The sequence below is a fragment of the Neoarius graeffei genome, chromosome 28 (assembly GCF_027579695.1).
Source record: "Neoarius graeffei isolate fNeoGra1 chromosome 28, fNeoGra1.pri, whole genome shotgun sequence".
Classification (NCBI taxonomy): Eukaryota; Metazoa; Chordata; class Actinopteri; order Siluriformes; family Ariidae; genus Neoarius; species Neoarius graeffei.
In genome coordinates, this window is record NC_083596.1 from 24,431,634 (window position 1) to 24,503,722 (window position 72,089).

The 72,089-nt window shown below is 42.2% G+C and overlaps 1 protein-coding gene across 1 annotated transcript; it reads left to right on the forward strand.

The window, feature by feature from the left end:
- The first annotated feature begins 12,547 nt into the window (after positions 1-12,547).
- On the forward strand, positions 12,548-31,607 carry kank1b (KN motif and ankyrin repeat domains 1b). The gene is made up of 12 exons (XM_060912212.1): positions 12,548-12,593; positions 15,498-15,618; positions 17,848-20,360; positions 20,525-20,602; positions 22,474-22,564; positions 23,401-23,538; positions 23,661-23,748; positions 29,917-30,136; positions 30,644-30,786; positions 30,863-31,063; positions 31,162-31,260; positions 31,377-31,607. The coding sequence occupies exons 1-12, from the start codon at positions 12,548-12,550 to the stop codon at positions 31,392-31,394; spliced, it is 3,756 nt and encodes a 1,251-aa protein (XP_060768195.1). The 3' UTR covers positions 31,395-31,607.
- Positions 31,608-72,089: the final 40,482 nt, after the last annotated feature.

Consider the following 72,089-nt stretch of genomic DNA (forward strand, 5'->3'; position numbering starts at 1 on the left):
CCCTCATAGGTACTTCATTTGGAATAATAAAAATATCTTGTACAAAAATAAATCACTGTTTTATCGCTCATGGTATGACAATGGAATTTTATTAGTTGAGCAGTTGTTAAACAAAAATGGTATGTTATTATCATATTCAGAGTTTCTTGGAAAATTTGGGGTACCAATTACACCTAAAGAATATGCTATTGTTTTTGATGCAGTGCCCACATGTGCCCTACAGTTTTTTAATAATTGTGATATAATGAATAGTAACATTCTCTCCAAAAACTTGTTTTTTTGGGGATATTGATGTTAGAAATAGTATGTATAGTAACAAGCACCTTCGAAATGCTGTAGATTGTACTTCACCTTCCGTGGCAAAGTTTTTTTGGTCTTCTATTGTGGGCGATTTACAGTTGAATAAGGCTTGTTGTGTTATTAACAAATACTGTATCAATAACAAAGTAAAAGAAGTTTCTTTCAAAATTTTACATTGTAACTATCCAGTCAAAGATGTGTTAAAAAAATTCAAGATAAATGATGAATACACTTGTACGTTTTGTAGTTCAACAGAAGAATTTTCATTTGTTTTTTCACTGTATGTATTCAAATATGTTTTGGACAGATATGCAAAAAATTTTATAAACAGAGAAACAGGATACAATGTCATTATTAGTGTTTTTGATGTAATGTTATATTTTGTATTTCATGGTGTGGATACCAACATTCACTACATAATTCAGCTTCTAATACTTTTAGGAAAATTCCATATACATAAAGCAAAATGGTCTGATTCCAAACCTTGCTTTAAAAAATTTTCTGTTGAACTGAAGCACTATTGCAGCCTGTTGGAATATGTTAAGAACAAGAAAGCAGTAAGGACTTTGAAAACCCTGAAGGACTCAAAACTCATATAATAGACTTCCTCTGGCTTTTTGTTTTTGTTGTTTTTTTTGTTTGTTTGTTCCCTTGCATTGTTGAGAACTGACATACATTGTACAACCCCGATTCCAAAAAAGTTGGGACAAAGTACAAATTGTAAATAAAAATGGAATGCAATAATTTACAAATCTCAAAAACTGATATTGTATTCACAATAGAACATAGACAACATATCAAATGTCGAAAGTGAGACATTTTGAAATTTCATGCCAAATATTGGCTGATTTGAAATTTCATGACAGCAACACATCTCAAAAAAGTTGGGACAGGGGCAATAAGAGGCTGGGAAAGTTAAAGGTACAAAAAAGGAACAGCTGGAGGACCAAATTGCAACTCATTAGGTCAATTGGCAATAGGTCATTAACATAACTGGGTATAAAAAGAGCATCTTGGAGTGGCAGCAGCTCTCAGAAGTAAAGATGGGAAGAGGATCACCAATCCCCCTAATTCTGCGTCGACAAATAGTGGAGCAATATCAGAAAGGAGTTTGACAGTGTAAAATTGCAGAGTTTGAACATATCATCATCCACAGTGCATAATATCATCAAAAGATTCAGAGAATCTGGAAGAATCTCTGTGCGTAAGGTTCAAGGCTGGAAAACCATACTGGGTGCCCATGATCTTCAGGCCCTTAGACGGCACTGCATCACATACAGGCATGCTTCTGTATTGGAAATCACAAAATGGGCTCAGGAGTATTTCCAGAGAACATTATCTGTGAACACAATTCACCGTGCCATCCGCTGTTGCCAGCTAAAACTCTATAGTTCAAAGAAGAAGCCGTATTTAAACATGATCCAGAAGCGCAGACGTCTTCTCTGGGCCAAGGCTCATTTAAAATGGACTGTGGCAAAGTGGAAAACTGTTCTGTGGTCAGACGAATCAAAATTTGAAGTTCTTTATGGAAATCAGGGACGCCGTGTCATTCGGACTAAAGAGGAGAAGGACGACCCAAGTTGTTATCAGCACTCAGTTCAGAAGCCTGCATCTCTGATGGTATGGGGTTGCATTAGTGCATGTGGCATGGGCAGCTTACACATCTGGAAAGACACCATCAATGCTGAAAGGTATATCCAGGTTCTAGAGCAACATATGCTCTCACCCAGATGACGTCTCTTTCAGGGAAGACCTTGCATTTTCCAGCATGACAATGCCAAACCACATACTGCATCAATTACAGCATCATGGCTGTGTAGAAGAAGGGTCCGGGTACTGAACTGGCCAGCCTGCAGTCTAGATCTTTCACCCATAGAAAACATTTGGCGCATCATAAAACGGAAGATACGACAAAAAAGACCTAAGACAGTTGAGCAACTAGAATCCTACATTAGACAAGAATGGGTTAACATTCCTATCCCTAAACTTGAGCAACTTGTCTCCTCAGTCCCCAGACGTTTACAGACTGTTGTAAAGAGAAAAGGGGATGTCTCACAGTGGTAAACATGGCCTTGTCCCAACTTTTTTGAGATGTGTTGCTGTCATGAAATTTAAAATCACCTAATTTTTCTCTTTAAATGATACATTTTCTCACTTTAAACATTTATGTCATCTATGTTCTATTCTGAATAAAATATGGAATTTTAAAACTTCCACATCATTGCATTCCGTTTTTATTTACAATTTGTACTTTGTCCCAACTTTTTTGGAATCGGGGTTGTACCTCTTTGTTTGTTGAATAAATAATTAATAATGATAATAAAAAACCCACATAAGCCAAATACACGCACTGTGAGTGGTAAGATGGCGGCCACATGGGTATGATCTCTGATATCATAGAGCTCAGTGCGGAATACACAGTGCGGAACCTGGAGGCTGGCGTACCTGTACGTCATGACGTAACCGGCACGTCCTCACACAGCGCGCGCTCACACAATACAGCGCTCTGACCGAGTTCGGGCTGTGACGCACTGGTTCAGGTTTGGAAGTTTATGTCAGAAGGACTTCTTGACCAGGGTGGAAAAGGTATGAGGTTTTTCTCTCCATGACGTATATATATATATATATATATATATATATATATATATATATATATATAATTTGGACAATAAGTGTACGTAGAACATGCCTGCAGTGTTTACACATTAAATCTGTAATATTTAGCAATTTTTTTTTTTTTTGTAGATTTTATATACTAGTGGAAACTAATAAAATAAACATAATAATCTGGAATACTGGACACTTGACCACAGTCAGTTTTTCTCCCAATTGATGTACAAGTAATTATAAAAGATGCTGGTATGTTTTACATAAAGTAAGTGTGTGTGTGTGTGTTTTTTTTTCTTCTCTCATGGTGTTTCTCATTCTCTGAGGTCTTTAAAAATTAGAGGCTGTAGCTATATGTACTGTATATTACTGTGCCCTGTGCATTTTGTCCCTGCAAAACTAAGAACAGGTATGAAAGCGCTAACCTATATTATGGGACATCGTAATGTCTTTTGTATTTTTTCCCCTTAAGATTGCAGAAAGCCTAGGATTACATGACTGTCTTTTGGCATATCACTGTGTAAAGGTCACAGTAAAGGCATCATTTTCAGGGGTAAGTCCAGGTAACGGTAGCTTGAAGGTTAAAGACATTGAACTACTGATCAGAAGGTCATGAGTTCAGATTCTGCCATCTTAACCGCAATTCTTTAAAAAAGAAACGAGAGAGACAGAAATGTAAGTCAGTGTGGAAAAGGGCGTCTGCCAAATACTGTAAATATAACATTTTCAGCAACAAAGACAATTGAGAAGTCAAACTCATTGCTCCAGAAGATTTGTCTATACACACTCAAGTATTTTTCAGATAATCAGATGAATGATACAAGAACATTGATCAAGACATATTTTGTGTGTGTGTGTGTGTGTGTGTGTGTTCTTATATTTAGCCATTCAGCTGACACAATGCTATTAACAAAGAGGTTCTCTTCTCTGATTTCCGTTGTTTCTGCAGTGACAGCGGGACTGTGTGTGTGTGTGTGTGTGCACGTCCATCTGAAAAACACTAACATGTTGAGGAGCAACATTTAATGCTAACAACCATTTCCTTAAAGGAAAAGAAAGCCCATTTTTAAAATACAGTTATGAAGATAGATTATGATATAAACTACTGATTCATGTGAATAATTGAAAATAAGGAGCTCACACAACTAAGATATCCATCTCCGAAAGTCAGTTTCTACACAGAATGGACAATTTCATGGATGCCGCCATTGAAAATATTTTAACCAATCAGAAAAATCTCCGGGCGGCACGGTGGTGTAGTGGTTAGCGCTGTCGCCTCACAGCAAGAAGGTCTGGGTTCGAGCCCCGTGGCCAGTGAGGCCCTTTCTGTGTGGAGTTTGCATGTTCTCCCCGTGTCCGCGTGGGTTTCCTCCGGGTGCTCCAGTTTCCCCCACAGTCCAAAGACATGCAGGTTAGGTTAACTGGTGACTCTAAATTGACCGTAGGTGTGAATGTGAATGGTTGTCTGTGTCTATGTGTCAGCCCTGTGATGATCTGGCCACTTGTCCAGGGTGTACCCCGCCTTTCGCCCGTAGTCAGCTGGGATAGGCTCCAGCTTGCCTGCGACCCTGTAGAACAGGATAGAGCGGCTAGAGATAATGAGATGAGATGAGAAAAATCCCCCCGATTGTTTCCAACAATGCTCTGATGTCATTTGGGTGCAAAACATGGAAGCTCCACATAGCAAGTAAGACTTGAAGCTGCCCCTGGCTGGAGATGATTTCATCAAAAGTTTATATGAACAAAAAAAATTGAAATTCCATTTCTCTAACAAAAAAGTGGAGGGGGAAAGATAATACTGATGTCACTGTTAAACAGCTGATGTACTCCTATGTGACTGAATGGGAGAGGCACCTTTTCATATTTATATCCCCGGTACAAGTAGTGCTGCTGTGACAGCCTCGTTCTGTGGACTGTAACCTTGCTAGACTACCTACAAACAGATCTGCATACAATCTGACTTACCTAAATTTGTCGAAGAGGCAAGTGCACGAGTTTTTCCACGTTCCTCGCAGCATAAGCACTCGTTAGCATGCTCTCGACTCATTCATGAAAAACTTTGTTACCAAGATGTCGCCAGGCTAGTCTACCATAATTATCGTGGTAGACAGTCCAATCCCCACGGCAACACAGAAAGAGGGTAAACAAACACTGCTTTACTATACAGGAGTCATGTGAACATTACTGGAGACAACAATGGTAGAAGTGGAAAAAACTAGCCTGCATCAATTCCGAAAGTACAAAAAAGTAAGAAGGTAATGGATAAATGCCATTTGCCGCACAGGGACAGACCTCTCATGGGCTGACCGGTCCTTCGGGTGTAAAAATGGCACATTTGCAGCTCGAGTGCTCGGAACATTTTGAAGACAATTGTTTCACTCAAACACCTCGGATGCACTGGCATTAGGAATACCGTACAAGCCAGCGCTGAATCCAGATGCGGTTCCCACAATCTTCGGCCAAAAAGTGGACAAGACAACATGGTCAGTAGTCCGCAAAAGAGAAGTTCAAAGGGTAAGAAAACAGTTTTTATGGTTTCCTTAAGTTTTTATTAAGTGTGATATGTTATTTTGAATTCCTTTGGGCATAAACATAGTAATTGCTGATGCAGCTAAGCAGCTTGATATTTGTCGTATAATGGGTGTCTTGCTTTGATTTAGTGTTGTCAAAAGAGCCTTGGGAACAACTGACTAAAACAACTCTATAAATATTGTTACTTGTGTGTAACTAATTGATAATGGTAATGCTTGTTTATCATGATCATTGTGATTCGCGTCATTGTCCGAAATACTTGAGGAAATCAGTGAAGAAATGCCACTGGTGCTATGGTCCATTTTGTCGAATATGGCCGTATATTGTGATGTCCCACTTTACGGAAACTATTTGGAGTTCTTTTAGGTAAACAGGAATTTGTTTGTGGAATAGCCAACCTCTATCAGTGCAATCTAATCAAACACATGATAATTTTAAGAAACAGGTGAAACAATTTTTATGCAGTAAATTCCAAACCCGGGCGGCACGGTGGTGTAGTGGTTAGCGCTGTCGCCTCACAGCAAGAAGGTTTGGGTTCAAGCCCCGTGGCCGGCGAGGGCCTTTCTGTGCGGAGTTTGCATGTTCTCCCCGTGTCCGCGTGGGTTTCCTCCGGGTGCTCCGGTTTCCCCCACAGTCCAAAGACATGCAGGTTAGGTTAACTGGTGACTCTAAATTGACTGTGAATGGTTGTCTGTGTCTATGTGTCAGCCCTGTGATGACCTGGTGACTTGTCCAGGGTGTACCCCGCCTTTCGCCCGTAGTCAGCTGGGATAGGCTCCAGCTTGCCTGTGACCCTGTAGAACAGGATAAAGTGGCTACAGATGATGAGATGAAATTCCAAACCCAATTTTATGATGTGTATATAACTAATTTTTAATCATTTTGGTGCTATTTCTGCAATCTAGTTGTACTCTGTGATAATTACAGTTAGTATATATTTTTTGTTCATGACTTTTTCATCATTGTTTATACAACTTTGTCAATTTATTATTGTGTCTTATATTTTATTGTTTCCTGCTGTCATCAAGAAGACCACACTGGAAATAAGTGTATTTTATACTTTGTGTTGTCCTTGGTGCTATTTATACTGTATCTTTTACATATATGAATTTTACCAAATAAATCCATACCATACCAGCAACTCGGGTGTTTCTGGCAATATTTACGCATTTTTCCATACAAGTGCCTCCTCCTGCAATGTTCACATGAATCCTGTATAGTAAAGCAGTGTTTGTTTACCCTCTTTCTGCGTTGCCGTGGGGGTTGGACTATCTACCACGGTAATTACAGTAGGCTAGCCTGGTGATGTCTTGATGAGGAAGTTTTTCATGAATGAGTCGAGAATATGCTAAGCATGCTAATGAGTAGTATCATGCATAGTTTCAGCCTTGTTTTACAGGTAAAGAGTTCGGGTTTGTCCATAAGTCATGGCTGCAGCTCATTAATACACTATTTCAGATGTATAGTGAAAAAATTGACATTGTCACCTTAGTAGACCTTTCGCTTTGCCCCTTCAGTACTGAAGTATGCACTCAGCCTTGCACCCAGATGACGTCACGCATCGCCCTGCCAACAGGCAACATGGCAGCCTCCTGGTGGCATTCAAGCAGTGATACAAAAACGCTCACAACTTTCTTATAAATGGTCAAACATGCCTGAAACTTTTCTTACAGGCTCTCAATATTACAAGCTACCAACCCATGCATGTATTTACTTTACATTTTCTGTTCCTTTAAGCTTTGTAAAGCAGCTGTAAATTGTCTTTCGCAACTGAAGCCCACCCATACCCCCACTTTCATGTCTTTAAAATGCAATTCCATGCTCAGTGAGCGAATGTTGAGTTTATACAGTCACTTGTTATCCAGAATGGACAAAAATCACTCACACACACACACACACACACACACACACACACACACACACACACACACACACACAAGAATTTAAATTTCCTTTCTGAAACTATAGTGTTTGTGGCAAAACTGTGGATATTCTATTTTAAAATTACTGCAATGCAAGAAATTTATTTTCATTCTTAAAAAAACCTATTAAGAAAAAAAAAATGCTGTCCTGAAACTGTTGTTGCATTTTGCTAAATATGAGGTTGCATACAGTTTTTCTCAGTAGCACAATATTTTGGCTCAGAACTGATTTCCTCTGCAAGAAGGTTAAGACATGGCTGTAGATGGACCATAATTCATACAGAAATGGTTGCTTAATTGATAAACTGAGGTTCTATTTAAGAATGTGTTCTGCATTGAGCACTAGTTCAATTGTCCTCCTTAGGGGAAAGTTTTATGTTTTGAAAATTGGTGTGATAAAAAACAACAACAAGAACTATATATCTCCACCATATGCTTAAAGTATTACTCAGTGCATGTTATTCATTTTATATATTAATTTGAATTCTTTCACATGAAGGGTGCCATTTTTTTTTTTAAATCGACTGCCTTTGTATGCTAGACAAAATGACAAGCTCATACACCATCTGTGGCCAGGAATTAAGGGAACAAAATTGGCCATGCTGTCTGGTTATGAGTGGTGGTATAATCTCTTTCTTGCCAGTCACAATAACACTAGCCAACCATGGGTTTCTGTGACCTCATGTTGTCTTGAGGAGGGCAGATAATACTTTCCTCCATGTGTGTTACACTGCACACTGATGCAGCATGAGCAGTGGTTTGAAAAGTTGTGGTTGGCAAGGTTTACATATCTCAGAGGAAGTATGTGTTAGCCTTCACCCTCCCTGGTTGGTAGTTATTATATGATAGGGGCTGGCTGGTGGTGGAAAATGGTAGGGCCTAAATGACTTTAAACCTCGAAATTCTCGGGTAATGCTGTCACCAGTTTTACCAGTAGGAGGCAGCAATGGAGTAGATATCATGTAATAAATCAGAAATGCATTAGCTGTCGTTGGTTAACTGTTATCTGTAGTTAACTGTTTACTGTGGAGGTTATTTATAACACATTTTTTCTATGATTAAATTTGTGTTTGAAACACATCTTGAATATTAACTTAATAATAACAGACGATATGACAGTGTAGGAGAGCAGCATGGTGGTGTAGTGGTTAGCGCTGTCGCCTTACAGCAAGAAGGTCCGGGTTCGAGCCCCAGGGCCGGTGAGGACCTTTCTGTGTGGAGTTTGCATGTTGTCCGCGTGGGTTTCCTTTGGGTGCTCCGTTTTTTTCCCCCACAGTCCAAAGACATGCAGGTTAGGTTAACTGGTGACTCTAAATTGACCGTAGGTGTGAATGTGAGTGTGAATGGTTGTCTGTGTCTATGTGTCAGCCCTGTGATGACCTGGCGACTTGTCCAGGGTGTACCCCGCCTTTCGCCCGTAGTCAGCTGGGATAGGCTCCAGCTTGCCTGCGACCCTGTAGAACAGGATAAAGCGGCTAGAGATAATGAGATGAGATGAAGGTGTAGGTGCCTGGGCTCAGTATCTAGTGAGACCTACACAAATGAAACAAGTTAGAAAATTAATTTAACACACTTCTCATACTTGGTGAAAAGCATAAAAAGAAGAATGGCAATACATTAAAAAATAATAGTAAAATGTCTGTTTGTACCATATACATTGCTTTTGAAATGATTCAACACTGCAAGGTTAAAATGCCAAAAAAACAAAAAAAAAAAAACCCAAACAAAAAAAACAACCCATCAACAAAAAATATGAGTCTGGGTAGAAAAATTCTCTTAAAACATGATGTCCTTCAGCTGCTGACAGAGTCCCTGGGAATCCTGTAATAGTAATTTACAGTCAGAGCTGGCAGGCTTGAAGTTTCAAATTTTTCAAAATTTCCATTATGATTTACACATCGCCATATCATAACATGGGTGGCACTGTGGTGTAGTGGTTAGCGCTGTTGCCTCACAGCAAGAAAGGTCTGGGTTCGAGCCCCGTGGCCGGCGAGGGCCTTTCTGTGTGGAGTTTGCATGTTCTCCCCGTGCCTGCGTGGGTTTCCTCCGGGTGCTCCGGTTTCCCCCAAAGACATGCAGGTTAGGTTAACTGGTGACTCTAAATTGACCGTGAGTGTGAATGGTTGTCTGTGTCCATGTGTCAGCCCTGTGATGACCTGGCGACTTGTCCAGGGTGTACCCCGCCTTTTGCCCGTAGTCAGCTGGGATAGGCTCCAGCTTGCCTGCGACCCTGTAGAACAGGATAAAGCGGCTAGAGATAATGAGATGAGATATCATAACATCATACATAATATAGCATAACATCAAACCCTCCATCTGCACAATGCAATTAACAGTGCAAATGCAGCCTTGTAGGTTGTAGCTTCAGTGCAACAGCAGATCACTGAATAAATGATGGTCAGTAAGTTTCCAGAATTATGGAGTGGCTATCCCATTCTTGACATCTGCCATGCAATCACTTGCTCCAGCTGCAGGGATCATTATTATGGACCTTGCTGTGTCTTATTGCTCCACCCACAATGACACCATAGGGTAGGTCCTGGGTGTGGCAGGGTGGTGCCAATGGACCTACTCTGCTATGCCAATTTGAAGTCTGGTGACAGATTGCTCCAATACTACTCATTCAACCACCATCTCTGGCTTCTTAGGGGCAGGCCTCAGCCATCACATGCAGGACCCAAGGACCTTTTGAGTGAAGGAGAATGGCCTTTCTCCAAAGTCAGCACCTCAGGAGTCCAGGCCTGTCTTTCAACCAAATACACCCCTTCACTGCTTGGTAGACCAAATTTCTCTGTAGAACACCAGCCAGGCTTGAGAGCTTCTGTGATTTTGGTGTACATATCCATTTGCTGTTTCTGTAGGCCAAGGAGATCATGATGTTGCTGCTCCTGCAGGTTGATCAGTGACTGGATGATGTGGGCTTCATTTTTTGAGTAACGCCTGAGCATTATTGGCATGGCATTCTGCATACCTACAGAACACAGCAGACCCAGCAGGAGTCTGAAACTGGATACTTTTTAGCTCATTTTGGTTTCAGTTTGGCTGAGAGTATATGAACATTCATTTCTGCACATCACTGTCATTATTATATAGCTGCAAGTAACGTTTTCCACATCTGTCCATTTTGTGTCAGAACAGGCTTTTCATTATGCATTTAGCAAATTCTTTAGACAGTTTAGTTTGTTTTTGTGGCATATCTTCTGACGCGCTTGTGTGCATTCTTGTTCTTGTTTTTGGTACTAATAATGATTTTGATGATTTTAATAATTATGTTTATTTTTAAGACTCATAATTGGCTGCTTACTATAATGGATATATCTATGTTCCATATGTTGCAAGACGACAGCATCCAAATACAAATCCATTATCCATAACCACTTATCCTGTGCAGGGTCGTGGGCAAACTGGAGCCTATCCCAGCTGATTATGGGAGAGAGGTGGGGTACATGCTGGACAAGTCGCCAGGTCATCGCAGGGCTGACACACAGAGACAAACAACCATTCACACCTACGGTCAGGTCAATTTAGAGCCACCAATTAACCTAACCTGCATGTCTTTGGACTGTGGGGGAAACCAGAGCCCCTGGAGGAAACCCATGCAGACACGAGGAGAACATGCAAACTCCACACAGAAAGGTCCCTATCAGCCACTGGGCTCGAACCCAGAACCTTCTTGCTGTGAGGCAGCAATGCACTACACCACTGTGCTGCCCCCAAATACAAATGTCAAATATAAAATAAATTTTCAAGCCACTTCTTCTCTTTTCTAGGCATGAGCTAGCGATGCAGTGACACACAGCTAACTGAAAAATGACTGAAAAGCCAGTTGTCCAATTACCTTTAGAATTCCAAAATGGTTGACTATACATAAAAAGAGCTATGATTCCTATGAAATAGACTTCACACAGTATGAAAAGAAATACCTTCAAATGCAAGATTCAAGTTTTATTGATTTGTTACATCCATTGTATAGCAAGCACAAGGAGTAAAATTGTTGCATCTCTGTAACTCAACAGCATTGTATAGGGGAAAAAGAAAGAAAATATATAGTAAATAAAATGGAGAAGAGACACAAAACATTAAAGACAGCTATTCAAACAACAAGTAAGCATAAAAAGAGTAAGAAATAAATAGCAGCATATGAAATTGGTTCCGAAAAGCAGCATCAACAATAGATTGCAGACAAAATGGTGAAGGCATGAAGAAGTGAATAAATATGCATAGCAGTATAAAAGTTAACAGTCTTTATTATCATAGTCATTGTCTTATTTAAAATATAGTAGGCTACCATTCAAAAGTTTGCACATGCCTACTCATGCGTAGGTTTTCCTGTATTTTGACTATTTTCTACATTGTAGAACAATACTGAAGACATCAAAACTATGAAATAACACATGGAACATATGAAATTATGTGGTAAAAGGTGTTAAACAATGTTTCATATTTTAGATTCATCACAGTAGTCACGTTTACGTTGATGATACTTTGCACCCTACTGGCATTATCTTAACCAGCTTCATGAGGTAGTCACCAGTGAACAGCTGTGCCTCCTCAAAAGTTAATTAGTGGAATTTCTTGCCTTCTTAATGTATTTGAGATCAAATAGTAAATAATAAAAATACAGTAAATAGCCCTATTCCACAACTGTAGTAATCCATATTATGTGAAGAACTGCTCAATTAAGTAAAGAGAAACGACATCCATCATGACATGATGGTCAGTCAATCCAGAAAATTGCAAGAACTTTGAACGTATCTTCAAATGCAGTTGCAAAAACCATCAAATGCTCTGATGAAACCTGAACTTATGGGGCCTGTTCCAGGAAAGGAAGACCAAGAATTACCTCTGCTGCAGAGGATAATTTCATTCGAGTTACCAGCCTCAGAAATCACCAATTAACAGCACCTCAGATTAGAGCCTACATGAATGCTTCACAGAGTTCAAGTAGCAGACATCTCCACATCAACTGTTCAGATGAGACTGTGTGAATCAGACCTTCATTGTCCAATTGCTGCAAAGAAACCACTACTGAGGGAAGCCAATAAGAAGAAGAGAATTGTTTGGGCCAAGAAACACAAGGAATGGACATTAGACCAATGGAAATCTGTACTTTGGTCTGATGCGTCCATATTTGAGATTTTTGGTTCCAACACAGTGTCTTTGTGAGATGCAGAAAAGGGGAACGGATGGTATCTGCATTCGTGGTTCCCACCATGAAGCATGGAGGAGGAGGTGTGATGGTTGTAGGTGCTTTTCTGGTGATGTTGTTGGCAGTTTATTCAACATTGAAGGCACACTTAACCAGCATCACTACCACAGCATTTTGCAGCGACATGCCATCCCATCTCTTTTACATTTAGTAGGACCATCATTTGTTTTTCAACAGGACTATGTCCCAAAACACACCTCCAGACTATGTAAGGGTTATTTAACCAAGAAGGAGAGAGAAGGACTGCTGCTTCACATCATCTGGACTCCACAATCAGCCAACCTAAGCCCAATTGAGATAGTTTGGGATGAATTGGATTGCAGAGTGATAGAAAAACAGTGAACAAGTGTTCAACATATATGGGAACTTCTTCAAGGCTGTTGGAAAACCATTCCAGGTGACTATCTCATGAAGCTGGTTGAGAGAATGCCAAGAGTGTGCAAAGCTATCATCAAAGCAAAAGGTGGTTACTTTGAAGAATCTAAAAAAAATAAAATGTTGTGCTTTACTTTTTTTTTTTGCTTATTACATAATTCCATATGTGGCAGCACAGTAGTGCAGTGGTTATCACTGTTGCCTCACAGAAAGAAGGTTCTAGGTTTGAACCTCATGGCTGACGGGGACCTTTCTGTGTGGCGTTTGCATGTTCACCCTGTGTTTGCGTGGGTTTCCTCTGGGTGCTCTAGTTTCCTCCATAGTTCAAAGACATACAGATTAGGTAAAATGCCCAGCTACTGAGGTTGTACAAGCCAATGCATACTTAGTGCTGGTCCCAAGCCTGGATAGATTAGGGAGGGTTGTGTCAGGATGGACATCCTGTGTAAAACCTATGCCAAATCAAATATGTGGAACAGATCCACTGTGGTGACCCCTAACAGGAGCAGGCGAAAGAAGAAGACATAATTCCATATGTGTTATGTCATAGTTTTGATGCCTTCAGTGTCATTCTACAATATAGAAAATAATTAGGTGTGCCCAAACTTTTGACTGGTAGTGTATAAAGTGCTGGAGTGCAGAGTCAAACAAATATTCCATCACTGTTCAACAATATACAGAATAAACTAGGGTTAAAAAAGTTTTAAGCTGCAGAAATAAATTTTGCTTCACTGTGTTGAAATTTGACGTTGTGGAAAGTTTGTCCTTTTTTGTTTATTTAGATGTATTTAGAGTTGCTGAAAGAGAGATAGGAGTGTAATAGGAGGATAGAGGAGGAGAGAAGTGTTGTATGAGGGAGGAGAGTATAAGGACCTAGAGAATAGAAGAGTGAAGTAGAGACCCAGTGAGCAGTCACTGGTCTGGGAAATGATTTAGCTCCGGAATGCACTAATTGACTGTACTGTCTGACAGGTGAGCAAAAACTGATTTATTATTTAAACAAAATCAGCTACAGTTGTATATTTATTTGTTTGTTTGTTCTCTACACCCATTTGTTGCTGAATTTTATAAAATATTTTTCTCCAGAATGACGTATATAGACCATAGAAACCAGAAACTATACAGATCAAAATTTGTTGGCTTTTTCTATTACGGTATTCTCTTTGTATGCCAAATAAAATGTACACTGCCTCCAGAAAGTACTCACCCTCTTGTGATTATTTCTCTTTTTCCTGTTGCAACATAAATTTTAAATATATTAGAATGGAAGTTTTCTGCCCCTTTTGAAGTTGCATACACTCCAGAAATAAAATTGCATAATTTTTAGATGCCCTCAGAATTATTTAAAACAACATTGATAAGTATTCACCCACCAGAGACAAAAGTGCATTGTTCTTTTGCAGCAATTACAGTTTTGAGTTGTCTCGGACATGTCTCTGTGAGCTTTGCACATTTTGATTTTTGCATTTTCTCACATTCCTCAAAGCTGGTTTTCCCAACTCTCTCAAATTAGATAGAAAACATTATTAGACAATACTTTTCAGGTCATGCCACAGATTTTCAATTGGATTTATGCCTCAGATTTGAATTAGCCATTCAAAACGCAAATCTTTCACCTTTGTAGTTTTTGCCCTGTGCTTTGGGTCATTGTCCTGTTTAGAATGTAAATTTTGTTTGATTGATATCATGATTACCAGTTCCTTCTGCTGAAAAATAAACCCAGAGGATGGTGCTTCCACCATCATCCTTGGTGATAGGAATAGTGTTACCTGGGTGTTGGGCTGTGGTCTACAGCAAACATAACACTTTGCTTTTAGACCGAATGACTCAAAATCTTTTCCCAAAAGCTCTCAAATTTTGTCACATGCCTTCTAGCAAACTCCAGGCATGCCATTAGCCTTTCTTAGAAGTGGCCACTCTCTCATTGAGGCTGGATCTATAAAGAGCTGGTGATCAGTGTTGTGCAAGTTCACGCTTAACAAGAGCTAACTCAAAGTTCAGTTCACACAAATTAAAATGAAATAGTTCATATTCATAGGTCATAGTCCCAAAAATGAACTAACTTAGTTTACATAAATTTTTTCCAAATTTTTGTTAATGAGCTGCTCTGAATCCAAACTGAAATTTCTCATCAGCAATTAAAATATCAATTTCACCTACCATTAGTAAGGTATTGGACTCTGCTTTATTGATATAAGGAAATGAGTAATGTCATGACCAGCGCACTGGAGAGTATTGCTGTACGACAACACTGGTCAAGATAAGGGACACATGAGAAAATTGGGATAGTCCTGTAATAATTTTCCAAGGCATGATCCCGAGACATCATAATATATCACATCACATTTCATATCATAATCTGAAAGTAAAATTTTTGCCTGTTATCCCTACTTCTGGTTCTCACTGGAGTGAATAATGCTCACATTCATGTTCATTGGTTGCAATCTGATTTGTTCAGTTCACCATTGATCAAAATATGAGCACATTCAGTGAACGGCACTCATTTAGCATGTTCATGCACAACACTGCTGGTGATGTTGATGTCTATACAGGTTCTCCTATTTCAGCCAGTGAGCTCTATAATGCCATCAGTGTTGTAGCTGTCCTCTTGGACATTATTCTGACAATTGCCCTTCCTGCCCATACAGATGGCCTGAACTTGGAAGTGTCTGGGTTGTGCCATATCTTTTTCACTTTCTTATAATGAAGTTGACAGTGCTCCTAGAAAGGTTCAGACCTTTACTGAACCATTTTTTACTTTCTTCAGCTTTTTTCCTCCTAACAATGTCATATAGAAGCTTCATGGGCAGTTTCTTGGTCCTCATGAGAGGACTAATCTGATCTTTCTTATGTAACCATACAATTGGACACAGGTAGCTTTGAAATTAGCACAGGCATATCTTGTTTAACATGTTTAGTGTGAGTGCTCAAAAAAAAATACTAATCCTACTTTAGACTGTTAAACGAAAGGGGGTGTGGGGATGAATACTTGTCAATTAAGTATTTTCTAGATTTTTAAAAATATAATTCTGAGACATTAAATAATTTATTTAATTCCATTTCTATAGACAGTCACTTCCAAATGAGTAGAAAGAAAGAAATTTTACTATATGTAAATTTGATTTTGCAATACAGAAAAAAAAGAAATAACCACTAGGGGGTGAAGACATTCTGAAGGCACTGTATGTTCTTTACACCTTTACACCATGTTTGCTCACAGAATGACTCAGGAATTTTCTTTATATGCAATCTGTTAATTATTTAAATGATTTAAAACTTGCTATATTATATATGTATACTGAGTTATTATATACCTAATTGACTGACAACTCAATGTACACTCAGTATCCACTTTAATATGAACACCAGTTTCCACGTGTACAGTTTGGCTATATCTGTGCCCAGGATAGCCTCAGATTCTCGTTCTTGGCTGGACCGGAGTGGTTTTCTGATGTGGTTTTCTGTTGTGCATTCTGAGATGTTTTTCTGCTCAACATGGATGCAAAGATGATTATTTTAATTAGTAGAGACTTAATCAGGGGGCGGCACGGTGGTGTAGTGGTTAGCGCTGTCGCCTCACAGCAAGAAGGTCCTGGGTTCGAGCCCCGGGTCCGGCGAGGGCCTTTCTGTGTGGAGTTTGCATGTTCTCCCCGTGTCCGCGTGGGTTTCCTCCGGGTGCTCCGGTTTCCCCCACAGTCCAAAGACATGCAGGTTAGGTTAACTGGTGACTCTAAATTGACCGTAGGTGTGAATGTGAGTGTGAATGGTTGTCTGTGTCTATGTGTCAGCCCTGTGATGACCTGGCGACTTGTCCAGGGTGTACCCCGCCTTTCGCCCGTAGTCAGCTGGGATAGGCTCCAGCTTGCCTGCGGCCCTGTAGAAGGATAAAGCGGCTAGAGATAATGAGATGAGATGAGACTTAATCAGCTCAGACCAGTCTGGTCATTCTCCTCTGATTTCTCTCATCAACAAGGTGCTTCAGCCTGCAGACCCTTTGCACACAGGATGTTTATTTGTTGTTGTTTTTCGCACCATTCTGCTTAAATAGTGTGGTGGTGTAGTGGTTAGCACTGTCACCTCCCAGCGAGAAGGTTCTGGGTTCGAGCCCAGTGGCTGATGGGGGTCCTTTCTGTGTGGAGTTTGCATGTTCTCCCCATATCTGCATGGGTTTCCTCCGGGTGCCCCAGTTTCCCCCACAGTTCAAAGACATGCAGTTAGGTTAGGTTAACATGGGGTGCCCTTGAGCAAGGTACCTAACCCCTAACTGCTCCCTGGGTGCTGTAGTATGTAGAGGATGAATTTCACTGTGCTTGAGTGTGCATGTGACAAATAAAGGCTTCTTCTTCTTCTAAACTGTGGAGACTGTTGTGTGTGAAAATCCCAGAAGATCAGCAATTTCTGAAATACTCAAACTAGCCCATCTGGCACCAACAACCATGCCATGGTTCAGGTCACAGAGATCACACTTTCCCCCATCCTGATGTTTTATGTGAACATTACCTGAAGCTCTTGACCTGCATGACCTGAAGCTTTTGCATCTGCATGATTTTTATGCAATGTGCTGATGCCACACGATTGGATAACTGATTGGAAAACTGATTGGAAAACTGCATAAAAGAGCAGGTGTACAAGTGTTCCTATTAAAATGGACAGTGAGTGTATGTGAACATTTCTTGATCAATAAGAATGATAATGTGGTTTATAGAGAGAAAATATGTACTGGGTATGGAATTCACTTTGCAAGAAGGGTGCTTTCCTGCTCTGAAAGTGACCAGTAGAGATGAAGGCTGTAAATTGAACTAGTCTAAAAATATTAAGCTATATAACAATATTAATAGGCAACTGTGTATTTGTAAACTCATGACAATCAAATGACCGCTTTTCTTTTCCACTGTTGTACAGATGGTGTTGTACTGATGAAACTAGTGCTGAAACCTCCCGCAATTGTTCCATTTGCCTTGGTACACCTTACACTTATAACCTTGAAATAGATTTTAAATACGTGGACGACGTCAAAGAAAGTGACATCATTCGGCGGTTGGGTTTTAACAGACGGCCCAGGGCCAAACCAGTCTCTGAACCTCAGAGTGGGATTGATTCTTCCCACTGGGCCTCGTCTGGGTCACTGTCATCTGTGAGCAGCAATGCAACTAAGAATTCCTCTATCATCTCCTCTTCCTCCTCCTCTTCTTCTGTTAACAGAAGAAAACCTCCACTTCCTCCCTCACATTCTTCATCTAAATCCACCTCTGAAGCTTCCGAGCATTATGAAACCCCACATGTTTGCCAGAATAGCTCAGATGGGAAGCCTCCCCTAGTTACACGGCAATCCACTACTTCTAAACCAAATCCTTTAGTGGAAAAGACCTTGATTGAGACACAAAAGCATTTAGAACAAGAGAAGAGTTCTTCTCAGACAATGACACCAGAGATATACCCACGGCGTAGGCTAGCTGCTTTTGCTGGCCTAAGCTCAAGTGGTATTCTGACATCACATACCAGCTGGAGTGCTCTTAACCACAGTCAGTCCCAGGAAAATCATAAAGGGTCTAAGCTAACAGTTCCTGATCAGGCTTCCTCAGGGAGCAACTCTTTGAGAACCAGCCCCAAGAGCTCTGGCAGGCCCGCTCCAGTGACTACTGTTCGTCCACTGGACCTTCAGTTGGTCAGGGATCAAATGGTAGTGGCTCTAGAAAGGCTGAAACAGATGGAGGAACAAGTAAAGATTATACCTGTGCTGCAAGTCAAGATCTCTGTCTTGAAGGAAGAAAAGAAACAGCTTAGTGCATTGGTAAAAAAACTAGAGAATCAAAATGTAGGTTGCAATCTCGATCCAGATTTGCAAGGTCTATCCAGGAAAAGAGCATATAGCACAGGAAGTACTGTGAAGTATTCCAAACCAGAAAAAGATGATGTGGGCCAGAGGGAGTCTGCTAAAAAGCTCAACAGTTGGGAAAATGCCTTGTCTGATCTTGACCAGTCTAAGCAGCTAAATGCTGAAATGCAGATGACGGTCAATGATAATGAGAATATGGGTGAAGAGTTTGTGCATTCAAGAAGTAGGGATGTTGCTCAAGAAACCAAACTCAATGTACAGTCAGTAGAAGTTGGTGTTACTGAAGCTATGCTGGGTGTGGTGTCAGACACTGAACTGGAGCTTGTGATACAACAACAAACTATTCAAGTTTTGAGGGACAAGGTGCAAACACTGGAGGTAGATCTTAAAGAGGCATTGCTTAAAGCAGAATTGTGCAGACTGAAGAGTGAGCTACAGGAAGCTGGGGCTCATACCCATGCTGCCAAGAATTATAGTACACAACCAGAGATGCAAAGCATTGCAACTCAGACAGGAATGCTGACAAAGACAATTGGAATTGGAAATCATGTTCAACTTGTACATGCTGCTGTTGGGGAAGGGGCAGTGCAAACTCTTAACACTGTAGGAGTAACCTGCCAGCCGGAGACAAGTGATGTGGCCTCTGGCCTGGACACACCCATGGAAATGTGGGCGATACAGAAGAAAGTGGAAAATAGGGATCAATGTGTAGGAACACAATATGTTCCAACTTGCAGTCAAAGTGTTGGGACATCTGTGAGTGTTTGTCATGTTGGTATTATGACCTTAGAGTTGATAGAGACTCTGGAAAAAAAGAAGACATCCACTAGAACAGTAGGCTGTGGTGATTGCACCATAGATATAAATGTCAACATGGTCAAGCCTCTTGTTTCCCAAGGTATTGTCACTGAACCTGTCAGAGGTATAGACGTTGGTGTAATAATGACTCCACAAACCATGTCCCAATGCACCAACACTGCTGTCCATACAGTCTCTCACTGCACTAGCACTTCACCACTTCACATCTCTGAAGCAAGCACCATTCCAACAAACATGCTTATGCAGGAAAGACATACCAACACTGTCCGCACCATCACTCGAACACTTGCAGTTGGTGATGGGAAAGTTATTGATCAACAAGTGGCTAGAAAAATGCGCTCCATTGCAGTGGGGACTCCTGTTTACCTGAAGGAAGGAACAGTCACTCCTGGCACCCCCAAAGTGATGACTTGTGATACTGGTGTTGGACTGACTAACATTAATGAGAATTTCTTGGTTGGGCTCCGGACACGGAACATGGCATGTGGTCCTTCCCGCTTACCAGATCCTCAAAAGACCCGGAGTATAGGGGTCGAGGTGGGTGATGGGAGGATACGGGATGTGGATGGGCACATGTGGATGCCTGTACACTTACTACAGCCACATTTATATGCACAGACAGAGCCTGGACTGGATCATTACATAGACCGAATGCAGAAATTGCTAAAAGAGCAACAAAGTTTGCTAACTAGCAGCCATTTTAAACCAAGGGATGATATTGCTGTTCAGCCCAACCACCTCCTGGACACACAGCATGGAGGTAATGCATTTTCTTTTCAACTGTTTTTAAATTGAAGACTGCACCTACAGACAGTTTCTGAAAAGCTTCTATGATATTACTATAATTTTGGTTTTTGTGCATATGTGTAGGTTTTCATTGTTTTATGTGCAATATCATATAAACATTCTTTCTGATATTCTCAGTTTCTTGGCATGACTCTTCTTCAAAAGCCAGTGAGTGCATGCAGCTTAAATCAAAGAATTTAATGGGACATTTCAGTGGTAAGCATGCTTTTGCATCCATCTACTTCATGTATAACTTTCCAATATTTGTTAGAAGAGAGAAAGACTCCGTGATTTCCCTTCTAAAGAGTGGAATGCAGACAGGAGATAGAAATAGCTCTCTATGGTTTGCCTTTTGGCTAGATGAGCCCTACACTTAGAATATTTTAGGTAGCATTGTGGTTTGGAAAACTTTCATGCCCCATAGTCCAGTCCACTGTGGCACACACAGAACATAAATACTGTCTATTCTGAGTGTGGCTGCTGTGTGCAAGGTGAAGAGAAAAGAAGGAACACGCAAGTATAAAACCATCATTATTTTAAAAAGGCCTTAAACAGGTGCTACTACAGTCTTGGGAGTGTTACCTTGGTAAACCAGACAGTGATGAGTCCATTCACTATAATTGCCTTAAAATGCTTCTTTTAAGTGTTTCTTTTAAATGTTTAGATTGAAACATTTTGTTGTTTTACTTTGAATTTGTTTAACAGATAATCAGTATAGAGACCTTATTAATAGAGAATGCTGTAATTGGTAGTCATAAGGATGTGCATTATTCAAGAGTATTTGAGAGTATCGCTTCATAATTAAAAGGTACACTATGGCTAATGCTAAAAATTTCCTGAACCATTTTCTGCACCATTCAACAGCAGGTACAAAACAACAACAACAACAACAAAAGGGCTCATATTTTCCAGTGCATGGACATTTAAAATCTGTAATATTGAGGCTGTCATGTCAAAAATGATCAGTTTATCCTGCTTATAGAGATCTTGCAGTCACGTGACCGGAAAGTACACAACCGCCATCTTGTCGGTCAAAAACACTGCTGAATACTGCTGCACTCGTGTACAGAATGGATCAATTTCAACCGACGGACTACACGGCTCATTTTTCTAATGAACAGATAACTAGATATATGTCTAAAATAAACGATCTACAGATTAGTGACCCTTATGGCTTACCGGACGGAGTTTTCACGACTGGATTTTGAACTGCCAGCGGAATACCCAGACGTGTATAATTACCTCATTAACTTTCCCTCGCTGTTCAGTGGTGAAGCACTGCGTGCCTATAAATCTCTGGACAGTTATCTTTACAGAAATTCAGGATTTGTCAGCGACTCAGATGTGGCATCTTGTAAACAAGAATCCTCATTGGATGGGTAAGTCACTTAAGTAATGAGTATAGCACTGACCAGCCGATTATAGAATAGAATAAGGTAATTCCAGCTGTAATTCCAAATTGTCCGTGTTGTTTACATGGATCTGGCGTTGGAGAGGTAGAAGCTTAGCAGTGGAGGTTTGAGTGGCTGTTTTCTGAGCTTAGTCAACAGGCCGGCTCTGCAGCCTCGGTTTTGCTTCCGCTCCCGGCGCCGCCTCCTTCGCTTTGCCTCCAATAACAATCCACGGAGACCCCGCTGGTCTCGCTATCTCGTCCGGAATGTTGTGCATACGATGGAAATGGCTACAAACCGTCATTTTCTGCTGGAAACCAATGTCCAGTAAGTCCATACGGTTGTAGTGGATATTGAAGTCCGGTACAGACGAACAACACGCAAAAATACACACAAAAAACATAAAAAACGTGCACAGGTAGGGAGAGCTTGTAGCCGCAGCCGTTGTAGTAGAATTGTATATAGTAGGGTTTTCCAGAAGAAAAGGTAGAAGTAAAAGCAGAAGTAGAAGGCGGAATATGGCGTTTGACCAACAAGATGGCGTCTGTCACAATCTGGATCGGCTGTGACGTCACATGCAAGTGCTCCATAGGTTTTAGGGAGCAAGTCTGCAACAAAACTGCACTTGATAGCCAGTTGTAGCTAAAACTTGAATTTGTGATAAGGGTTTTCTTTGTTCTCTTTTTTGTCTCCAAGATGATAGCACCATCAGATCCATTATCACAAGAAAGGACATGTCTCAGAGATGTGCAGAAAGCAGGAAGACGCTCAAGTCTCTTTCTCCAGGGTGAGGATGAATTGGCTCTTACAACACCTCTCCAAATCTCATCTCATCTCATCTCATTATCTCTAGCCGCTTTATCCTTCTACAGGGTCGCAGGCAAGCTGGAGCCTATCCCAGCTGACTACGGGCGAAAGGCGGGGTACACCCTGGACAAGTCGCCAGGTCATCACAGGGCCGACACATAGACACAGACAACCATTCACACTCACATTCACACCTACGGTCAATTTAGAGTCGCCAGTTAACCTAACCTGCATGTCTTTGGACTGTGGGGGAAACCGGAGCACCCGGAGGAAACCCACGCGGACACGGGGAGAACATGCAAACTCCACACAGAAAGGCCCTCGCCGGCCCCGGGGCTCGAACCCAGGACCTTCTTGCTGTGAGGCGACAGCGCTAACCACTACACCACCGTGCCGCCCACCTCTCCAAATATTGAACAAAATTAAGGTTGAAAAGATTTCCTTTATTGCTGTTTGGACAGAGATTAGAATTGTGCCTATAAATAGGTAGCATGTGCTGAGTTAATAATATTGCAATTTTCTTCAGCCAGTTGACACATTTATTTTTGATCATAGAGCCTCAAGTGAGAATTTCCCTTTTTTGTGAAATATATGGTATTGCTATGGCTTAAATTATCATTTGTACTTTGTTTTCTAATCACAGCTCATTAATACTTCCATGAAGTCTCTTGAACCACAGCTTTCATCCTGTGAACTCAATTTTCAGTGCTTCCTTTAGATTTTTTCTCTGTTGATTATGTTGGCCTGATGATAGCTAGATATTCAGGAATGAAGCACAGAGCTACACTGATTTAGCCCTTAATGTCTTGGTTGTAGGTTCGAGTGTCTATCCATTACTGAAGATTCCTTCTCTGAATGGACTGATTCTGAGGAGCAGAAGAAGAAGAGAATGAAGCAGATAGAGGAGGGTCCCAGGATCAGCACAAAATCTTCTAAAATGGAGAGAAGAGAAGGGTTGGTTAAAAATGAAACGTTTCCATACACACAGTTTCCTCCTTGAACATGCTTTGTTGATTTTAAATTTTGTATTATGCTTCAATATTACCACTAAGTAAGAATTGTTTTGTATTTTGTAGATATGACATGAGTGACAAAGTGATTTCTGCCTGTCACAAATTAAAAGCCCACCTAAATGACACCAAGGGTTTATCCAACAGAGAACTGGTGAGTCCCCATAAGTAAGGAAGAGAAATATTTGCGGATATGTGGAAAATGTGTGGTTATGTTAATATCTATTACAGTAAGCAGTTTGGTTTTGATTTTCTTCCCTGCTTGGGCTTTCATCTGTGGAAGAGAAAGTGGTTCATCATAAAATACTTGTGAAATACTTTTGCAGTCTGTGAAATGTGAATTCTTTGCACTTTGGACCTGCTGATCAAGGCACATCCTGAATAATGTATTTTAAAAAAATTCAGTGTGCAGTTTTTCATGCCTTACAAATGAAAACATCAAAAGCCAAGGAATGATGCACAGAAGTGCATGTGGCTTGTATACTGCCATAAAAAAAAATCTCAAGCTATCCCCTGTACACATAAATTTGCTTCGATAGTTGGTCAGTTATAGGGTTCTGTGAACTACTCATTAACTTTCATTAAATATTCAAAGTAATCTAGACTCCACTGCATGCCAAGATTCTCAGCATTGCAACTGAGAGGCAAGTATTATTTTAGTGGTAGGATAATTTCAAACTTAGATGAAAATGGGTTTCAAGAAAAAACCAAGAAAAGATGGATACCAAGGGGTTGTTTGTTTGTTTGTTTGTAAGTAAGTAAGTAAGTAAGTAAGTAAGTAAGTAAGTAAGTAAGTAAGTAAGTAAGTAAGTAAGTTTAATTTATAAAGCAGATTTAAAATAGTTTTCACTGACCAAAGTGCTGTACATAGGGTAGCTAAGAAATCAACACAAAAGAAAAGATGCATTAATAGCTGCAACAAAAGTACACATTACAAACACAGAGATTGACAGATAGACAAAGAGGCCAGAATTACACAAACAACAAATGAACAACAACATTGAATAACACCCACTACAAAAAGAACTAGGGAATGGGCAGCTAAGAGGTTGCAAAAGCCAGTGAGTAGAGGTGAGTTTTGAGCCTGGATTTAAAAGACGAAATAGAGGGAGCGAATCTAATGTCTGGGGGCAAACAGTTCCACAGACTTGGAGCCGCTACTGCAAATGCCCTATCACCTTTTTGTTTGAGGTGCGTCCGGGCCACATGGAGGAGACCTTTATCAGCAGATCTGAGGGACCTAGGTGCAGGGGGTGGTTTCAGAAGATCTGAGATGTAAGTGGGGGCTTGACCATGCAGCGCCTTGTAGACTATTAGTAGGACTTTAAATTGGATCCTAAAACTAATGGGGAGCCAGTGTAAAGAAGCCAGGACAGGGGTAATGTGCTCTCTCTTCTTGGTACCTGTCAGCAGTCTAGCAGCTGCATTTTGCACCAACTGTGAACACATTAATTGAGACTGGGGGAGACTAAGATAGAGGGAATTGCAGTAATCTAGCCGGGATGTAATGAAGGCATGGATGACTTTTTCTAGGTCTTCAAAGGATAAAGAAGGTTTGAGACGGGAGATAATTCTCAGCTGGAAGAAGCTATTCTTAATAACAGTACTAATATGCTTTTTAAAGCAGAGTTCTGAATCAAGAGTGAGACCTAGGTTTTTAGCATATGACTTAACATATGGAGAGAGATGAGCAAGCTTGTCAGCCGCTGAGGATCTAGAGTTGGGAGGACCAAAAATGATAACCTCAGTTTTGTCGTTATTTAGCTGGAGGAAGTTGTTGGTCATCCAGCACTTAAGGTCCTCAAGACAATCCAATAATGGCTGTATGGAATCCCTAGATTTAAAGGGGAAGTACAGTTGTGTATCGTCTGCATAGAAGTGAAAGGAGATATCATACTTTCTAATAATGTTACCTAGGGGGAGCATATACAAACAGAAGAGTACTGGACCCAAAATAGAGCCCTGCGGGACCCCATAAGAGACTGGGGCTGAGGAAGAGGAGAAATGACCGAGAAATACAGAGAAGGTTCTGTGTTTTAAATAGGATCTGAACCAATGCAGTGCTGTCCCATTAATGCCTACCCACTCCTCAAGACGAGAGAGGAGGATGTCATGGTCCACAGTATCAAAGGCCGCACTAAGGTCCAATAGGACCAAGATTGCATTCTCGCCTGAGTCTAGAGTGAGCAGTAGATCATTAGTCACTTTGAGCAGAGCCGTTTCAGTACTGTGGAGTGCCCTAAAACCTGACTGGAACAGCTCTAGAATGTTGTGCTCAGACAGGAAGGGAAGCAGCTGGGACAGCACGACTTTCTCCAGCACCTTGGAAATGAAAGGGAGCTTAGAGATTGGGCGGTAATTACTCAAGCATTTACCATCCAGGTTATGCTTTTTAAGCAGGGGTTGGACAACCACATGCTTAAAACACCCAGGAACAACACCAGATGACAGACACGAATTAATAATTACCTGTATGGAGGGACCAACTACATCAAAAGCTTCTTTAATAATATGAGAAGGGACAGCATCACCAGGAGAGGAGGTTGGTTTCATGCGTAGGACTAGGTCCTTTAAATCTGCAAGGGGAATATTATGAAATTGACTGAAACTAGGTATAGGGCCAGGGGAGACATAAAGGGGGGTTGGCGGTGGGAGGGGGAACTGAGCTCTGATATTCTCATTCTTGTCAATGAAAAATCCCAAGAATTTCTCACAAGCATCAGTATTGGTGATAGGAGCTGGTGATAGTGCTGGGTTTATGATTGAGTTTGTAGTGTTAAACAGAATTTTGGTCTGTTGGAGTGCTGATTAATAATATCAGAGAAATACTTAGCTCTGGCAGCTTTGGCAGCTGCCTGAAAGGATTTTAGTGAAGATTTAAAGATTTCGAAGGAGATAGTGAGACCACCTTTCCTCCATTTTCTTTCAGCTTTCCGGCAGGCCTGCCTAAGAGAACGGGTAGCTTCATCTAATCTGACCTGAGATTTGAAATGTGGTCGTCTGTAACTGAGAGGAGCCACTAAATCGAGAATAGATGTGCAGGAGGAATGGAATAAAGCAATCAGTTCATCTGGGCAAGATGAGGCAGATGCAGATGTAGACAAAGTAGTAGCAACAGCCTTACTGAGAAAACAGTCTGAGAACTGAGCTGTAGTGAGTGAGTTTATGCGTCTAGAGTAGTGACCAAGAGCTCTGACAGTCTGCACAGGATTGGGAAGGATTGTGTTGAATAGGATAGGTGTGTGGTCAGAGAAAGTAGCCTCCTCAATAATAATGTTATCTACAGTGAAACCATATGACAAAATGAGGTCAAGGGTGTGACCCAGTGTATGGGTGGGTTGATCTATGTGTTGAGTGAAGCCAAAAGAGTCCAATACATCACAGAATTCCCTTACCAAGGGTTTGTCTGGGCAGCAAACATGAATATTAAAATCACCCAATATTAGTAACCGGTCATGCACTGACACATAATAAGAAAGAAAGTCTGAGAATTCAGCAATAAAATCCTTATCTGGCTTTGGGGGTCTGTATATCAATACACACACCAACGGGTTGGTTTTAGATTCCACTGTTATGCACTGAAGTTCAAAAGTAGAAAATGTCTCTACAGGAAGCGACTGTATTTTGAAGACATTTTTGTAAACAAGAGCTACTCCGCCTCCTCTTCCAATGCGCCTTGGAGTGCTAATGAAGGAACAGTTTGTAGGGCACAGTTCACCAAAGGCAGAAGACTCACCAACTCCAGCAGCGATCCAGGTGTCAGTTAGGAACAGTAAGTCCAGATCATGACAGGAGAAAAAGCCATTCAGTATAAAAGTTTTGTTCACCACCGACCTGCTGTTGACTAGTGCCATCCTAGCCATAGAATGAGCCACGTCCTGAAGACAACAAGAGTATTCCAACTTATGAATGTTCCGGGGATTTACCCCACCATTGCGGATGCGTGGCCTCGATCGAGCAGAGCTGTCGAGCATAGAACGTGGCCTCGATTGAACTGGGCTGTCGGGAGTTGAGGTAGTCAGTGGAGCAATGGAGACATGGCAAGAGTAATTCCGGTCCCACGAATGCCGGGTCAGGAGGAGATCATCCCACCCCGTGTGCCCTGGTTGTGAGAGGGTGGAACTTGCCTGGCTCCTGATCTTCACCCGAAAACCTCCGCGTTTGCCCCGGTGCTTGTGACGCCTCTTGCAATGGACGGTGCAACAGGGAAGCCGGCAAATGCACTCTGTGGGGAGGTGAGCAAACATATGATGATGCCAATTGTGAGCGGCAGGACTACCACCGGTGAAAAGTTCTAGGGAGTCCTTAATATGTAGCAGTGTCTGGCGATCGTAAATCCGAAAAGCAGTGGAGTATTTCCAGTGCAGCAGGGAGAGGAGCAGGTACAGACAAAACAACGATCGGACAGGTAAGAGCTCACGGAGCAGACAGCAGGCCGACAGACACGCTGGCGCCATATTGCAGGAAAAAAAATTCCAGTTTTCCTGATTTTTTTCCCCCTTCAAATCAGTGAATAAATTTGAGCTATTGATTTTGGCACTTGTTACTGGCTGGTTAAGGATCAGTAAAGCTTTAGCTATCGGGAATAAATGTCTGATTAGAACAGTGGCTTGATAGAAACTGTTTACAACAGGAAAGCATATTACATACATATATTTGAGCTTTAAAAGTGGAAAATAAATTCACTTGCAAGAAAAAGTGGAGACGGTTATGGTAGGGTGTGTTTGTGGTGAACATTTCTAGATGACTATGAATTGTAAAACCACTCTTTGCCATCTGGCATTTAAAGTAAAAACAATTTCCTCTTGGGTTTCACATTTCCATGCTGTCACATATATCCTGCAATTACATACTGGCATGCAATGCTTTAGCTCAGGTTGTGGAACATTATCTCAAACTCAAAATATGAGAGAAGTCTACCCTTTAATTAAAATACATTTATTCTAAGAAAACAATGTAACTGAAGCATGTTTTGTGTGTGTCCAGAAACAATTGTTTCTATATATTACTGTATATACAGTGTCCTCCACAATTATTGGCACCCCTTGTAAAGATTACTTTTTAAAAAAGGGTTAGAAAAAAATCCACCTTTTGGTGAAGTAGCTTCATATTACACTGAATAAATAAGAAAATACAACCTTTAAATTGAAATAACTTATTCAGAAATTATTTATTCAGAGAAAAACAAATCCCTCATCAAGCAATACTTTTCAGCAAGAACACCTGCCACTATTATTGGCACCCCTGGAAATTATAGTGAACACAATGTAACTGAAGCATGTTTCCCCATTTAAATTGTACATTTTTGAGTTGATTAGAGTGCATAGGAACCTTCAAGCTGTAACCCATTTTGATTTCGGGGGGTGGCACAAAGTACAGGCACAAGTCCTCAAAAGGGCTTAAGTTTTTCAGAAACCCCTATCTGAGGTCTATCTGCTGTATTCAGGTCTCTCTTGTGAAAGAAATCTTGATTTCAATTAAATTACCTGATTAATAAAGGTTGCATATAAATGAGGGAATATCTTGGAGGAAAGTTCATCCCTCCAATACAGTTCCACAGACGTGGCAAGGAGCACTGAAGATATTCTGGAGACTCATGGTGGCCTCACTACCAAGACACTTCATTTTGGTTTTAATTTGTCACCCATCTGCACCACAGCCTCTCATACCTTATTGCTTTATTCTGTAATCTGTAATTCGCTCACCTCTGCACTTTCTACATGCTGTTCCTGCTCCCTGCCTATCACCTGGAGCAGTTGTCTGTGCTGAGTTGCAGACACAGGAAATTATTTCTGAATAAAAATACTTTCATGAATGAAAGTGTTATACTGTAGTGATTTAGAGATTAAAATAACATATGAACCATTTTTAGTTCTAATTGATTTATAATTCTAATTAGACAGTTAGATAGCTTATTTCTTCTTTCTATAATTTTTCATTCACCTCTCCACTTTCAGGGGAGAGTTCCCCCAATATGATAGAAGGGGAAACATTGTGTTTTGTACAAATAAGTTATCATGGTCAATATCACAAATTTGTGATAAAATTATTACATTTAAATAGGGACCTAGAAATCATGCAGAATCTCGAATATTAAATATTCAAGATATCAACCATTTACTTTCTTAATTTTGAGTTTTAAGTTAAAAAACAACAACAACAAAACCCACCACCACCACTAACAACAAAAACACAACCCATATACACTCAGGTCAGTAAGTATTTGAACATTGACACAATTTTTGTAATGTTGCCTCTGTACACCACCTCAATGGATATATAAAGCTCATCAGTGTTATTGTTTCATGCCCCTTCCTGAAAGCGTTCCTGCCTGAATGTGATCCAACAAGACTGGTTCTGTGTGTCCAGTCAAAAGAAAGCATGTCCAGAGACAGTTGAAGGTTTTCTGAGCATGTGTCGTCATGTATCACCTGCTGTTCTGACTCATGTTGCCAACATGGCTGACCGGAATGGCAACACAGCACTGCACTACAGTGTGTCCCATTCTAACTTCAGGGTGGTGCAGAAACTGCTGGATGCAGGTACACATTTCTCATGGCCAAGTAAACAAATTTTTAAATTCAGAAATTTTAGGGATAGGAATTTTTATTTTTTTAAACAAGTGTCTAGGTACTTAAGTTGTTGTCCATCTAACAAAAAAAAAGGAAATCTAGCATCATATGTTGTCAAGCCACTTGAAAGTAAAGCTAGCTTTAGCATTGTTACATTATTGTTGCTGGAAAAACTAAAATGATAATGTAGGGGGAAAAAGCATTAGCTCATTAGGCTGAATCAGGGTTTTATTACCTTCCCCAAAAGTCCAAAGGCAAGTGGAAATGCAGCAACATAGGAAACTTTATCCTTCAATTCAATATTCCTTTGTGTTTAGACAAGTTATGAAGTTGTGCAAACTGCCATAACATGGATAAGTGCTGCTTCCTTACCATATTAGCATTCATAATAATATTGCTGCTTGCTTGTTAAATTAGCAGTCTTTGCTTGTTATTGGTGCAAGGTGGATGTGTGTGTGTGTATGGCTGGATGTGCAGGTGTATGTAATGTAAATCAGCAGAATAAAGCTGGATACACTCCCATCATGTTGGCTGCTTTGGCTGCTGTGGAAACCAAGGAAGACATGAGCGTGGTGGAGGGGCTCTTCAGGAAGGGAGACGTTAATGCCAAGGCCATTCAGGTGTTGTGTCTGTCTCTGTACAGTATAAATGTTGACTGGATATGCGTGTGCGTATACTATTGTTCTAATATTATAGGCTGGTCAGACTGCCCTCATGCTGGCGGTCAGCCATGGACGTATGGATATGGTGAAAGTTCTTTTAGCTTCGGGGTCAGAGGTCAATATTCAGGATGAGGAGGGCTCTACTGCACTCATGTGCGCCAGTGAGCATGGCCATGTCGATATTGTCCGTGTTCTATTGGCTCAGCCGGGCTGTAATGCCACTCTGAGTGACAATGTAAGCAGTCTATATACTTTCAGGGAACATAATAAAGAAACTTTATTATCAGAAATCCTTGTCACAGTCTTTAATGTATGTATCTGTGTGTCTGGCAGGATGACAGCACTGCATTGTCCATAGCCCTAGATGCTGGCCACAGTGACATTGCCATGCTCTTGTATGCTCATATAAACTATGGAATGGGCCAGCCATTGGTAGGATTATCGATATTTTGTAACTATTCATTGTGATACTGTCCCATAGTGTCCAGTGATGCTTGTAACTTTCACCCCAAGTTGAAAATTTCATTTTTTTATCTGTGTGCTTGCAGGCTACTTCTCGAAGGTAGACATCAGCTGCACCAACTCCAGGCCATTTTGAGTGATTGATTTGTTTCACTTATCTCCTAGTGTTGCATGCCCAGTCTTTGTAGGCCACTACCATAAATCTAGAAGTCAACTGTTGAAGACACTTCCAACAGATTTGTGGAATAGCAAGCCCTAGATGACAGTATTTACAATGAACCAATAATAGTAATCTGCCTGTAAGTTTAGCTGAAATATTTCTGCATTATATTGTATTAGGAAATCTGACATTTCTGAGTCATTGTTGTTTTTTTATTTTATTTTTTTTACATAATTATATATAAATAAAACAACAGAGTCTATTGCTAAACTACATAAAGGATAGGTATGAGGAAGTCTCAAGCCATTTACAGAATCACATATTTATTATTTTTGCTTTTGATTTGTCACAAATAATCCTGAGTACAGGAACTTACTTTCTTCTCTGCATTTAAATCTGTACTAATATGAAAATTCACTACACTGTTTCTCTTGAACCAGCATATAGATAGACATTGAATTATTGCAGTGTAATTTTTAAAACCAGTTACACTTACATTCTATTAAATTGGCAGATAGTAAACATCAGGCAGATACCACTTGAAGCCTGAAGACTTGCCATAAAATAACCAGAAAATACTGCATTCTGTCTAATTTATTGTATTTCTGTCATTTTCAAAGAGTAATCAAATAACTAGAGGCTCTCTCAGGTATCAATACAAGCTATGCAATGTGAAAAGTGAGATTATGATATTAAAAACTGAGCCTGTACTGACAGCCTCATCAACAGGTCATATAAGCAATAAGGCAACATGCATGTGAACACTTTTGCTTAAAATGATAAATTTTAAGATTTAGTAGGCTAATGGATTTATATTTTTATTTTGTTATAGCATGTGTACATATGGGTCTCAAAATATATTTATAGCATGCTATTAATAAAGGGAATTTAAATTTGAAGCATGAGTCATGAAATATATTAGTGGCAAGCAAAAAATGTTGGCAAAATTACATACTACCATAATAATAATAACAATAATAGTGCACAAGTGTATTTGTGGTAGTATATGAGGAAATTACTTAAATGATATGTTCATATATTTAATCAATATTTAATTTATTAATAAAAATATTGCATATATTGAATTTCCATTGTCTGCTCAGGGAATAAAAATATACAGGGACAAATAATAGAAGCCAGTAACAATATATTAATATAAAGGACCTAATAAGGGGTGGGGCCTACCTTTTCCTCCTGAACAACTTTTATTCTTCTTGGAATGTTCTCATACAATTCCTGAATGCTTTATAGTGGGATGTTGGATCATTCAAGATGGAAATTTTTCAGCTATTTGAGGAAGTGGCTATCTACTGAACATCACCCCAGAATCTCTCAATAAGGATCACTTTTGTTTAAAAGTGGTGATTGATGAGGCCAATGTTATATGCTTGACTTTTAGCAGTATATATGGGCGTCAGAGTGCAGGCACTTATGGATGCAGGCGCAGGGGAAACCGGGGCAGAGCAAACTACAAACGTAATCCAAATCGGTACGCAGGAAGCAAGGTCAGGAACTAGTGAGGGTTGAGCGATCAGCAAACAGAGCAATGTAGACTACACCATAAGATGAGGTTGAGACAAAACAGGAACAGTGGTCATACACTGGTAACCAGGTGGTAATCAAACAGCTCAGTACATTAGAGAGAACACAATACTTCACAAAGTCCAAGTGTGAGAGCTGTGCTTATATAGGCAGGGGGCTGATTCCTGAACGAGATGCAGGTGACGTAATTAATAATCAGGAGACAGAGGGCGCTGTGGTTCTTGGAGTTTGTAGTTCTGAGTGGCCATGTTTGAAGGCTGTTGTGAACAACTGTTCTCTGAGCCATTACTGACCATGGGGGCATTATCAGTCTGGAATGTGGGAATGTTATCAGGAAAGAGTGTTTGCACGATAGAATGCACATGGTCCAATAAAATCACCTCATATTTGTTGCTTGCTATAATAGCATACAATGAATTAGAATTTTAGAATTATTTATCCAAATGATTTCCATGGGATGGCAGCTAAACCATTCCTTCAATGTAGTTAACAGTTGGTACCAGACAGGGTGGGTTAAAAATATATTTGGCTTACTCCAGAAAGGTTTTGTGCTATTTAAAGCAAATTGTGCATCATTACACAATGGCTGTCAACAATACAAAAGACTGATGAATTGCATGAATAATCCTGAGTTCCATGAATAACATAGAATTTTACCAATGGCGAAATTTTAGTTGTACTGTATGTAATTTATTCAAAATTTATATAACTTTTTGTTAAATTCCAAAATCATATCAAATATTATATTTCATACTGTATATAATATGGCATACTGTTTCACAGTATAATTCATACTGTGATATAGGTCTACTTATATGCTATTCTAATCATAACTTTACATTTTAAGTAAAACTGGTTGTTATTTATCTTTTTAAATTTTTATTTGCTTAATTCAAATGTATTTTATTATTGAATAATTATAGAATAATTTTCTCCCTTAAAAAAAGAAAAATAAAAACTTTAACCCTTTTATAATTGGCAATGTGACAATGTTCAGAATCAGCCAATCACTTTCAAATTCATGTTAAATCCTAATTAGTTTAGACCTGGCATCATTAAATTGACTGATTAACCCCAAATAAATTCCAGCTGTTCTGATAAGATTTTCCTGATCTCTTCTTGGTAACATTCAATTAAATTCAATTTGGTTTGTTTGCACTTGCAATAATGGACATTGTCACAAAGCAGTTTTACAAGAAAATATAAATTCTGCATTAAAAAAAAGTCAAAAAGGTGGAGAACATATGATGCAACAGTGATGTTACTAAGAACAGGATGTTTATCTAAAATTGATGAGAAGACCAGGAGAAAACTGGTCAGGGAGGTTGCCAAGAGGCTGACAGCAACATCAGAAGAATTGTAACAATTTCTGATAAGTACTATTTGCTCCCTATATAACAACAATCTCCCAAATTCTTCATATGTCTGGGCTATGAGGTAGAGTGGCAAGATGGAAGCCTGTTTTAACCAAAGTAAACATCCAAGCCTGGCAAAAATAGGCAAAAATTTGCATCCAGTCTTCCAAAATCATGTTGAATAATCTGTTATCATCTGATGAGACCAAAGATAAACTTTTTGGCCATAATACCAAAAGATATGTTTTGTGCAAAACAACAAAAACTACAGCTGGAACTGGGGCTTTAATCAGGGTGGAGGGAATAATGAAAAGCTTCCAATAGCAATCAATTTTGGTGGAAAATCTTAAGGCTTCTGCTAAGACGCTTAAAATGTAGACGGATTTCATCATGACAATGACCCGAAGCACACATCCAAATCAACAAAGAAACAGCTTTACCAAAACAAGATTATGGTTTTGGAATGGACCAGCCAGAGTCCAAATCCAATGATCCAATGATAAATCTATGGGGTGACCTGAAGATGGCTGTGCACAGGAAATGACCAGTATATAAAGAGGAGTAAAATGACATGTATATAAAGAGGAGTAAAATGAGTGAAAAACATAATTAATGATAATGGGATCCTTATGCAATGAGCCAGATGAATCTTTTATCTGAGGGATCATACGTGAGGCTGCCTGGCGACGTAGTTGATGAGCCAGGAGCCGACTTGCCTTGTCGCCATGTTCATGTGGAGCGTGATCGTAAGAGAAGTCGCTCTGCATCACTAGTGGTGATGAGATCAAATTCAGTCTGTAAATCAACACGTTGTTTAAGTAAACTGAGAGAGGGGCAAGTAGCGAGTTGTTGGTCCAATTTGGTGATATTAATAGAGAGTTCTTGCAATTTGGTTTTACGGGACTTATTCAAGTGGGCAGAGTAGGAAATAATTTGTCCCCGCAAGTATGCTTTTACCGTGTCCGCGTGGGTTTCCTCCGGGTGCTCCGGTTTCCCCCACAGTCCAAAGACATGCAGGTTAGGTTAACTGGTGACTCTAAATTGACCGTAGGTGTGAATGTGAGTGTGAATGGTTGTCTGTGTCTATGTGTCAGCCCTGTGATGACCTGGCGACTTGTCCAGGGTGTACCCCGCCTTTCGCCCGTAGTCAGCTGGGATAGGCTCCAGCTTGCCTGCGACCCTGTAGAAGGATAAAGCGGCTAGAGATAATGAGATGAGAAGTATGCTTTTAATGATTCCCACAGCAGTGAACAAGAAACAGGTTCCATATCATTCTGATTTATAGAGATATAATAATCAATTTTAGTTGCAATAAATTCTGTGAACTTATCATCTGAGAGAAGTAATGTATTGAACCTCCAAGATGTTGAGTACCAGGGTTGTGAAGAAAAGTGAATATCTAAAGAAAGAGGAGCATGGTTAGAAATAACAATCGGGTGATAATTAACAGACAGTACTTTGGGAATTAGTTTAGCATCAATAAAGTAATAATCAATCCGAGAGAAAGACTGATGCATCTGAGAAAAAAATGAATATTCCTTGGTACAAGGGTTATAAAATCTCCAAGGATCAATGCAACTGTTCTTAGACATAAAATCTGAAAGTGACCTTGACATTAAAGAAGGGGTCAGAGTTCGTGGGTTAGAGCGGTCTAGGTTGGGATCAATTACACAGTTCATGTCCCCTTCAATTATAAGAAGGCTGTTGTTCAATGAGGGAAGACATTCAAAAAGTTTATTCATAAAGTGTGGATCATCAAAATTGGGGGCATATGTGTTAACTAATAAAACGGGAGTATGGAATAGCGTGCCTGTAACAATTAAGTATCTGCCGTTTTTGTCTGATATCACCTTAGAAGCTGAAAACTGGATTGACTTACCAATTAAAATAGCAACCCCCCTGGCTTTAGAGTTGAAATTAGAGTGAAACACCTCAGAAACCCAAGAACATTTAAGTCTGACCTGATCTTTGACGCCCATGTGGGTTTCCTGCAGAAACACTAGGTCAGCTTTAAGACGTTTCAAATGAGCAAATATCCTTGATCTCTTAATTGGACTCCCCATGCCTTTAATATTCCAGCTCAAAAATCTCACAGAGGTTACAATATGTGGAATATCAGAAGCACGAGCGTTGGTGGACATATGTTAAGTTCCTAGAGATAGAAATAGACTGAAAGCGGACCCCCAGGGAAGGAAGGAAAAGAGGGGGGAAAAACGCAAAAAAAAAATTACACACAAAAAAAATAATAATAATAAAAAAAACACCACACTTACAAATTGAACCCCCCACCCCGCCCCATTGCACTTACAACGACCCCATCCCCAAACGATGGAGAACCCAGTGCTAACTCCACAAGGAGTCAGATCCCCAAAACGAAAACTTACGGCTTTGAGCATGACTATCGAGCTTCGGATTGAGCTCCTGCAGTCCTAGCAACATTTGACAGATCGGTACAACCAATCAAGTCCAAGTTAAAGTGAAAACTGAAAACCACACAGTGTGCGTATATGAGAATAGTAAAGAAAAGAGGAAACAAATGAAATAAAGTAATAACTGTCAATATTAACTGACACTGCTTCCTCAAGGTTGTGTATCATTTCTCGGTTCTCTCGCTATTGAGGGATCTGATGAATGCGCTGGCCTCTTCTGGTGATTTAAACTCCTTCTCTGCACCGTTATGAGTGACCCGGAGGTGCGCCGGGTACAGCAAACCAAAGCGAATCCCCGGTATTTCGCAGAGCCGGCGTCGGACATCATTAAAAGGAGGCTCGGGCACGGGCCGTCCTTGGGAGTGTGGTCGGGGAAGACAGAAAAACTCATGTCTCCAATCTTGATCCGTTGCTGAGCCCTGGCTCGGCGCAGTATGTCCACACAGTCTGTATGGTAGTGCAGACGAGCGATTATGGGGCGCGGGTGCTCTCCGGGCTTCGGTTTCGGCTGGAGAGTACGATGAGCGCGGTCCACGAGAGGCTCCTTCGCGAGGTGGAAAAATCTTCGGGAATGCCCACTAGCCGTATGTTGTTGCGCCGCGATCTCGCCTCCAAATCCTCGCATTTATTGTCCAATCTCGTCAGTTCAGTTGACAGATGCTCCACTTTAGCCTGTAAGGTAGTAATGTCATTGGCGCAGGAAGCCAGCGATGTCTCCATTTCACCTACGGTAGTCTTCAGAGTGCACACATCGGACTGGATGTTTGTAATGCTACTGGATAATTCAGTCTTCACTGCCTGTAGCTCAACCTTGATATTTGACAAGTTTTCGGTCAAGGCAACCTGAAGCTCAGTTTTAAAAATAGCCGACATCTCAACACAAAGTGACGAGAGCAGCTCGGCCTTAAAGTCGTGGAAAGCAGCGCTGCCTGCGGCTTCGGCCAGGCCAGAAGGGGAATCACTACGAGGCGGGGATGCAACGTGCGAAGCAGGCTGCGGTGGCTGCACAGGAACTTTAGGCTTTGGAGGCATTTAGATCGGCAAAAAGACAGTGTTAAATTCAAATTATGGTGGTGGAGAACACACACACCGAAAAAAAGATACAAAAGGTGTACCTAAAATAGTTTTTTTTAAAGGTTGCTGCAGGAGCTCGGAGAAATGCGTCCTACTCCATTAGTCGCTACACCGGAAGTTATACAATGTACATTTGTGTTGATCTCTTTGTCGTCTCTTCTGTAGTTGGTGATTGTAAACCCTGCCAGACATTCTTTGTACACTGAGTACAGTACATTACTTAGTTGTATTCAGTGTGACGGCAGCCCAAGGAAACTGCCAGCTAAGCAACGCACTGCTCCTCACTCCACCGCTCCCATGGTGCTGAAAAGACAGTGACACTTCAGCACTAATGTTTTGGACTGCCAAAACCATCGTGGCCACAGGGTGGAGCCTGATGATTGCACATGGCTGGAGCAGTTTAAACGGCACCTCAGTCTACCCTCAATCTACCCAACTTAACCTAGGGTTGTGTCATAGCTGTGAGTGCCACAGTGGTAGAGAATATGGGCATGAACACGAAACCCACACCCACCCTCCATATGCAACAACTCCTGCAGCATCTCCTGGAAACCAGTCTCCAGCAGCAACGTGATGCTGGAACTTGCCAAAGGCCTCCAAGTCACCACTCAGGAGCTGCTGAAGCAATGAGCCAGAGCCTTGCCCTTCCCTGGCCACATTCCAGATCCCCACCAAGAGGCTCTATGTCCACTCCTCAAACTGGCTCCAGCTGATAACATCAATGCCTACCGCTACACCTTTGAACAAAGTGCAATATGAGAAGCCTGGTCTGAGGAGGAGTGCGTCTGGACTCTGGCCCCCTTACTCACCCTAGAGGCCCAACTGGCCTACTATGGTCTCCTGCTGGTTTCGGCAGAGGATTACCCTCTCCTGAAAGAGCAAATTCTGGGGTGCTGCAAGTTCTCGCTGGCCAGGCTGCAGCTGAATTTCACAGCTGGGTGTCTTGGGCCAATGTCAACCCCCACAGCCAAATGGACACTCTGCTGAGGCTCACCAAACACTGGCTGCAGCCTGAGCAACACTTGGCCACTCAGGTCACAGAGCAAGTCACTATGGATCACTTCCTCCAGGTGTTGCCTCCCACAGCATGCATAGCCAAAACACCCATTGAGCTGTTCAGGGCCCTGGAGTGTGCCCTTGCCACACTGCACATCAGCAAGCAAGAAACCACAAAATCTCACCAAGCTCACATCAGGCCCCTGCACTCCCCTTCCTGGGCCAATGCAGAGCCCCAAAGACACCCTCTGAGACCGGCTAGCCCTCCCTCACCCCTCAACAAGGCTATGCCCACCATGCCCGAACCACCATCATCCCCACCCCAGCCCAGAACCCGTGGATCCTTGGCTGTGTCGTCCACTCACCCACAAGTCCTCATCTTCCAAGTGCCCCTGTGCAGATAGAGGGATGGCCAGTGCAAGCTTTCCTTGACTCTGTCAGCACCATCATGCTGGTTTGACCCTTCATCCTGCCTAAGGCATGGCACTGTCAAGGTCACTTGCAGCAGTGGGGGATGCACGAGAGGTGGCCTCCACCCACATCTGGATTGGAAATGAGCAAGGTGAGTGGAAGCTAACTGTTGGTGTGGTTCCTGACTTCCTCGTCTCTCTCTTCCTAAATAGAGATTGGCCAGGGCTTCCCAAGGGGCTGCCTACTGCTGGAAGGATAGGGAAATAACAAGCACCTCAGAGGCCCATGGACTGCATCACACTGCTTCAAAACGTGTGCCAGCTGAGGAGCATGAGGACACAGATGACCGTGCTACTGAAGAGGAGTCCAACACCACCCTCTATCTTGCTCTCTCATGTATATAATCAGGTGACTCAAGAAGGGAACTTGAGGTAGGAGTAGAAACAGGATGAGTGGCTAAAGAACTGTTGGGGACAGATGTGCATTGTGGAAGGCAGAGACCAACACCTGGGTAAGAGAAAAGATACACAAACCCACCACATTAATCTATTGAAATGTTGGATCAAGCCTCTCCCACTGCTCTCAGCCCATACTACTGTCTCCTCAGAACCACCAGGGCACACCCTGGTCCAGCAAGGCAAGGACCTCTCTGGGCAACAGCGCCAGGAGCTGGGAGAGCTACTGGACCAGTTTGGGGATGTCTTCTCAGTGGAACCAGGTCAGACCCACCTGGTCTAACATGACATCAAACACCCCCCCCCATAGTGAATAAGCAGTGATAGTTTTGCGTCCAAGAGGTCTGCCATTGTGTGATCAAGAAAGAAGTGGCTTGAATGCAGGACGGAATCATTGAGGAGTCCACCAGCCCCTGGTCAAGCCCCACTGTGGCAGTGCCCAAGCCTGACAGAAGTCTGAAACTCTGTAATGACTTCAGGAAGTTTAATGCAGTTTCAGACTTCGCCAGCTACCCCCTGCCCAGGGTGGACAACTTGGTTGACCGACTAGAGAGAGTCCAGTTTGTTTTCATTCTCAAGCTCACCAAGAGCTATTGGCAGGTGGCTCTGACATCCTAAATCCAGCCAAAGACTGCTTTTATCACCTCATCAGGCCACTGGCAGTACCGAGTCCTCTTATTTGGACTCCATGTGGCACTAGTGACATTTCAAGTGCTTCGTGCTGTGCTCCCACCAAAAGTTCACAGAAGCCTACCTGGATGACATTATCCATGTGTCCACCTTAGCCAACCACCTGCACCATCTCAAAGCCATCCTGAGGGAGCTGAGGAAGGCTGGGCTCACTGCCAGCCATTGGAAGTGCCATTTGGGGCTGACTGAAATGCAGTATCTGGGTTATCACATCATCTGGGGGCTGCTCAAACCACAGGAGAAGAAGATTGAGGCAATCCAGAACTACCCCCAGCCCACCATCAAATGACAGGTATGTGCATTCTTAGGGCTGGCTGGATATTACCACAGGTTTGTACCTAACTGCCACTTCTCCCCTTCCCCTCTCTGACCTGACCAAGAAAGGAGAGGCAGAGAAGGTGCAGTGGACCAGCAAGACAGAACAGGCATACCAGACCCTGAAGAAAGCCCTTATCCTCTGGAACCCAGACTTTGACCATGCCATTCATCATTCAGATGGACACTTCAAAGATGGGCCTGGGTGCCATGCTCTCTCAGGTCACAGAGGGTGAAGAGCATCTCATGCTGTACATCAGCTGCAAACTGTCTCCTGCTGAGAACTACGTATGAGGCTGTGGAGAAAGAAGCCTTGGCCATTAAGTGGGCAATTATTGAACTCTGGTACTATCGGTCTTGTCACTTCATGCTGGCCACTGAACATGCCCCACTTCAGTGGATGGCAGTTACCAAAGACACCAATGCATGTGTTACTCACTGGTTATTGTCTCTCCAAGACTTCTCTTTCCAGGTCCAACACAGAACTGGGACCCAGCATTGGAATGCTAATGGCCTCTGCAGGTGCTACAGTCTCTGGGCCGAGCCTTGGAGGATGGTAGGCTCAGAGATAAGGGGGGGGGGATGTGATGGTGGCCCAAGGAAACTAGCAAAGCATTGCTCCTCATTCTACCACTCACGTGGTGCTGAAAAGACAGCGACACTTCAACATCACTGTTTTGGACTGCCAAAATCAGCATGGTCACAGGGCAGAGCCCACTGATTGCACATGGCTGGAGTGCCTTAAATGACACCTCAATCTACCCTCCTCGAGCAGTCAGGGGAGTATAAGGAGAGACCACCACAAACAGAGGCTAGTTGGGTTCTTTCAGAATGTCAACTGACTCTCCCTTCTCTCTTTGCACAGGCCACTTTGCTGGTGCCAGTGCTGATGACGAGGAGGACTACAGAAATCTCAACACTCTTACCAGCGATTACCTCACCTCCACTCCCACCTCCATTGGCAGACTGTCAAAAGACCCAGGCTCAACTAGCTCCTACTTGTGACCCCATGTTAGGCTGGTTCTGGCCCTCCAGCACCTGCACCTACTGCATGACTCTCACCCCTTGCACTTCCCTTACTTTTCTCAATAATTAAGAGTACTTATTTTCTCCACTAAATCTTGGGTTGTGTGTCTGTATTCCCTGCCACAGCTGTGAGTGCCACATCAGTTGTACACTGAGTACAGTAATTCCACTTTCACTTTTTATTTCCATTTTGCTTATCTGATGGCTTTCTTGATCATATATCTTGATACCTTACATACGTACATCTTTGTCACCTGATTCCAACCAGTGGATCATTTTCTTATTTTATTCTGGATTTTGACACTGAACCAAGGTTTTGGTTGGCAAATACAGTGATGCTTGAAAGTTTGTGAACCCTTTAGAATTTTCTATATCTCTGCATAAATATGACCTAAAACATCATCAGATTTTCACACAAGTCCTAAAAGTAGATAAAGAGAACCCAGTTAAACAAATGAGACAAAATATTATACTTGGTCATTTGTTTATTGAGGAAAATGATCCAATATTACATATCTGTGAGTGGCAAAAGTATGTGAACCTCTAGGATTAGCAGTTAATTTGAAGGTGAAATTAGAGTCCGGTGTTGTCAATCAATGGGATGACAATCAGGTGTAAGTGGGCACCCTGTTTTATTTAAAGAATAGGGATGTATCAAAGTCTGATCTTCACAACACATGTTTGTGGAAGTGTATCATGGCACAAACAAAGGAGATTTCTGAGGACCTCAGAAAAAGCATTGTTGATGCTCATCAGGCTGGAAAAGGTTACAAAGCCATCTCTAAAGGGTTTGGACTCCACCAATCCACAGTCAGACAGATTGTATACAAATGAAGGAAATTTAAGACTGTTGTTACCCTCTCCAGGAATGGTCAACCAAAAAAGATCACTCCAAGAGCAAGGCATGTGATAGTTGGCAAGGTCACAAAGGACCCCAGAGTAACTCCTAAGCAACTGAAAGCCTCTCTCACATTGGCTAATGTTAATGTTCATGAGTCCACCATCAGGAGAACACTGAACAACAATGGTGTGCATGGCAGGGTTGCAAGGAAAAAGCCACTGCTCTCCAAAAAGAACATTGCTGCTCATCTGCAGTTTACTAAAGATCATGTGGACAGGCCAGAAGGCTTTGGAAAAATGATTTGTGGAGGGATGAGACCAAAATAACACTTCTTATTTAAACCAAAAAGTTCTATGTTTGGAGAAAGGAAAACACTGCATTCCAGCATAAGAACCTTATCCCATTTGTGAAACATGGTGGTGGTAGTATCATGGTTTGGGCCTGTTTTGCTGCACCTGAGCCAGGATGGCTTGTCATCATTGATGGAACAATGAATTCTGAATTATACCAGTGAATTCTAAAGGAAAATGTCAGGACATCTGTCCATGAACAGAATCTCAAGAGAATGTGCGTCATGCAGCCAGACAACAACTCTAAGCACACAAGTCGTTCTACCAAAGAATAGTTAAAGAAGAATAAAGTTAATGTTTTGGAATGGCCAAGTCAAAGTCCTAACCTTAATCCAATCAAAATGTTGTGGAAGGACCTGAAGTGAGCAGTTCATGTGAGGAAACCCACCAATATCCCAGAGAGAGGAACGGGCTAAAATTCCTCCAAGCTGGTGTGCAGGGCTGATCAACAGTTACTGGAAATGTTTAGTTGCAATTATTGCTGCACAAGGGGGTCACACCAGATACTGAAAGCAAAGGTTCACATACTTTTGCCACGCACAAATCTGTAATTTTGGATAATTTTCTTCAATAAATAAATGACCAAGTACGGTATATTTTTGTCTCATGTGTTTAACTGGGTTCTCTTTATCTACTTTTAGGACCATTGTGAAAATCTGATGATGTTTTAGATCATATTTATGCAGAAATATAGAAAATTCTAAAGGGTTCACAAACTTTCAAGCACCACTGTATTTATGGTGTGGATACCTTGAGCACAGCACAGGAATCTAAACTGGTTTAAACTAAGTATTTGGTATGTACAAAGGTAAGTCAGGTATGCCTGAGGCAAAGCAAAGACATGTACAAAGACAATTGAGTATAGAACAAAGAGGTCTGTGTGTTATGTATGACAAAGAAAAGGCACTGAGTAAACATCTTACATGCAGAGGTTTCAAAGCTCAAAGTTATACAGATAGGAACAAGATCATATTCTATTATTCAACACAAAAGAGATGTGGAATGGGATGAAATGCATGACAGAATGCAGTCTGCCTTCACCTGGAGTGCAGGGAGACCTAACATTTGCATCTGAACTCAATCTATTTTTCAATAGGTTCGACATAACCCCCACCTCTGTGTCCCCAGACAGTGAGGCTAGGTCTCTACTAAATACTCCTGCCCCCATTAACGCCTCTGCTGGACAGCTCCACTATCCTCCCTCTCAGCAGACTTTTGACCCCAGAGGGCAGTCCACCATCGCCTATCAGCCCTTTCAAACCAATATTACTATAACAGTGGAACAGGGCACCTCTTCATTTCTCATCCTCTCCTATAACTACTCACCCACAGCCAGGAACTCAGTTCCCTGCAAACCCCCTCATCACCCAGCCCCACCCTCACCACCATCCAGGTACAGCAGGAGCTCTCCAGGCTTCAAAGAAGCAAAGGTTATGGACTTGATGACATCAATCCCAGGATGCTGAAAGTGTGTGCTGGGCAATCTCCGTCTGAGGTTGAAGAAGGTGCTGACACTCTGGAAAACCTCCTGTATTGTTCCAGTGCCAAAGAAGAGTCATCCCAGTGGTCTTAATGACTATAGACCTGTGGCTCTGACATCACATGTCATAAAGACCTTTGAGAGACTGGTTCTGTGGCACCTGATGACCCAGCTTACGGCTTTCCTGGACCCACTGCAATTTGCTTGCCAGCCACATATCAGGGTGGAGGATGCTATCATCTACCTGACACACAAGGCCCTCTCTCACTTGGAGAAGCAGGGAAGCACTGTGTGAGTCATGTTCTTTGACTTCTCCAGTGCTTTCAACACCATCCAGCCCGACCTACTGAGAGATAAGCTACTGGAGATGCATCTGCACCCCGACACCACTTCTTGGATCATGGACTACCTCACAGGCCAGCCACAGTATGCCAGGGAGGATGGCTGTGTCTCTGAATCTGTGATCAGCAACACCGGCGTACCCCAAGGAACTGTACTGGCACCGTTCCTCTTCACTCTCTACACCTCAGACTTCTGCTACAACTCTGGTTCCTGCCATCTCCAGAAGTTTCTTGATGACTCCTCCATTGTTGGACACATCACCAGGGACAATGAGGAGGAGTACAGAGGTCTGATTGAGAGCTTCATCACATGGTATTTCAACAACCACCTGAAACTCAGCATCAGCAAGACTAAGGAGCTAGTGGTAGATTACCAAAGAAACAGAAGCCCCCTTTCCCTGTTTTCATTCAGGGAGAGGAAGTGGAGAGGGTGGACCCCTACAAGTACCCTGGGGTGCAGATCAACAATAAACTGGATGGGACACACAACACTGATGCCCTGTACAGGAAAGGACAGAACAGGCTGTTTTTCCTAAGGGGGCTGAGGTCATTCGGTGTATACAACAAACTCCTGAAGGCATTCTACCAGTCTGTGGTAGCCAGAGCCCTCTTCTTTGCTGTGGTATGCTGGGGCGGTAGCATCAGGACTAGAGAGGCCAACAAACTCAATAAGCTGGTGAGGAAAGCCAGCTCTGTGGTGGGTCTGGACCTGAACAGTCTGGAGTCAGTGGGTGAGAGGAGGATGAGGGGGGAAACATTGGAGCTATCCTGGACATTCCCTCTCCATAACTGTGGCAGTTGGACAGCTCATTCAGTCATTGGCTCATTCTACCTAAGAGCAAGACAGAGCACTTCAGATGCTCATTTGTTCCCACTGCCATCAGACTGTATAACAACAGTTGAGAACATTGACTGCCATCATGCGCTCTCTCTCTCTCTCACACACACACACACACACACACACTTTCTCCTGCACTGGACTCATGAGGAACATTGCGTGCACACACACACACACACACACACACACACACACACACACACACACACACACACACACACACACTCTCTTGCACTGGTCTCATGTGGAACATTGCAGACAGCGCACATATGTATATATTCTGTATATTTTTGTCCTTTTTTCTCTATTGCCATAGCACTATCCCCCTCCCCCCATCTGCACTATTATCATGTACCATATCACATGTTGCAGTATTAGTCTTACAGTTCCACCATATCTATGGCTACCTCACATCACTGTGTCATTTTATATGGCTCTGTTCCACTTGTTTACCACTATAACTACCAATTCTTGTTTTTTTTGTGAGCAATTGTCCTTATTTAGCTCTGTCTCTATTCTATTCTATTCTATTCTATTCTATTCTATTCTATTCTATTCTATTCTATTTTTTTAAAACTTAGTTGACCTTTTACTCTGTACTTGAGCTACTGCAACACCTGAATTTCCCCTCATGGGGATCAGTAAAGAAATCCATCCATCCATCTTCTACCACTTATCCGGGTCACGAGGGCAGCAGCCTAAGCAGAGCAACCCAGACTTCCCTCTCCCTGGCCACCTCCACCAGCTCTTCCAGGGGAATACCGAGGTGTTCCCAGGCCAGCCGAGAGATGTAATCTCTCCTGCGTGTCCTGGGTCTGCCCCGGGCTCTCCTCCTGGTGGGGCATGCCCAGAAAACCTCCCGTGGGAGGCATCCTAACAAGGTGCCCAAACCACCTCAACTGACTCCTTTCGATGTGGAGGAGCAGCAGTTCTACTCTGAGTCTCACCCCCGGAGCCCGGCCACCGAGGAGCTCTTTAACCACCTTGGCAACCTCAGCCCCTGTGATAGGTAAGTCCTCCCAAGCACCCTCAGACTCTGCGTCCTCCTCAGACAACATGAAGGTGGGATTGAGGAGATCCTCAGAGTTTTCCTTCCACCGTTGGATGATGTCCCCAGTTGAGGTCAACAGCACTCCATCCTCGCTGTAAACAGTAGGGACAGAGCACTGTTTTCCTTTCCTGAGCTGCCGGACAGTTTGCCAGAATCTCTTCGAGGCTGACTGAAAGTCACTTTCCATGGCCTCTCTGAACTCCTCCCACACCCGAGTTTTTGCTTCAGTGACTGCCAGAGCCGCATTCCGCTTGGCCTGTCGGTATCTGTCAGCTGCCTCTGGAGACCCACAGGCTAACCAAGCCAGATAGGACTCTTTCTTCAGCTTGACGACTCCCCCCTCCACAGGTGTCCACCAGCGGGTTTGGGGATTACCGCCACGACAGGCATCAACAACCTTGCAGCCACAGCTCTGCACGGCCGCCTCAGCAATGGAGGTGCGGAACATGGTCCACTCGTACTCAATGTCCCCATCCTCCCCTGGTATGCAGTTGAAGCTCTGCCGGATGTGACAGTTAAAGATCCAATGGACAGGAGCCTCTGCCAGATGTTCCCAGCATACCCTCACTACTCGTTTGGGCCTGCCCGGTCTGTCTGGCCTCCTCCCCCACCATCTGATCCAGCTCACCACCAGGTAGTGATCAGTTGACAGCTCTGCTCCTCTCTTCACCTGAGTGTCCAAGACATACGGTCGTAGATCAGATGAAACGACTACAAAGTCAATCATCGATCTGTGGCCTAGGGTGTCTTCGTGCCACGTGCACTTATGGACACCCTTATGCTCAAACATGGTGTTCATTATGGCCAAACCGTGCATGGCACAAAAGTCCAACAACTGAACACCACTCGGGTTCAGATCAGGCAGGCCGTTCCTCCCAATCACACCCCTCCAGGTCTCACTGTCATTGCCCACGTAAGCATTGAAGTCCCCCAGTAAAACAATGGAGTCCCCTCGTGGTGCACTGTCTAGCACCCCATTCAAGGACTCCAAGAAGGCCGAGTACTCCAAACTACCATTTGGCGCATAAGCGCAAATGATAGTCAGCGACCGTTCCCCGACCCAAAGGCACAGGGAAACGACCCTCTCATTCACTGGGGAGAACTCTGATGTTAGCGTGCCAAATTGGGGGGCTACCAATAGCCCCACCCCTGCCCGGCGCTACTCACCCTTGGCAACTCCAGCATAGAAGAGACTCCAACCCCTTTCCAGGAAATTGGTTCCAGAGCCCAAGCTATGCGTTGAGGTGAGCCCAACTATATCTAGTCGGTACCACTCAACCTCACGCACAAGCTCAGGCTCCTTTCCCACCAGAGAGGTGACATTCCATGTCCCAAAAGCCAGTTTTGTCAGCCGGGGATCAGTACGCCAGGGCATCCTCCTTTGGCTGCCACCTGATTCACAGTGTACTGGACCCTTACGGCACCTCCTGCGGGTGGTGGGTCCACAGGAGAATGGTTCCGTGTTGCTCATTCAGGCTGGGCCCGGCCAGGCCCCATGGATATATGCCCGACCACCAGGCATTCGCTGACGAGCCCCTCCCCTAGGCCTGCCTCCAGGGTGGGGCCCCGGTATCCCTGGTCCGGGCGAGGGCACTCGGATACCTGTTTTTTTCTTTCATAAGGGTCCTTTTTGAATCGCTCTTCGTCTGACCTCTCATCTATCCTTGAATCGCTACCTTAATGTGGTGGAGGGGTTTGAGTGCCTCAGGGATTCTAGGAGCTATGTTGTCGGGGCAATTGCCCCTGATAGGGTCTCCCAAGGCAAACAGTAAAGTAATATATTATTCTAACACTAAATATGCACTAAATAGTCAGCGTCTAAACCAGCTCCCCCACCAGTGTACACTGGTGAGGAGGGTGGCATGTCACCCAGCAGGATTAAAAACAAGACCTGCCAAAGGGCGGATAAGCTCCTCGCGAACCAACGGCCAACATGCAATACTTGGTCAGGTGGCACTCTCAAGCCTCAGAAGGCAGCCTACCTAGTGGAAGGACACTCTGAAATATAACCTACATCCTTGCGCATCGCTTGTCTCATGGCAGCCTTTGCACCAGATAGCAGATGGCATGCATTGGATGAGAGAGTGGGATTGGGAGTGCACACACCTTTCTCACTATAATCAACTCAGGTGCAGGTCATCCTGTGACACTAGATGACTTTCCATTCATCTGACCTTTTATTTATTTGACAAAGTCTTGTGGTGATGGGGGAGTGGTGACAGGCACAGGCTGAGGATGCTGCTGGGAGTCCCTAGCTACAATCCTGCACTCAGGCGGCCCACGTGTGATGGTCATTTGCCGTAGACTGGGGTAGATGTAGCACTCGTATTCTGCATAGGCGACAGAGCACCCCTTTTTAGGGACAGCGATGCTCTCCCCACATGGGGAAAGGTACTGAAAAGGGACCCTAAACAACACCTAATTTATATGAACTCTGCCAGTTCACCGCACCTGGCTGGGCATCCACATCTGTGGTCGAAAAACTACACAGACGCACATCATGAACTTTGTATCATGGAATGTCTGGACCCTTCTGGATAGCGATTCTAGGCCAGAACGACAAACAGCCCTAGTGGCAAAAATGCTTGACAAATATAACATTGATATAGCAGCTCTCAGCAAAAACAGACTCTCCGGAGAGTCCACTCTGGAGGAGGTCAGTGCAGGGTACACATTCTATTGGATTGGTAAGCCTGTGGGTCAGCCCAGGACTGGAGGTGTTGGGTTTGCTATCCGTACATCAATTGCTCAGAGTCTAGACAAGCTTCCAAAGGTCATCAGCAAGAGACTGATTAGTATCTGTATCAATCTCTTAGGGGGCTGACATGCAACTATACTCAGCGCCTATGCTCCCACTATGACACACTGATGATGGGAAAGAAGCCTTCTATGAGGAGCTGGATAGGGCTATCAAAGTAACACCTTGGAACAACAAACTCATCATTCTTGGCGATTTTAACACCCATGTTGTCTGTCAGCCGAACGTTTGGAGAAACATAGTTGGCAAACATGGCATAGGTAAAACTAATGCTAATAGGCTTCTCCTCTTAGAGAAATGCAACGCGCATAACCTGGTAATTACGAATACCATCTTCCAACAGGCCAACAAGTTTAAAACTACCTGGATGCACCCCTGGTCCAAGCAATAGCATTTATGTGACTATGTCATTGTTAGACAGATGGATGTCTGTGATGTCAAGCTGACAAGGGCAATGCGGGGAGCTGAGTGCTGGACTGATCACAGGATGGTCAGGAGCAAAATGTCTCTCCGTATGACTCCTAAGAGGCAGAACACTAGAGTGAAACCACCATGTAAGCTCAACACTTCAGGTATCAAGGAAATGTCCACTCAAGTGGAACTACAAAAAAAGATTGAGGAAGCAGATATTCCAGAGGAATTTGAGAGCACTGATGTTGAAGCAGCATGGAAGCAGCTCAGAGATGCCACCTACTCTGCTAGTGCAGATGTCCTGGGCTTCGTCAAATGTAAACATCAAGATTGGTTTGACAAAAATGACAAAGTGATCTCAGAGCTATTAGATGCATAGTACCCATAAAAGCTATATTGTGAATAAAACATCTCGTGCAAAAAAGTCGTCATACCTCCATGCAAAATGCACTGTCCAGAAAAAGCTTTGCTAGATGAAGGACTCATGGTGGGATAGAAAGGCCAGGGAGCTTCAAGAAGTAGCTGACAAGAAAAACCAAACTGTTTAATGAAGGTCTTAGGGCTGTGTATGGTCCAAAGGCAAGTGGCAGTGTACCCATTTGTTCATCAGACGGTGAGACACTTCTCACTGACAAGGCGGCAATACTGAGTTGTTAGACAGAGCACTTCAACACCTTACTCAACTGCCCTTCAGCAATGTCAGAGGAAGCTCTAGAAGCAATTCCCCAAAAGCAGTTATTGGAGAAGCTAAATCTGCTACCATCACTAGACGAGGTCACCAGAGCCATCAGACAGACCTATACAGGGAAGTCCCCTGGTGCAAACGGCATCCCCACTGAGATATACAAGTATGGGGGCACCTACATGACAAAGAAACTTACCCAACTGTTTGTTCTGATCTGGGACAAGGGAGCTGTACCCCAAGATTTCAAAGACACCTCCATTGTTGGACCCCATACCATATAATCGTTTTAAGGAACTGTTTCCTGTTTTAATTATTCCTACTCTCAATATTATTAATAAATCACTTTCCATCAGGTGTGTGCCCTCAGCTTTTAAAACTGCCATTATTAAACCACTGCTTAAAAAGCTTAACTCGGAACCACAAGCTCTGAACAACTATAGACCAATTTCCAATCTTCCTCTTATGTTAAAATGAATTGAAAGGGCTGTTGCTGATCAACTGACTGCCTACCTGTCTGACAGCAATCTTTTTGATAAATTTCAATCTGGCTTTCAATCCCGCCATTCCACAGAATCTACCTTAACCGGAGTAATCAATTATCTGCTAATTACTGTTGTAGACCATGCAAACTTCTAAGTCGCTGGAAGAAGCATATTGACATCCAGAGTATGTTCATGGTTTCACTCTTCTTTATAAAACATGTAAGTCATAATAATTCAATACCTGAATTCTCAGAAGTACTTTGATGTACCCCAGGCTGCAGTTCTTGCCCCCCATATTTTATTGCATCTATATGCTTCCCCTTGGAGACATCATTTGCAAATATGGTGTTAACTTTCATTGTTACACTGACAACACACGCCTATATGTACCTGTAAAGCTGAATCAAGTCAAGTCAAGTTTATTTTTATAGTGCTTTTAACAGTAGACATTGTCACAAAGCAGCTTTACAGAATTTTAATGACTTTAAACATGAGCTAATTTTATCCATAATCTATGCCCAATGAGCAAGCCTGTGGCAACAGTGGCAAGGAAAAACTCCCTCAGACGACATGAGGAAGAAACCTTGAGAGGAACCAGACTCAAAAGGGAACCCATCCTCATTTGGGTGATAACAGACAATGTGATTATAACATTTTTAACAGTTTTAACATGAAGTCTGTTTCGTTGATGTTATAACTCTTCATTCATGGAAACTGTTCATGACAACTGCAGTCCTAAAGTTAGCAAGTCAACTGTAGTCTTCAGCCATAAAAACATTACTGTAAGTGTACAGAGCCTCTTCCAAGTGTGACTTTCAACTGTCCATATGGGGCCGTTCTCCACTTGAGCAATGTGATGAGACTCCAGCCAGACATGGGGTATCAGGATGGATCAGGCAGGTCTGAGGAGCAGAAGAGGTCAGCATCTCGATCTCAGGATTGACATGTAACTCAGAGGGACAGACAGATTGTGTGTGGGGGGGGAGGGAAGAGAAAGAGAGAGAAAACACAGGTTGTTAGGTATGCCCAATGCCACCTGATGAGTAGGAACAGTATACATTTCACGCTGAGTGCAAGCAGGGACTCCAGCAAAGCTAACTATGACAGCATAACTAAAAGGGGAGAGCCAGAAGGTACGGTGCTTTATGTCCCGGGGCATGAGGGTGCCCCGGGACATAAAGCAGCTAGCCACTACACTGTCAACAAACTCGAGTGAGCAAGTGAGTGGGGGACTGACAGCATCCATACATCCCAGTTTACCAAAAGACTGTATGTCTGAGGACCCTCCAGATCTACTCCTTTACCTCATAAACACTATTAACAAAAGGTTTGACTAAACAGATATGTTTTCAGCCTAGACTTAAATGCTGAGACTGTGTCTGATTCCCGAACACTACTTGGAAGGCTGTTCCATAACTGTGGGGCTTTGTAAAAAAAGGTTCTGCCCCCTGATGTAGCCTTCACTATATAAGGTACTAGCAGATAGCCTGCACCTTTTGATCTAAGTAGACATGGTGGGTCATAAAGGACCAGAAGTTTGCTCAGGTACTGTGGCACGAGACCATTCAGTGCTTTAAAGGTCAATAAACAATATGAAATTTGATTGGGAGCCAATGCAGTGTGGATAAGACAGGGGTGATGTGGTCATATTTTCTAGTTCTAGTAAGGATTCTTGCTGCTGCATTTTGAACTAACTGGAGCTTGTTTATGCACTTATTGGAACATCCAGACAGTAAGGCATTACAATAATCCAACCTGGAGGTAACAAAAGCATGAACTGGTTTTTTTGCGTCATGTAGTGACATTAAATATCTTATCTTAGCAATATTTCTGAGATGAAAAAAAGCTATCTGGGTAATGCTATCAATATGAGTTTAAAATGAAAGACTGGGGTCAATAATCACCCCAAGGACTTTTACTGCTGCACATGAAGAAACAGAAAGGCAATCCAGAGTTACTGTGTAATCAGAAAACCTAATTCTAACTGCATGTGGTCCTAGTACAAGCACTTCAGTCTTGTCAGAGTTAAGCAGAAGGAAGTTAATAAGCATCCAGTGTCTAATGTCCTTTACACATTCCTCAGTTCTATTAAGCTGGTGTCTCTCATCTGATTTTGCAGAAACATACAACTGTGTGTCATCAGCATAACAGTGGAAACTAATACCATGCTTACGAATAATATCACCCAGAGGTAACATAAGAAAAAAGCAGTGGGCCTAAGACAGAACCTTGTGGAACACCAAACTTTACCTCAGTATGTCTAGAAAAATCACCAGTTACATCAACATACTGATAGCAATCAGTTAAATAAGACCTGAGCCAGGAGACGGCCATTCCCTTAACTCCCACAACATTTTCTAGTCTATCCAAAAGAATGGAATGATCAATGGTATCAAATGCTGCATTAAGCTCAAGCAACACAAGCAGTGAGACACAGCCCTGATCAGACACCAACAGTAGGTCATTTACTACTTTAACCAGTGCTGTCTCAGTGCTATGATGAGATCTAAATCCTGACTGATACATTTAATGGATGTTATTCCTATGTAAATATGAGCATAACTGCTGTGCCACAGCTTTTTCAAGGATCTTGGAGATAAAGGGGAGGTTTGATATTGGCTGATAATTGGACAGCTGACAGGGATCAAGGTCAGGTTTTTTAATCAGGGGTTTGATAACTGCTAGTTTAAAGGATTTGGGTACATAGCCAATCCTAAGAGAAAAATGTATTATTTTTAGAAGCAGTTCAATTACTTCAGGTGTTATCTGTTTGAATAGATGTGTAGGTAAGGGATCTAGTACACAACGTTGAAGCTTTTGATGCCGAGATTAATGAAAGTAATTCAGTTTCTCTTAGGGGAGTAAAACATTCTAATTGCTGATCTGATACAGTTATATTGTTAACTACAGGGTCACCTACATTGTCTGACCTTAAATTAGTACAGGTAGTCGTCGACTTACAACCTATGCGACTTACGACTGATCGACTTTACAACCGTCTGGTCATGACTGGCAAGTGTTTCCTGAGAGTACAACAGTTTCCGCCCCAGCTTCAGGCACATTCGCAGTCTCTCTCACACTCCCTCGTGCACTCCGTCATACAGTTTCCGCCCCAGCTCCTGGTTTATGAAATGAATAAATGCTCCCGCCAGCCCGAGCGCTGCAAAAGCTGATGATGACGTAGACGACCCACAGCCAAGCACCAGTGATGCCAATGGTCACTAAATTTTGTATTTTGCTATGTTTTACATTTGTATTTTGGTATGTTTCAAACTAAAATGTTTTCTATTTTTCACACCTGTATTTCGTATTTTTTGTTTTGCACATATTAAACAAATTGTACTGTACGCAGTGTAGTATGCAGTGTTTGACTTAAACCAAATAATGAGCCAAGGTAATGAAATAAGAAAATGTTGATAAAATAAGACTTTAAGATGATTACAATATCATTACACATCACAATAAACTTACGTTCATTTAACATAGGCCGACTTACGACCAGATCAGTTTACGACCGGTCAGTCGTAACCAAACGCAGTCGTAAGTCGATGACTACCTGTAGTTTGAATTTTTTGTCGGATATTCTCAATTTTGTCATTAAAAAAATTCATGAAGTCGTTGCTACTACATACTACAGGTGTACATGTGTCTATAATGGACTTATTCCTGGTTAATTTTGCTACAGTATTAAATACGAATCTAGGATTAATTTTGTTATCTTCTATTAGGGAGGAGAGATATGTTGATCTAGCAGCACTAAGAGCTTTTCTATACTTCAGGAAGCTCTCCTTCCACGCTAATTTGAACACTACCAATTTTGTTTGATGCCATTTACGTTCCAATTTTCGAGTGGTCTGTTTTAATGTGCGAGTCACATCATTATACCAGGGTGCTAATTTTTTGTCTCTGACCATTTTCCTTTTAAGAGGAGCTAAATTATCTAAAGTATAGCGGTACGTTGACTCTAAGCATTCAGTTGTCTGATCAAGTTCTGCGGGGGCTGACAGTGACCCAATCAAAGTTGATAACTGTGGGAGATCATTTATAAAGCTCTGTGCAGTAGTTGATGTGAATGTATGTTTAATACAGTAGCATGGTGAGGTGCATATATTACTACTCAGACATATTTTGAATGAGATGAGATAATGATCTGAGCAGGGGCGTCGTAGTGGGGGGAAAAGGGGGACTGAGTTACCAGGGCCCCAAGTGGGGGGAGGGCCCTTGAGGAGTCTGTAATTTTATTTTTCTTTAAATATCAATACCATTTAAAGATCACAATATATGTTTCTAACTAATGTAAATGTAATGTTTTGGGTAAATAAATCGTTTGATTAATGGATTGAATTGTGTGTCCTAGCCTACATATAGTGTCCGGGGACAGCCCCCCACCCTTTGCACGAAATGTAATGTCCGCTTTCACCGGGCTTTTTAACTCGGCGCATTTAACGAAGCGTTCATTCTGCTGAAGCAGCGCTGCGCATTGTAGGCTATCTGTGCTATGGAAGATGATGCACAAGAAAACAAAATCCGGTTTTCAGAAACAAAAAGAGAGGCAGGAAAGAGACAAGAAAAGAAATGAGGGAAAGCAACTGCTCACAAACTTCTTTCCCAAGAAAGGTGAGCCCAAATGTGAAAGCAAATAGCCTACATTAAATGAACACCCGTGGTTATAAATGCTTCAATACCACCGCGGTTGTCAGTGCTAAAAACTGCACAACACAAAATTAGAAATAACATGATGCCTTTTTTGTTTACATTTCAATAGTATACTAATCGAAAATTAAATTAAGATTTATTATTGGGCCATAACATAATTAGGCTAATAGCCTAATTTAGTCTCAATGTCATAGGTGTTTGGTGACCTTTGGTGGCATTTACTGTTACAACTTTTAATCATTCTGCAAATAAAACAAAGATTCAGTGAAGTATTGTGTGATTAGGGTTTTTTATTCATTTAAGAGTTGTTAGATTAATGTGTGGCTACATAACTGACTGGACTGGTAGTACGCCCTTGTTGTTAGATACTTTCAGCATTGTTAACTGCTGAGCTTTTTTTGGGGGGGGCCCATGGCCACTGCTTGTGCATAGGGCCCAGAATTTGGTGCTACGCCCCTGGATCTGAGATAACTTCAGACTGTGGAAGTGTGACTATATTTTCTATGTTTAACCTGAATGTTAGTATTAGATCGAGGGTGTGACCACCATTATGGGCTGGTCCTATGACGTTCTGATTAATCCCTACTGAATCTAAAATGGACACAAACGCTGTTTTCAAAGGGTCTTCTGGGTTATCGAAGTGAATATTAAAATCTCTGACAACTAAAGCTTTGTCTAAGGAAATAACCAGATCTGAGATAAAATCTGCAAATTCAGAAAGAAACTCAGAATATGGCCTATAAATAATAAGTAATGGAATTAACTGGGTAGACCTATTTTTCGATGCTACATACATTATATTAGTATGCAGAACTTCATCTCATCTCATCTCATTATCTCTAGCCGCTTTATCCTTCTACAGGGTCGCAGGCAAGCTGGAGCCTATCCCATCTGACTACGGGCGAAAGGCGGGGTACACCCTGGACAAGTCGCCAGGTCATCACAGGGCTGACACATAGACACAGACAACCATTCACACTCACATTCACACCTACGGTCAATTTAGAGTCACCAGTTAACCTAACCTGCATGTCTTTGGACTGTGGGGGAAACCGGAGCACCCGGAGGAAACCCACGCGGACACGGGGAGAACATGCAAACTCCGCACAGAAAGGCCCTCGCCGGCCCCGGGGCTCAAACCCAGGACCTTCTTGCTGTGGGGCGACAGCGCTAACTACTACACCACCGTGCCGCCTGCTATATATTCATTTGGCTTAATCTATGTTTCAGTTAAACAAAGTACATTAAACTCCTGATCAGTAATGAGTTCATTAACCATTCGTGCTTTAGATCTAAGAGATGTAACAGGCCACACTGAATATATAGATGTAACAGGCCACACTGAATATATAGCATTAAATGAAGCGAGTCCTCCTGGATACAGTTATATACACCAGCCTCGTCTAACTGGCAGAGGAGGAGGCGTCGCGGTTATTTATAATGATTATCTAGGTGTAACACAAAAACCTGGTTATAAATTTAAAACATTTGAAGTTCTAATATTTAATAGACCCACCTTTAGATCAAAGGTGCTGGCAGCAGCTATACAGTCAGTATGATCTAATTTTATATTGATGGAACAAACTCTCTGAATATTTCTACCTTTTTGTTTATCTCGGGGAACAGATACAATCTCGATGTAGTGGACCCTGAGTGACGACTCTGTGCAGCCAGCAGACAGTTGGTTTAGCCTGTTTGTCTGTTCCCTGGCCTTGGCTCTGGATTGTCAGAAATTAACTAGGCCTGTTTTGAGACTATGACCTATGCTGCAGGAAATGAGAGCAGCACCTTCCCGAGTGGGATGGATACCGTCCCGCCCTAACAGGCCAACAGTGCCCTCAAAATTAGCCCAATTATCTATAAAGCCTTCACTGTTTTCAGAGCACCACCTGGACAACCAGCAGTTCAGCGACCATAACCTGCTGTAAGCTACATCACCACGCCGCATTGGGATGGGGCCAGAGCATACTACAGCATCAGACATCGCCTTCGCTAATTTAAACACCTCTACAAAGTTACTCTTAGTAACCTCAGACTGACGAAGGCGTATATCATTAGCTCCTGCATGGATAACTATCTTTGAGAACCTGTGCTTGCCTAGGACCCTAAGATTACCTGCTATGTCTGGCGACCTGGCTTCTGGTATACACCTGACTAAAGCTGCTGGTGCCCCTATAGGCTGAGCTAATTTCACGTGCCATATGATAGAGTCCCCTATAACCAAAGCTCTTTCAGGTTTCTCAGCGGGTGCATCACTAAGGAGAGCAAACCTGTAACTACAGGGTTACTTAAATTGTCACTTAAGTTGTCTGACCTTAAATTAGTAGTTTGAATTTTTTGTCGGATATTTTCAATTTTGTCACTGAAAAAAATCATGAAGTCGTTGCTACTACGTACTGCAGGTGTGCATGTGTCTATAGTGGACTTATTCCTGGTTAATTTTGATCAGGGGCGATTCTAGCATCTGATCTTTGGGGGTGCTTAGCCCCCAGAGCTGACAGAGGCACCTGGCTTGAACGACAGTGTTTCCACGTTTATTCCGCATTTAGACTAGACTTAACTAGACAAGAAGACTAGACTAGACAAGACTAGACTTATGCAATGTTTTAACAGAAGCTGACCCAATAAACTATGATATCTACACATTTACAACCACTGACACAAATATTTACGTTTTATTTTTAACTAAACAAGACCTACTACTGCATTTGTAATGTTGGAGCTATTCATTTTGAACAGTGGTAATTGTTATTGTGTATTGTGTAATAATAGTGTGTATTATTATGATTTTACATTAGTTTACATTAGTAAACGCTATGTTACATTAAATAAAATTGACCAACACGGTGGTCTAGCACCGTAGCACTTGTACAGCTCTGCACAAAAGTATCTCGATATGGATGATAAATGTCGTTTTTATCATTCTATTCATAGACCAGGGAACATCAATATTGCATTATGCATATTATTGTGTTGTGTTTAACAATTGTAACTCCAGTCCGTACCTTCACATCTCGCTATGCCAGTAATACTCAGGTGCTACTTCGAGTTCCTCATCGGCATGGAATCCAGTTAAAAAAAACACCATGTCGTAGCAAGCACTCGCACGGACAGGCAACCCAATCAGAGGGGACGCAAGGAGGAGAGGGATTTTACTGCTCATAGAACTATCACCTAACAGGTGAATTCAAGAACACACACACGCCCGCGCACACATTCATTGCGCAGTGCGCAAGGGCACTTATTTCTGAAAATTACGTCCAAAAGCAGTGTTTTTGAGGGTGCTGAGCTAGGGGGTGCTGAACTCGTTTTTGGGGGTGCTTGAGCACCCCCAAAAATAGGCTAAACACGCCCCTGATTTTGATACAGTATTAAATAGGAATCTAGGATTATTTTTGTTATCTTCTATTAGGGAGGAGAGATATGTTGATCTAGCAGCACTAAGAGCTTTTCTATACTTCAGGAAGCTCTCCTTCCAAGTTAATTTGAACGCTACCAATTTTGTTTGACGACATTTACATTCCAATTTTCGAGTGGTCTGTTTTAAAGTGCGAATGTCATCATTATACCAGGGTGCTAATTTTTTTTCTCTCTGATCATTTTCCTTTTAAGTGGCGCTACATTATCTAAAGTATAGCGGTACGTTGACTCTAAGCATTCAGTTGCCTGATCAAGTTCTGCAGCGGCTGACAGTGACCCAATCAAAGTTGATAACTGTGGGAGATCATTTATAAAGCCCTGCGCAGTAGTTGACATAAATGTACATTTAATACAGTAGCATGGTAAGGTGCATATATTATTACTCAGACATATTTTGAATGAGATTAGATAATGATCTGAGATAACTTCAGACTGTGGAAGTGTGACTATATTTTCTGTGTTTAACCTCATCTCATCTCATCTCATCTCATTATCTCTAGCCGCTTTATCCTTCTACAGGGTCGCAGGCAAGCTGGAGCCTATCCCAGCTGACTATGGGCGAAAGGCGGGGTACACCCTGGACAAGTCGCCAGGTCATCACAGGGCTGACACACAGACACAGACAACCATTCACACTCACATTCACACCTACGGTCAATTTAGAGTCACCAGTTAACCTAACCTGCATGTCTTTGGACTGTGGGGGAAACCGGAGCACCTGGAGGAAACCCACGCGGACACGGGGAGAACATGCAAACTCCGCACAGAAAGGCCCTCGCCGGCCCCGAGGCTCGAACCCAGGACCTTCTTGCTGTGAGGCGACAGCGCTAACCACTACACCACTGTGCCACCCTGTGTTTAACCTGAATGTTAGTATTAGATCGAGAGTGAGACCACCATTATAGGTCGGTCCTATGACATTCTGATTAACCCTTACTGACCCTAAAATGGACACAAACGCTGTTTTCAAAGGGTCTTCTGGGTTATTGAAGTGAATATTAAAATCTCTGACAACTAAAGCTTTGTCTAAGGAAATAACCAGGTCTGAGATAAAATCTGCAAATTCAGAAAGAAACTCAGAATATGGCCCTGGGGGCCTGTAAATAATAAGTAACGGAATTAACTGGGGAATTGACTGGGTAGACTTATTTTTCGAGGCTACATACATTATATTAGTATGAGAAACTTCAAATGTTTTAAAGTTTTTATAAAACTCTGTGCAGTAGTTGATGTGAATGTACAGTGGTGCTTGAAAGTTTGTGAACCCTTTAGAATTTTCTATATTTCAACATAAATATGACTTAAAACATCATCAGATTTTCACACAAGTCCTAAAAGTAGATAAAGAGAACCCAGTTAAACAAATGAGACAAAAATATTATACTTGGTCATTTATTTATTGAGGAAAATGATCCAATATTGCATATCTGCGAGTGGCAAAAGTATGTGAGCCTTTGCTTTCAGTATCTGGTGTGACCCCCTTGTGCAGCAATAACTGCAACTAAACGTTTCCGGTAACTGTTGATCAGTCCTGCACACCAGCTTGGAGGAATTTTAGCCCATTCCTCCGTACAGAACAGCTTCAACTCTGGGATGTTGGTGGGTTTCCTCACATGAACTGCTCACTTCAGGTCCTTCCACAGCATTTCGATTGGATTAAGGGCAGGACTTTGACTTGGCCATTCCAAAACATTAACTTTATTCTTCTTTAACCATTCTTTGGTAGAATGACTTGTGTGCTTATGGTCGTTGTCTTGCTGCATGACCCACCTTCTCTTGAGATTCAGTTCATGGACAGATGTCCTGACATTTTCCTTTAGAATTCGCTGGTATAATTCAGAATTCATTGTTCCATCAATGATGGCAAGCCATCCTGGCCCAGATGCAGCAAAACAGGCCCAAACCATGATACTACCACCACCATGTTTCACAGATGGGATAAGGTTCTTGTGCTGGAATGCAGTGTTTTCCTTTCTCCAAACATAACATTTCTCATTTAAACCAAAAAGTTCTATTTTGGTCTCATCCATCGACAAAACACTTTCCAATAACCTTCTGGCTTGTCCACGTGATCTTTAGCAAACTGAAGATGAGCAGCAATGTTCTTTTTGGAAAGCAGTGGCTTTCTCCTTGCAACCCTGCCATGCACACCATTTGTTGTTCAGTGTTCTCCTGATGGTGGACTCATGAACATTAACATTAGCCAATGTGAGCGAGGCCTTCAGTTGCTTAGAAGTTACCCTGGGGTCCTTTGTGACCTTGCCGACTATCACACGCCTTGCTCTTGGAGTGATCTTTGTTGGTCGACCACTCCTGGGGAGGGTAACAATGGACTTGATTATCCTCCATTTGTACACAATCTGTCTGACTGTGGATTGGTGGAGTCCAAACTCTTTAGAGATGCTTTTGTAACCTTTTCCAGCCTGATGAGCATCAACAATGCTTTTTCTGAGGTCCTCAGAAATCTCCTTTGTTCGTGCCATGACACACTTCCACAAACATGTGTTGTGAAGATCAGATTTTGATAGATCCCTGTTCTTTAAATAAAACAGGGTGCCCACTCACGCCTGATTGTCATCCCATTGATTGACAACACCGGACTCTAATTTCACCTTCAAATTACCTGCTAATCCTAGAGGTTCACATACTTTTGCCACTCACAGATATGTAATATTGGATCATTTTCCTCACTAAATAAATGACCAAGTATAATATTTTTGTCTCATTTGTTTAAATGGGTTCTCTTTATCTACTTTTAGGACTTGTGTGAAAATCTGATGACGTTTTAGGTCATATTTATGCAGAAATATAGAAAATTCTGAAGGGTTCACAAACTTTCAAGCGCCACTGTATGTTTAATACAGTAGTGTGTTGAGGTGCAGACAAATGACCTTTCCCAACTCCTAAATTTAAATGCATACCTATGAAAAAAAAAGGATGGGTATGAACTGCTAAGTGCTGACAAAACAGAACTACTGATTGTTAGACCAGTTAAATATCAATACTTGTGTGAAAATTTGAGTCTTAACATTGATGACTGCAGTATTTCTGAAAGTTAGACCCTCAAAAGCCTTGGAGTGATCCTTGATTCACATCTCACATTCCAGGCACATATCAAGGCTATTACCAAGACACAAGCATTTTTTCATCTTAGTAATATTGCCAAAATCTAATCCATTCTATCTTTGTGTGATGCTGAAATGCAAATACATGCTATTTTTTCTCCGGTCTTCCTAGTTATGCTACTAGAAGTCTTCATTTTGTCCAGAATACTGCAGCTACCCTGACAAAAACTAAAAAAAAATTCAATTATATAACACCCATCCAAGCCTCTTTTCATTGGCTACCAAAACAAGCTAGAACTGATTTTAATGATCTTCTTTTAACCTACAATAAATTTTAATAGAAAAAAAATCCCCAAGAATTTGGTGCATAAGTTTTAATTTATTTTAGTTTGTCTATAATCAACACAGGGTCAAATATATATATATATATATATATATATATATATATATATATATATATATATATATATATATATCCTTCTCACCCCCGGCGGGGGGGGTGGTATCCATGTCATCCTCAAGCTCGGGTCCTCTACCAGAGGCCTGGGAGTTTGAGGGTTCTGCGCAGTATCTTCGATGTTCCTAGGACTGCGCTCTTCTGGACTGAGGCTTCAGATGTTGTTCCTGGGATTTGCTGGAGCCACTCTCCCAGTTTGGGGGTTACTGCCCCAAGTGCCCCCACTACCACGGGGACCACGCAACCCTTGACCTTCCACATCCGTTCCAGCTGCTCTTTCAACCCTTGATACTTCTCAAGTTTCTCATGTTCCTTCTTCCTGATGTTGGCGTCAGCTGGGATCGCCACATCTATCACCACCACCCTCTTCTGCTCTTTGTCCACCACCACTATGTCCGGTTGGTTAGCCAGGATCTGTTTGTCAGTCTGGAAGCTGAAGTCCCACAGAATCTTGGCCCTGTTGTTCTCAGCCACCTTCTGTGGTATGGCCCATTGGGACTTGGGTATTTCTATTCCATACTGGTTGCAGATGTTCCTGTATACTATCCCAGCCACTTGGTTGTGCCTCTCCATGTACGCTGATCCAGCTAGCATCTTACACCCTGCTACTATGTGCTGGACTGTTTCAGGGGCTTCTTTGCACAGTCTGCATCTTGGGTCTGATCTACTCTGGTAGATCCTGGCCTCTATGGCTCTTGTGCTTATGGCCTGTTCTTGTGCTGCCATGATTAGTGCCTCTGTGCTGTCTGTCAGTCCTGCATTATCCAGCCACTGGTAGGATTTCTTGATATCAGCCACTTCCTCTATCTGACGGTGGTACATGCCATGTAGGGGTTTGTCTCTCCAGGTTGTCTGTTCCTCCTCCTCCTCTGCATTCTCATCAGGGTTCTGCTGCCTGAGACATTCACTTAGCAGTTCATCCTTTGGGGCCATCTTTCTGATGTATTCTCGGATTTTCGATGTTTCATCCTGGACCGTGGTCTTGACGTTCACTAGCCCTCAGCCTCCCTCTTTCCGCTTAGTGTATAGTCTCAGGGTGCTGGACTTGGGGTGGAACCCTCCATGCATGGTGAGGAGCTTTCTAGTCTTGATATCTGTGGCTTCTATCTCCTCCTTTGGCCAGTTTATGATACCAGCGGGGTATCTGATGACTGGTAGTGCATACATGTTGATGGCTCGGACCTTGTTTTTACCATTCAGCTGACTTTTCAGGACCTGCCTTACTCTCTGGAGGTATTTGGCTGTGGTTGACTTCCTTGTGGCCTCTTCATGGTTTCCATTAGCCTGTGGGATGCCAAGGTACTTGTAGCTGTCTTGGATATCACCTATGTTGCCCTCTGGTAGGTCAATCCCTTCAGTCCGGATCATCTTGCCTCTCTTTGAGACCATCCGGCCACACTTGTCCAATCCGAATGACATCCCTATGTCATCGCTGTAGATCCGGGTGGTGTGGATCAGCGAGTCTATTTCTCGCTCATTCCTGGCATACAGCTTGATGTCATCCATGTAGAGCAGGTGGCTGATTGTTGCCCCACTACGGAATCGGTACCCGTAGCCGCTCTTCGTGATGATCTGACTGAGGGGGTTCAGGCCTATGCAGAACAGCAGTGGTGATAGCGCATCTCCTTGGTATATGCCGCACTTGATGTTGACTTGGGCAATGGGTTTTGAGTTGGCCTCTAGGGTTGTCTTCCACATTTCCATTGAGTTCTGTATGAAGGTCCTTAGGTTCCTGTTGATCTTATACAGTTCCAGACATTCCAGTATCCATGTGTGTGGCATTGAGTCGTAGGCTTTCTTGTAGTCAATCCAGGCAGTGCACAGGTTGGTCTGTCTCTTCTTACAGTCTCGGGCGACTGTTCTATCGGCCAGTAGCTGGTGCTTGGCTCCTCTGGTGTTACTGCCAATTCCTTTCTGTGCCTCGCTCATGTATTGAGCCACATGCTTACTCATTTTTGCCGCAATGATGCCTGACAGGGCCTTCCATGTTGTGCAGAGACAGGTAATTGGCCGGTAGTTGGATGGGATGGGTCCCTTCTGGGGGTCCTTCATGATTAGGACTGTCCTGCCTTGGGTTAGCCATTCTGGGTGGGTCTCATCCCTCAGCAGCTGGTTCATCTGTGCTGCTAGGCGTTCATGGAGTGCAGTTAGCTTCTTCAGCCAGTACGTATGGATCATATCGGGGCCTGGTGCTGTCCAGCTCTTCATCTTTGACACTCTTTCTTGGACGTCTGCCATTGAGATGGTTACTGGTTCTTGTTCTGGGAGGTTGCTGTGGTCAGCTCTTAGGTCAGGGGTCGGCAACCCGCGGCTCCGGAGCTGCATGCGGCTCTTTCATCCTTATGCTGCGGCTCTGTGCGGCTTGGGGAAGTAAATTTTATAAGTATCCAATTAAAGTGCATTTTATTTTTGTTAGTTCGTTTTTTATTGTAGTTCTAAATTGAAACATTATTGTGATCTTGAAATATTAAAATAAAATTATATAATTTTTTTCGTCTCTCAATATATGCGTCACTCGCGGAAGCCGGTAGCCTATATACCCACCAAAACGCTGTGCATCTATCGAGATTTTCAACCCCAGGTAGGCTAAGCAGGGCTCGAAATTCATATTTTTTCACCAGCCAGCCGGACTAGTTACCTTCCAAAGCAACTCGCCAAAATTTGTTCATGTATGAATTTTACTTCTGTCAAAAATAACACAAAAGAGAGTAGTTCATTGTTCATGACTAATGTGCATTTATTTCAAGACCCGAGTATTTTGATACTGTTTTTTTTTTTTTTGCACACTTTACAAACTGGCATTTGCTGTTCCACGTCCCCTTCGCGATATCCAAAAAAATGCCAGATGACTGACCCCTTACTCGTTCTGTTAGGAACCAATTCGTCCGCTTCCATTTTTAATTTGTTGCTGAAATTGACAGAGTTTACACGGTAGCCTACGCAGCACCAGCGATTGCACGAACTGAGTCTGCGCTGTGTTGCGTTGCCAGATACTGCTGACGTTTTCCAGCCCAAAATATGTTCAAAACCCGCTAAAATGCACTTGATATTGTGTTCACAATAGAACAGGGGTCGGCCAATCTGGCAACACGTTCCTTTCAGCACCGAAATGTCGCCCGGGATTGGTCGGCGAGTGCGTGCCGTTATTTTTATTTATTTATTTATTTATATGTATTTTTAAGCCCTTAGGCAGCCTCTCACGTTACTGCCTGAGGGACAGGGAGAAAACCACCGGAAAAGGTTTTAAACAAACGCAACAAACACGAAACAAACGCAAGTCAGCAGATGACCACTCGATAGTTACGATATAATAATTATATGTATCTCACACAGAATTTTCGGAGATATATCGAGTATATTCGATATATCGCACAGCCCTAGTCTGAATCTTTGCTTCATATATATTTTTTATTTTCACCTAGTGACAGGAATTACCCGCCAAATGGCAAATTAAGTCGCCTCGTTAAGTCTCCTCGGGCGACCGGACCACCGCGTAATTTCGAGCCCTGCTGAGTATGGAGAAATGTAATCCCCGACACCTACATAAACATGAAGAAATATGCATTTGGAGTCCTGTAGATCTTCGGATCCACATACGTATGTGAGCAGCTGTTCTCCACCATGAACTTTGTTAAAATCAAACACCGCTCGCGCCTCCCAGATGACCGCTTACAGTCCTGCGGAAAGATGAAAGTGACTTCCTACAGCCCTGATTTGCAGACACTGTGCACAGGGGTTCAGGAGCAGAAGTCCCATTAACCAGGTAAAATAAATATTTATGCAGATATTTTGCAAATATTTAATTTTCATTGTTCAGTGAAAGTGCTCTTTTTTTTTTTTCAAATTTATTTTTTAAATTCAGGTCAAGGCTCCGCGCCCCAAAAGCCCAAAGGCGATATGAGGATGATGGCTCACTGCATTTTTTGTTTGCTACATGTATAATTTAAGTTCAACTTTTTAATTCATTTGAAAGACCCTTAACTTGGTGTTTTTTTAATTAGTTTTTTTAAGAGTCCAAAATGTCTTCATTACATGAATAAAATTCCATTTTCTCTGTAGCACTTCATGGATTTCATAAGCAACACACTATACTTGTTTATACAAAGCGTAAAGGTAAAATAATAATAATAATAACAAAAACTTTATATATATATATAGTGTTATTTGCGGCTCTCAGTGTTTTCTTTTCCGTGGAAACCGGGTCCAAATGGCTCTTTGAGTGTTAAAGGTTGCCGACCCCTGTCTTAGGTCCACTAACCATTGGGCATCGGTGTTGTGTGATGCCTTTCTTTCCCATATGTCTTTCCAGTATTTTTCCACCTCAGCTCTTGGTGGGTCTGACCGGTTGTTGTTCCCCTGCCATTGAGAGTACACCTTGGCTGGTTCAGTGGAGAACAGCTTGTTTATTCTCCTGGCCTCTCCTTCCTTGGTGTATCTCCTCAACCGGGTGGCCAGAGCTGTTAGTCACTGTTTGGCAGTTTCGAGTGCCTCTGGTATGGAGAGTGAGTTGTACTTCCTGGGCGCCCCTTTATTCACCATGTTCCCTTTCTGTAGTTCAGCTAGCTGGCTAACTTCTCTCCTTGCTGCCTTTATCTTGGCCTCTAATCGTCTCTTCCATGGTGGATACTGTTTGTTATGTCCCGAGCCCACCTTGTGTCCAAGCATCTCCATGATTACTGTTGCTGTACTGTGTATCAGCTTGTTGGTCTCAGTGATGGTTCTTGTGGAGATTGTCTTCAGAGCAGCATTCACATCTACTAGTAGATCTTCTGAAGGTACTTGGCAACTCAGCTTCGGTATTTGTCGGGGGCTCCAGGTTTCCAGTTGGGTCACGATCTTCCTTCTCAGGAAGGTCAGCAGCTCTTGTGTTGAGGCTGTTAGCTGTTGGGGCTTGGTACCCAATCTCTGGTTGTGGGGATGATGACATCTCCCCGCTGACCTGTCTTCCTGGCTCCCCCTTGCCGTAGCATCGTTGTTGTATTTCATTAATCTCTAGTTGTGATAGCAGATTTCGATTATGGATGTTGGAACACTGGATGTTGGAACAATGTTTCTTTGTTAGCCTTGATTGTGGGTTTCGAAGTATCCAATGGTCCCACATTCTCTGCATGTATCCCCTCTCTCTGGGATTGCTTTCCAGCAAATCCGTATTTTCTGTCCTCGTCCATCGATGTCTTGTTCCAGTAGCCCATTTCTCATCAGTTTGCCCTGGTTCCCTAGCAACTGACGCAGACCTTGTTGACCCGGGCGACGTCTGAGCCGGTATGACTCTATCAGTTATGTTTTCACTCATTCCTGAGGTAGGCTGATATATCATGAGGGGTTTTGCCTAAGGACCCTTACTGGATGATGTTTTGCCCCGACCGGGATTCGAACCCCGATCTCCTGCGTCGTAGTCAGTGAGCATTACCACTGTACTATCCAGCTGATGGATAGTGTGTGTGTATATATATATATATATATATATATACACACACCCACTTAGATTTTTAATTCAGTGGTTCTGGTAGATCCAAAATGTCTTTTAAATTGCCAAGGCCTCTTAACTTCTTGTTAGTGACCATGATTGACTACAGCTCATCGTTTCTCTGTGACAACATAAAAAGGATTTGTTTGACAACACTCACTGGATTGACCAACACGAAGTACAACCCCAATTCCAAAAAAGTTTGGACTCTGCGTAAACTGTAAATAAGAACAGAATGTGATAATTTGCAAATCATGGAAACCCTATATTTCAGTACAAAGACAACATATCAAATGTTGAAACTGAGAAATTTTTATTGTTTTTTGAAAAATATATGCTCATTTTCAATTTGATGTCAGCAACACATTTCAAAAAAGTTGGGACAGGGGCATGTTTACCACTTTGTTGCATCACCTCTACTTTTAACAACACTCTGTAAACATTTGGGAACTGAGGAGCCCAGTTGCTGTAGTTTTGAAAGAGAAATGTTATCCCATTCTTGCCTGATATACAATTTCAGTTGCTCAACAGTTTGGGGTCTCCTTTGTCGTATTTTGTGCTTCATAATGTGCCAAAAGTTTTAAATGGGAGACAGGTCTGGACTGCAGGCAGGCCAGTTTAGTACTACAGAGCCATGCAGTTTTAATATGCTTAAAAAGCAGTTTGACATTGTCTTGCTGAAAGAAGGAAGGCCTTCTCTGAAAAAAAAAAGTTGGATGGCAGCATATACTGTAGCTCTGAAACGTGTATATATCATTCAGCATTAATGATGCCTTACAGATGTACAAGCTACCCATGTCATGTGCACTAATGCACCCTCATACCATCATAGATACTGGCTTTTGAACTGTGCACTGATGATAAGCTGGATGGTCCCTCTCCTCTTTAGCCTGGAGGACATGGTGTCCATGATTTCGAAAAAGAATTTCTACTTTTGATTTGTCAGACCTCAGGACAATTTTCCACTTTGCCTCAGTCCATTGTAAAAGAGCTCGGGCCCAGAGAAGGTGGTGGTGTTTCTGGATATCGTTTATATATGGTTTTAACTTGCATTTGTGGATGCAGTAATGAACCATTTTCACAGATGATTGTTTTCTGAAGTGTTCCTGAGCCCATACAGTGATTTCCACTACAGACACGTGTCTGGTTTTAATGCAATGTTGCCTGAGGGCCTGAAGATCACAGGCGTCCAATGTCAGTTTTCGGCCTTGTCCCTTGCATCCAGAGATTTCTCCAGGTTCTCTGAATATTTTAATGATATTATGTACCGTGGATGATGTGATCCACAAATTCTTTGCAATTTTATATTGAGGAATGTTATTCTTAAATTGTTGCACAGTTTGCCCATGCAGTCTTTCACAGAGTGCTGAACCCCTCGCCATCTTTACTTCTGAAAGACTCAGCCTCTCTGGGATGCTCTTTTTAAACCCAGTCATGTTACTGACTTATTGCCAATTAACCAAATTAGTTTTTTAGCATTAGACAAAATTTTCAGTCTTTTTTTGCCCCTGTCCCAACTTTTCTGAAATGTGTTGCCGACATCAAATTCAAAATGAGCATATATTTTTCAAGAAGAATAAAATTTCTCAGTTTCAACATCTGATATGTTGTCTTTGTACTATTTTCAATGAAATATAGGGTTTCCAAGATTTGCAATTCATCATGTTCTGTTTTTTACTTTTGTTTTACACAGTGTCCCAACTTTTATGGAATTAGGTTGTACAATGAGACAGTCCAAGGAACTCGGTGGAGATCTGAGAAGGAGGAAACATTTAGAATGGAGATTTTGTGCTACTTTGTTTATTAGAGTGAATTACAAGCATGTTCCATTCATTATAAGAAATATGCATGTTCAGATGGACTTGAAAATGTCCTGAATCAGCAAGGATGGACCCAGGCCTTATAGTCTTATGAGTCTGCATTTACTTGTGTGATATGTATTAATTTACCTATCTGTCCATCTGAAATTGTTTTATGGTTCCTAAAGGTGCAATCTAAAGTCTGTATTTTTACCTCTTTGGGGTTGGTGTGTGTGTGTGTGTGTGCGTGCGCGCGCGCGCGGGCGCATGCATGTGTGCGTATGCACGTGTGGATGTGTAGTCAATGCTATAGAGAGCATTACAGCTCTGCAGGCAGTAAATCGTGCTGTTGCCTTGGCAACTGACAGAGATGTTTTACAGAAATGCCCCAGTCAATCAGGGTATAAAGTATGAATATGAATTATATTATTATAACAGCATTTCACTATATCATCATACACACTGCCCTATTCATGCTGGTTTGCTGCATAACTGTCAACTCTAAAATGATTCTTGGAATATAGCTGCATTAATATTTGATTAGTGAAACCATACTCTGTCCTTCGTGCTACAACCGTTGCCATGGCAAAATTGCAATTAAAAAATGTTACTGCTTGGGAAAGCTGCCTCAGGGGTTGAGCAGATGAGACAATAATATTCTTAAGGACAATTGATAGAGAGCTACTTTATCAAAGAGTTTTGTATAGTTTAAAGCAAATTTCTAGCAAAATGAAAGTAATGACAATGGTTATGGGTATGACAATCAAAGAGTATGAAGAATACTGTGATGAAATATAAAATCAAGCATACCAAAACAGATAAAGTAAACCTTGTACTGGTTTAGTTTGGTTTGGTGATCCACACCATATGTATCTCATCTGTTTACAGAGTCTGAGGTGCCACAGAGAACAGTGTTTCCCTTCAGAAGAGCATTTATTTATTTATTTATTTATTTATTTATTCATTCTACTGTAAAGTGAGGACAACATAATACCAAATATTACAAAAAATGCTTCAACTTTAAACAACAAAACCCCTCAAAACTCTAACCCCATATTTAATGACATACTATTTAAAAATGTGAAGATATAAGCAGATATCATGATTATACTGAAAACCATGGTATTGATTGGTATATCTTATATACTATTCCACCCTTAAGCATGATCTCATCTCATTATCTCTAGCCGCTTTATCCTTCTACAGCAGGGGTGTCCAAACTGATCCATAAAGGGCCGTGTGGCTGCAGGTTTTCATTCCAGCCATGCAGCAGCACACCTGACTTGGCTCATTCAATCAACTGAACTGTCTTCACACAGTCAAATACTTGCAGCCACACCCACCCTTGATTAAAGGGTGGGTGTGTCAGTTGATTAAATAAGCCAAATCAGGTGTGCTGCTGCATGGCTGGAATGAAAACCTGCAGCCACATGGCCCTTTATGGATCAGTTTGGACACCCCTGGTCTACAGGGTTGCAGGCAAGCTGGAGCCTATCCCAGCTGACTACGGGCGAAAGGCAGGTTACACCCTGGACAAGTCACCAGGTCATCACAGGGCTGACACATAGACACAGACAACCATTCTTGCTCACATTCACACCTACGGTCAATTTAGAGTCACCAGTTAACCTAACCTGCATGTCTTTGGACTGTGGGGGAAACCGGAGCACCTGGAGGAAACCCACGTGGACACGGGGAGAACATGCAAACTCCGCACAGAAAGGCTCTCGTCGGCCACAGGGCTCGAACCTGGACCTTCTTGCTGTGAGGCGACAGCGCTAACCACTACACCACCGTGCCGCCCCCTTAAGCATGATGACAATTAAAATAGAGAATTTTAAAAAAAGAGCTGAGCTGTATTATCAGAATGACATCATGATTCAAAACATGCAGAAATATGTTCTGTAAATATTTTAGGCTATACATGTTTATACCCAACCTTCATAGCTGCCTCTGTTTCAGACTCACCTTTCTTTAGTCTCAGAAACTCAACTCATGGATTGTCTGCTGTATACAGCACATTTATGTGGTCACAATGATCCAAGTCTTGCAAGTAGCAATATCATTTGCACCCACATACATATACACTTCTAAATTTTATTAAGACATATGGGGAATGACACATTATATCCCTGGTTACAATGAGAGAGCAAGAAATAGTCACTGGATTGATAGAGTTTGTGAGGGTTAATGCACACTCTGGGTTTTACTTGGGGTTGTGTTTCCTCTTGATCACCCATTAAGC

Coding starts and splice junctions, on each gene's coding strand:
- kank1b (XM_060912212.1), top strand. CDS start 12,548: ATGGTATCTGCATTCGTGGTTCCCACCATGAAGCATGGAGGAGGAG. Junction 30,137..30,643: donor GCAGAAACTGCTGGATGCAG/GTACACATTTCT, acceptor CTGGATGTGCAG/GTGTATGTAATGTAAATCAG. Junction 31,064..31,161: donor ATGCCACTCTGAGTGACAAT/GTAAGCAGTCTA, acceptor TGTGTCTGGCAG/GATGACAGCACTGCATTGTC.